Source organism: Gossypium hirsutum, chromosome A07, assembly GCF_007990345.1.
Source record: "Gossypium hirsutum isolate 1008001.06 chromosome A07, Gossypium_hirsutum_v2.1, whole genome shotgun sequence".
Classification (NCBI taxonomy): domain Eukaryota; kingdom Viridiplantae; phylum Streptophyta; class Magnoliopsida; order Malvales; family Malvaceae; genus Gossypium; species Gossypium hirsutum.
In genome coordinates, this window is record NC_053430.1 from 87,082,784 (window position 1) to 87,154,872 (window position 72,089).

At 33.8% G+C, this 72,089-nt stretch overlaps 2 protein-coding genes and 2 pseudogenes across 3 annotated transcripts; 1 reads left to right on the top strand and 3 right to left on the bottom strand.

Moving 5' to 3' along the window:
- The first annotated feature begins 32,508 nt into the window (after nt 1-32,508).
- Nucleotides 32,509-36,128, top strand: LOC121203750 (CCR4-NOT transcription complex subunit 9). Its single transcript, XM_041074203.1, has 8 exons — nt 32,509-32,625; nt 33,691-33,780; nt 33,932-33,974; nt 34,048-34,154; nt 34,303-34,398; nt 35,364-35,563; nt 35,630-35,699; nt 35,795-36,128. Exons 1-8 carry the CDS (start codon nt 32,509-32,511, stop codon nt 35,921-35,923), a joined length of 852 nt encoding a protein of 283 aa, XP_040930137.1. The 3' UTR covers nt 35,924-36,128.
- Nucleotides 36,129-36,694: 566 nt separating this feature from the next.
- LOC107956908 (probable inactive linolenate hydroperoxide lyase) lies at nt 36,695-42,367 on the bottom strand (annotated as a pseudogene).
- Nucleotides 42,368-44,609: 2,242 nt separating this feature from the next.
- On the bottom strand, nt 44,610-48,052 carry LOC107955648 (condensin complex subunit 2-like; annotated as a pseudogene).
- A 1,061-nt stretch (nt 48,053-49,113) lies between these two features.
- LOC107955649 (CSC1-like protein At3g21620) lies at nt 49,114-56,365 on the bottom strand. Of its 2 annotated transcripts, none has more exons than XM_016891452.2 (12): nt 55,991-56,365; nt 55,118-55,458; nt 53,842-53,988; nt 53,180-53,315; nt 52,866-52,967; nt 52,618-52,737; nt 52,307-52,387; nt 51,232-51,572; nt 50,728-50,973; nt 50,112-50,436; nt 49,636-49,869; nt 49,114-49,498 (listed from the first exon to the last, which is right to left on the bottom strand). In XM_016891452.2, the coding sequence occupies exons 2-12, from the start codon at nt 55,429-55,431 to the stop codon at nt 49,238-49,240; spliced, it is 2,307 nt and encodes a 768-aa protein (XP_016746941.2). In that variant the 5' UTR covers nt 55,432-55,458; nt 55,991-56,365; the 3' UTR covers nt 49,114-49,237. The 2 variants fall into 2 exon arrangements, with proteins under 2 accessions (XP_016746941.2, XP_016746942.2); XM_016891453.2 differs by having other exon boundaries at nt 55,941-56,333.
- Nucleotides 56,366-72,089: the final 15,724 nt, after the last annotated feature.

A 72,089-nucleotide genomic window follows, 5' to 3' on the forward strand; every position in this document is an offset into this window, starting at 1 on the left:
AACCAAGATAAATACTAGTACTTCGCTTTGGCAAAACCTACATAGTATTGATCGAGGCCTTAACGAGGGCATAAATTGGAAGGCCATGTTGACTTAATATTTTAATAGAGGGATTTTATTAGAGTGTTACATCTTACCAATTATGGTCTACTTTAGTCTATTTAATCTTTTAATTGATCTCATCAATTAATGGGGTTTATTATTACCAAATTTGTATGCTTTAGACATCCATAGCAACTCATACATGAATAAGTAAAGCAATAAATAAATACAATAGTTATAGCCCATAAACTATGGTGGTTCAACCCAAGCCAATGGGAGAACCAAAAGGGAACCTAAAGGTGTAAGCCGTTTCACAAGCTGTCGATCCACACTAGTCGGCCCATCTTTCTTCTCGTCTAGTCCACAGCAACTTTTACAGATTACAAAATTCAGAAAATCGTTTTACATACGAGGGAGTAAGATGAGAAGAGAAATACAAAAGAATAGTAGTAAGGCACGACACGCAGGCCGTATTTATAAAATTACAACTTTTTATCAAATGGGTCATCAGGCTATAACTATGCATTTCAAACACCGTGCATTTCAAAAATAGCATATATCATTCAACGTTTTTGTCAAGCGAAATATTAAAATATCCTTTCAACCTTTTTATGGCCTATTAAGTTTTATTTATTACAAAACATACTGGAAGATGATGGGGATTTAAGGCGGTCGAAGGGAGCGGGCCGAAGGCCCGCGACCGTAGCCGCCTGATCCCTATCCTCGGAGGTACGGGGGCGAAGCCCCCGCGGTATGGACCAGGGGTGAGAGGCCAGAGCCCCCGCGGTACAAACAGCATACCCTAGTCGAATGAAACCTCACGATTTGATAACTTTTATCAACAGAATCGTGTTTTTAGGATTTTAATCCTTGAGGTTTCATATCGGAACAACACTTTGTTCCACTGGCCAGTAAACCCTTGCTGGAAATTGTAAAATCACCGCTACATCATAACAGATTTATTAAGGTTTACAGCAATAACATAAAACCGAATAGGCCATAACACCATGATTAACATTTAATAACTTATCGAAAGGAACAATTATCAGATTTTGCTTAAACAATTTAAACAGAAAAACATAATAAAATTAAAACATGCATCTCATACAATTGCATCACCCAAGTATTTAAACCCGAGTCCATATCACACAAGTGGCTCTGATACCACTGTTGGAACGCCGGTGCCTCCAAGGCGATGTGGAAAAATAAAATAATTAATGATAGTCCGGCGATCCAACCATGGATCCATGTGTAAGGAATGTATCGGGGTGATAAAAGGTTTCGAAATTACCGAAACTTCAATCTGAGTAGACAGCGATGCCTAGGCAACGGGAATCCTGAACCACTATTGAACCAAGCCGCAACCTTTCCGATGTCGGCCTCTACGTAGTCCACCCAGTTGACAATGAACGGTAGAAAAATCTCAGAAACTATTTCAGTGATTTTTATGCTTGACGGCTGCTAGACTCTTTAGCATAGTTTCGGGCATATTTATATATTATTTCTTTAGGGTTTTTACCCTTGCCATATATAACACCCTTTTAATTCGTATACCTTTTTTTTAATGAATATTAATTCATTAAAATTAATCTGAACATAATAGTCATCATTAAAATAAATAAAATAATGTTTAACCGAAAATTATAATTACATTAATTATAATAAAGATTTCGGTAAACTATATTTATTTAAACTTATATACGAACCAAATTCATATACTAATGAAATTATGCTCTGATTATGTGTACAACATCCTTGTACGTATAGTATGTTCAACAATTTGATTGCCCAATTAAATTAATTCTATAATTAATTTAATTCATCTGACAATCAAAATACAATACCAACTATGTTTTACTCCGTTCATTTCAACCATAGGGTGTGACCCTATAGGTTCTTGTAACGTTAGCAGTAATATTAGAACGATTCTAATGTTACAAACAATGAGTGGCATCTAGCAATGCATCATTGCTACCTAAGTTACGAGAAGTCATGATTCGACATAACCTTTTGTGATTAACCTTTCATGCATTAACCCTTAAGTCCTATATCTTTGGAATGGACACAAGTCATGGAATAGTCACACTTGCATAGTCCATCCCATGTTTCTTGATACCTTAAGTGAACTATGATACACAAATAAGTATGACATCTCATATCAACTTATTTGAGCATGGCTATGCATTTCTAGTCTCACTCAATCAAGTGGACTAAGATATTACTCCCATTATGTAGGAGGGACTTATCCTATATTGATCAACCATATCCCTCTACACAGATTGTGGTATATCCAACATCAGTCTTTATAGAACAACCAGTTATGATGTTCGTTTGACTATATCAAAATATACAACTCACGATGTTGGTATAATGATGATCACAAGTATGAGGATCATATACATATTAATCACTATGAGTAATGTTGTGACAATTACATAATAATCCAAGAAACATACTCATAGCAGGTCAGTCCAATATGTTGTTCTCTAACACACATATTCATGCATTGATTTTGACTCTCCATATCAATGACAACTCTTTATCATTAATCAACTACGTGTTAGTCTTAATGCATTATTGTTGTCCTAGCCAACAATAATACTTGACTAAGGATCTTTTAAGAATAATCATATTATTCTCAGGACATTATTATAAAACAGTTTATTTATGTACACAGAAAAGAAACTGAAATAATAATAGCAACGCCTTATATCAATAAACATGATAAATCAAGTATGTTATTACAACTATCTCGTGATTGATCTTTGGGCATACTCTTACAGCTAAGACATGTGGATACTGTTAAGGCTAAGAATATCTTAGAAGAGGTCCATAAGGGTGTCTGAAGAACACGCGCTAATGGTTTTACAATGGCCAGGCAAATCATGAGGTCCGGGTACTGTTGGTCCACCATGGAAGGGGATTGCATCAGTTATACCAAGAAATGTCGTAAGTGCCAAATTTATGGAGACAAGATTCAGGTGCCTCATTCATCTCTTCCAGTTATGACTTCTCCATGGACTTTCTCTATGTGGGGCATGGATGTTATTGGGCTGATCTCGTCAAAAGCTTCTAACAGCCATTGATTCATCTTTGTGGTCATCGATTACTTCACTAAGTGGATGAAGGCTGCTTCATATGCCAATGTCACAAAGCCGACTGTTATCAAATTCCTAAAACAAATAAACAAACAAAACAATAAAAAAGATCGTAGGGAAAATGATTGAGACTTGTAAAGATTGGCATGAGAAGTTACCGTTTACCCTCTATGCTTATTGAACGTCTGCCAGGACCTCTACCAAGGCAACTCATTTCCCTTTGGAGGCAGTTTTACCCGTCGAAGTTGAGATTCCTTCCTTTCAAGTCTTGTTAGAGTTGAATTTGGATGAAGCAGAATGGATCCAATCTCAGTACGATCAGCTAAATTTGATTGAAAAAAAAGGTTGAAAGCTATCCGTCATGGTAAAATGTACCAAAAACGAATGATTCAAGTTTACAACAAAAAGGTTCGCCCTAGAGAATACCATGAGGGAGACCTAGTATTGAAAAAGATCCTTCCCATACAAAAAGACCTCAGAGGAAACTGGATACCAAACTATGAAGGGCATTAGGTGGTAAAGAAGGCCTACTCTAGATGAGCGTTGATGCTGACTAGGATGGATGGCAAGAACCTGCCTAATCCTATAATTCAGATTCAGTCAAGAAGTACTTCACCTAAAAAGGGAAGGGCAATGCAAAAACCCGCAAAGGGCGCCTTGAGATCAAAGGGGCTTTGAGTTGAAAACCCGAAAAAAGGGCGGCTTAAATTTTGATCGAAGGTAGGGCATGCGGTGGTCTTGCTATGCCTGAACTAACAAGGAAAACGTATGTTACATCCTGGGGCATTGAAAAAGTACTATAGATCTCCTAAACACATGATGAGCTCAAAACAGTCCTCAAGAAATTTGTACAGAGAAGCTCAAGCTGGGATATCTGGGGTACTTATTTTTCCCCTCACCTATTTTGTATTCCAGCAATGTTTGCTTTCTTTGATTAATCCATTCTTTTCAGATTTTGTTCCTGATAAATTTTAGTTTTGTCCATCATTATGATTTTTTTCAAGCATTTTGCATTGAAATAACGATTAATAGACTAATAAAACTTTCACAAAAAGAGTTCTGCATATTACTCTAGAAGCTTCTAAATAGTACAAGAACCTGAAACAGGACTATTATTTAGAACTCATCAAACTTAAGGATTGGGAACATTGGAGAAAGAATAGTCTAAATTGTGACTATTTCTTCGGATTTTCTGTCAAATACCAGCTAAACAAGAAGGCATGGTAACACATAAGTGATAAAACCTCGATGAACAACGAGCAATGTCAACCCAAGCATTAAAAGGGGATCATTCTAAAAAAAATTGACATTCTGCATACACATCTGGTCATGTTACCCAGAGATTGGTGTAACAGATCAATTGATTAAAGAAGCCACAGATCTTATACCCCTGAATTGCAGTAGGATACAAGTCCTATACCCTTGAGCTGCAGTGGGATGGATTGAAGATGGTACAAATCCAATACCCCTGGGTTGCAGTGGGATGGATGGAAGAAACCACAAATTTTAAGAAACCACAAATTTTATCTTCTTGAAGTTGCAGTGGAGCAAACCAGCTGAGCAAATGGTAATTATTTCTTCAAAATTTCTGTCAAAGATACCAGCTGAGCAAAGAAGGCAGGATAACAAATCAGTGATAGAACTTTGATGAACAATGAGCAATAACAACCCAAATATTAAAAAGGGATCATTCTCATGACATTCTGTATTCATACTTTATATCATTCATACATATCTAGTTAGGAGCATTTGATTCGTTCTGATCATAGTATCCTAATCATTTGGCATAAGCATAGGCCCATGAAATTGATTCTACAGGTCATGTCCCCCAGAGGACGGTGTAACAAGATCGATGAATCCACAAATCTAATCTCTCTGAAGTAGCAGTCGAGCAGATTGAAGTCGTAGATCTTATCTCCTTGAAGTTGCAATGGAGTAGATCGAAAATGGAAGATCTTATCTTCTTGAAGTTGCAGTGCAGCAGATAGAAGCCACCAGTCTTATCTCCCTGAAGTTGCAATGGAGCAGACTGAATACAGTAAATCTTGTTTTCCTAACATTGCAGTGGAATAGATTAAAGCTAAAAATTATGGCGAATCTTATCTTCCTAAAGTTGCAACGGAGCAGACTAAAGATAGCAAATCTTATTTCCCTAAAGTTGCAGTGGAACAAATTGAAGTTACAAGTCGCAAACCTTATCTCCCTGAAGTTGCAGTGGAGCAGGTTAAAATTACCAACTCTTACCTCCTTGAAGTTTCAGCGAAGTAGATCAAAGCTACAAATCTCTTCTCTCTGAAATTACATTAGAGCAAATCGAAGCCACAATCCTTATCTCTCTGAAGTTGCAGTAGAGCAGGATAACAATACACAAACCTTATCTCCTTGAAGTTGCAGTGGAGCAGGTTGAAATTACCAATTCTTATCTCATTGAAGTTTCAACAAGTTGATCGAAATTATAAATCTCTTTTCCCTGAAATTACATTAGAGCGGATCGAAGCACCAATTCATATACCTCTGAAGATACAGTGGATTGGAACGAGGTTACTTGAAAAAGAAGAAAAAAGCACCGAGACTCAGCAAGTGTAACACCCCCTTCCCGTATTTATTGCCAGAATAGGGTACGAGGCATTACCGGAGTTTACTAAACATTTTCAGATAATTCTGAGTCATTTATTATTCATATTTTGAAAATAATCATAATGTCTCTCTATTGGGCCCTCGAAGCCCAAAACATACATTAGAAACCAACCAGAATAAAATCGGGATCATAAAAAAAAATTCGCAAAATCTTAAATTATATCTTCATCTAAGTACTTACCATTTCAATGCTCCTTATAATTAAACATGTTACCATTCAATCAATAGCTTGGCACTTGTCTAAGTGTCAAACAACAACATTGTTAGTATACTTGCACATATTTCATATAAATTCAACATTGATATACCTATTTTGTCAACATATCACACTTGAGTTTAATAATAGTCTCAACTTACATAATTTCCTTGTATCAACATATCAAATATAATTATATATGTACATGTCACAAAATATATTATTCTCTTACTGTTTCTTCATAAGCATATATCATTCATTTCGCTATATCAATATTTCATGCACCATCATTTCCTTATATCTTATGTATATCTATTTCAGTAATAGTTCGTATTAAACTTAACATAAATTAAATTTCCATACACCTATACTTATTTCATTTATCTATCTTCTTAATTATTTCATACAACTATTTTGTACATATATTTCTATATGACCAATTACTGTAAACATTTCACACAACCATTTTATATAACCAATTCATATAACCATTTGCCATCTGGTACATATTACCTGAATACTAGTTGTTCAACAGATATCTTGGTGTCTCTCTTCCACGATCTTATTTATCTTCGACATGATGCCATAGTATCTTTCAACTATGGTTTTACTCGTTTTCTGTCATGTTGCCATGGTATCTTTTAACCATGGTTTTATTCATTTTCCCGTCATGTTGCCATGGTATCTTTCAACCATGGTCTTAGTCATTTCATGTCAAGTTGCCATGGTATCTTTCAACCATGGTCTTACACATTTCATATTATGTTGCCATGGTATCTTTTAACCATGGTCTTACACATTTCATATCAGGTTGTCATGGTATCTTTCAACCATGGTCTTACACATTTCATTTTAGAGAGCACACTTTCGGGAACCTCATCCTTACAGTGGGATTACCAGTCCAGGCTAAATCCCCTGCAATGACAATTACTCTAATGAGCTTGGATCTGAATTACCAGTCCAGGCTAAATTCAGACCCTAATTCGGATTACCCGTCTAAGCTAAATCCATTTTCCACATATTCTTCGGGAGGGCTATATCAGGATAGGATCACCCGTCCAGTCTAGATCCTTTTTACCGTCAATTCCTTTTCAGAGATCCATCGAATTTTCCTTTTATTCAACCGGGATTTCTTCCCTTTTTTATCAAATATATCAATGTTTTATCAATTTTCATATAATGAACATTCAAATCATATTCATATCAAAAACATACATTTTAAGCATTTAAGAATATAATTCAAGTTACACGAACTTACCTAGCAAAATTGCAGAAATATCAAGATTCAGGGGCATTTTGGTAATTTACCATTTTCCTGATTTTCACTCGATCTTAAACTGAAATTTTCATTCAATTTTATTAATTTATATAATAAAACAATTCATTCCCTTCAATTTGGTCATTTTTGATATTTTTACAAAATTACCCTTGAAGTTTTACTTTTATTCAATTTAGTCCTTAAGCCTAAAACATGCAAATTAGCCATAGCTGGATATTCATATATATTTTCCTCCTCCTCTCCATTCCACATCCTTAATGTACATAACACACTTGTAAGTAACATCATCTATAATTTTTATTATTTACTTTTATGAATATTCAAGCTGTCCATCTGTGTCATAGTCACTAAATTAATTATATATGGAGCTATAGAACTTAAAATTAAGATCCTCTAATTTTACTTGAAACTAGACTCATATATATTATTACCATAAAATTTTCATAATTTTTTGTTCATCAAATAAGTACAGTTTATTCTTTAAAATTACCCATGTTCTGCTGCTTGACAGTTCTGACTCTTCTTCACTAAAAATTAATTATCTCCTCGTACAGAATTTTAATGATATTATTGTTTATTTCTCTTGAAAATAGACTCATTCAGAATTATAAAAATATAAATTTAATCCCGTAATTATTTTTATCCAATTTTTTATGATTTTCCAAAGTCAGAATAGGGGAACCCAAATTCATTCTAACCTTGTCTCACAAAATTCATTATATCTCATGTTTTACAAATCCATTGCTTACACAGTTTCTTCTATGAGAAACTAGACTCAATAATCTTTAATTTCATATTTTTTTCATCTTCTAATTCGATTTATACAATTTATGGTGATTTTTCAAAGTTAATCTACTGTGCTGTCCAATATTGTTTTAGTGCAAGCTGTTTATTACCATTTTTCCCTTAAGCTTTAATAAATAACAATTTCATCCCTACTCAATTAGCCTCTCATTTAAGCTGATTTTTCTCAATTAACACTTTATTCTATCACTTTAAACTACTTTACAACTTTTGGAAATCATAATTTCAGCGCTAGACTTTAATTCCAAACATTTTCACAATTAGGTCCTAAAATCAATTTCCATTAATATTACTTGATAAATTTATCATATATCAAAATTAAAGCTTCAATTCTATGTTATAAATCATATGCTTCCAGCACTCATCCATAATAACTTTAAAAATTATCCATGAAATCAAAAACTAATGAAAAAGTAAGTTGGACCCAATTGTAAAAGTCCAAAAACATAGAAATTTCAAGGAGAAAGCAAGAATTAAACTTACATGTAGCTAGAGAATGAAAACCAGCTTGAACCATCTTCCATGGTTGTTTTTCAGCTATTGAAATAAAAAAAATGAAGAGAATTCTAGATATTCCAATTTAGTCATATTTTTATTTAGCTAATTTTGGTAATTTTTCAATTTTGCCCTTATTTCACCATTTTCCTGATTTTTCTTAGCTATTGCCGCTCAAAATATCTCCTTTGGGCTTATTTTCACTTTAGGTCCTTCTTCATTTGACAATTGAGCTATTTTATCCTTTTAGTAACTTTTACATCTTTTTCAATTAGGTCCTAACTAATTCATTCACTTTAATAACTTAATTCATACTCTATTTCTATTCAAGTTCCATCCCAACTCAAATTTAACTACTAAATTTTCAGCTTATTTAACTAGTTTCGAAATTTCCTCAAATTAGCCCTTCAACATAAAACTTATGAATTACTTTACAATTCAATCCTTATTTCATTTCTAACTTGAATTTCTATCAATTTAACCCTTATTTCACCATTTTACTCAACATGAACATTATCTAGAAATCTAATAACTTTCAAAATATCAACTTAATTTCATCAAAATCTTATTCCAAAGCTTCTAAAATATCAAAATTAAGTAAAAATGGCTAAATTAACTTACCTATTAAACTTCCAAGCTTCACACCTTCAATTTTCCCTTTTCTTCTTTGTTTTCTCTTTTTTCTTTCTTTCCTTCCCCTACTACTCTATGTTTCGTTTGCTTTGTTTCTTCATTTCTATCTTTTTTTTCTCTTTATTTCTCTTGTATTTATACTTAAATAATAAGTATTATTTATTTATTCATGTGTATATTATTAATACATTTGTATTCATTTATAACCATACATTTGTCATTATTTAATATATTTATCATATAAAATCTTATATAATATAATTATTTAATGAATAAATATCTTTTATAAAATAATAAATATCTATTTAATATCTAATACATGTATTACAAATGTATGTATTTTTATCCATACACTTGTCTATTTTATTTACTATACATTTGTCTTTATACTAATTTATTTATCATATAAACATCTTATAATATAATTATAATAAATTAATTTAATATCATTTATTACTAATAAATATATATATTATAATTAAAATCTAAGTAAAAATCTTAGATTTTTACTTTATATGCCGCCTCACTTATGCTAAATGGCATAATTCCCATTTTGGTCCTTTTTATTTTCTTTTAGTCTATAATTAAACTTTCACACTTTATTTCATTTAATCTTTTTATTCAATTATCCTTAATTAAGCTAAATTCACTTAATTAAACTCTAATTAACCACTCAATTAAATTTTTAAATATTTTTAATAAATATTTACGAATCTATTTTTTTGTAACGAAGACTCGAAAATACATTTTTCTGATAATCGTAAAATTCGGGTTATTACAGCAAGTCCAGGCAAAATTGGCCCTTTTATAGTCTTTACTCCATTCTCGTTACACGCCAATGAGCAAAGAGGGGCAGTTATAATAGGCCAATTTTGGTCTAGGCTCGAAAAAAATAAAACCAAATACTAAAAGTCCAAAAAATTTTTACAATCCATTACAAAACAAACAACAGGCCTAGTACCCATACCAGCCCAAATTACATTGAACAACCCAATTTACAATGAACTCAAACCTAAGACCCAAAACATAAAATCCCTAAGCCCAATCCTATGGCCCAAAATTAAACTAGTAGCATGAAACCCTAGCCCATGCTAGTCGCCACTGCTCCCCTGTACTGTCACGTCACCTTCGTACCCTCCACGTTGCCACCATCGCGCACCAACATGTACGACCTTCGTACCTCCAGAAGAAAACAACAGCAGAGAAAAGAAAAAAAAAGCAAACAACAGTTGTAATGAATTTCGGCTATAAAAGCCACTATACAAAATTTTGTAACCTTTTTTTATGGACAAATTCGAAATACAAAAGGAAGAGGTTTTGAAATAGATTCAAGAATCAAAAGGTCTTTTTCATCTTTTTTATTTTTATTTTATTTTTTTCGAAATAAATAAACAAATAAGTACTTTTTTTAACCTGTTGATCGAACTCCTCCACCATCGAATACCGCCAGCATCCGAACGCCCGAACCCACGTGGGTTTTGATGGGGTTGTAAAAAGGGGACGAAAGCTTTTGTTTTTATGTAGTTTTTTCTATTTTTTTTATTTTCAAACAAAACAGATTTGAAAGTTTTTTTAAAACGGGGAGAAGAAGGGAAAAGGGTTGAAAAGCTCTCTTTTTTGTAACTCAGCCACTGGCCACTGCGAAGCCGTGGCAAAGCTGCGGTGGAAGCCAGTCAGCCTCTGTGGCCGGACATGGGTTGAGAGAGAAGAGGGGAGAGAAAATTTGTTTTTTTTTTGAATGAGGGTTAAAATGAAGGATTAAAAAATTTTTGGGGCTTAAATAAGGGTCACTAAACAGCGCCGTTTCATTAGGCCCCCTAGACGCTCAAAATAGCGTTGTTTTGGGGGGCCGACCCACGACCCGACCCGCAAGCCTTAGGATCCGCTTGTTTTTAAATAAGGGTCTATTTACCCTTTCGGTCCCTCCGCTTTTCGGATGGGTTACAATTAGGTCCAAATTTTTTTTAGTTTTTATGAATTTTACCACATATTTTTTTATGCATTCCAATTTGGTCCCTAGTTCGTTGATCCCCTAGAGAAAGGACGCCTGTCTAGAAGATCGGGTTATTTTCCTATTTAGTCCTCAATAGTTTTTGCAGTCTTCGTTTTAGTCTGTTATTCATTTTTTGTATCTTAATTTATTCTTTTAATTTAATTTTGGTTATAATTAAGTCCCCTTTTCAATTTAAGTTCTTTCTTTATTTATTTAGTCGCTTATTTAATATTTCTTTACTTTACTTTTTTTTATTTACTTCTTTCGGGAATCTACCTATTTGTTTCATCTTTTCCTCCATCATTATTATTTATTCATTTATATATATTTTGATGTTCATATATTTTCTTCTTTCTGACTATTGTTATTTATTTATTTACCTATTTATTGATTATTTGCTTTTATGTATTAAATCAAAATAGTTACATTTTTCCCATTCGTATCTTTTTACTATTTTATTATTATTTATTATCTCGTTTTTACTATTCCAACATTTCCATTTTATTATTATTTGTATATTTACCAATATGTTATTATTATTGTTTTTCCATTTTCATTCGGTTCGTATTTTACGCATATTTTCATACTTGTATTTCATATTTTATTTTATTTTACTTTATTTGTTTTTCCTCTTTCTTTGTGATTTTATTATTTCTCGTTTATTTCTAAGTCGCGATTTTTTTAAATCGTATATTAGTTTTTCATTTATTTTTTTAGTTTTATTTAAATTATTATTGAAATATGCCTTTATCTATTTTATATTTTATCGTTCCAACACGCTATCTATGCGACCATTTTGTATCGATTCATCGCCCCCACTTCATGCACTATGTTTAGAAATTATTAAATATTTTTACTCCAATGAGATAAATACACACCGCTTTAAAAAGGTTTTACACTTGTATTCATTCAAAAAAAAAGTAACAAAAATAAAGGCAATATTCGTATTTTGGAAATTTGAGAAATCGTGCCCTAACTTAATGAGTTTCGATTTTTCTCGTTTAACCTAAATAATTGAATATCCTTTTAAAATTAAAATACATAAGTTTTGAAACGTAAAAGACAAGCTTATTCTCGAGGGTTTAAAATGTCGTGTCCTAACTTACTGGATGTGATATTTTATCACTTCGAGACAAGAAGGTCTTTAGCATCCGTTTCGATTTATCCAAGCTTCTTTTGTAAAATTAACATTAATAAAAAAGAAGGATCCTATTTTAAGTTCTTTACGAAATTTCAGACTTTCAACATTTAAGACATTAAGTAATCAATTAGGTATCAATTTTAGGCGTTATGAGGGTGCTAATCCTTCCTCATATGTAACCGACTCTCGAACCCGTTTTCTCGAATTTCGTAGACCAAAATTGTTGTTTTAGTAAATCAAAATATTTTATTAAAATAACCAAACTACGAGGTGATTCGATCACATCTCATGAAAAAAAGATTGGTGGCGACTCCAACTTTCTTTTTTAAATAAAAAGTCAATACTGTTTTTTTTCAAAAAAATGGTTTCAACAAGGAGCATATACATTTATCAACACCGCTTCAATTTCCTCCTTTACCCATTTTCCTTCGATCACAATCAATTTGTTGTTGTAGAGGCCCAAATTTGCCAGGCCCAACAAATTAAAATCAAACCTAAATCCTACCCAATTCACAAACCCAATTACAAAATCAGACCCAAAACTAAGCCCAAATAATAAAAACCCTAGCCCAGTACAACCTAAACTTATGTTTAAAAAAAAAAAGACAAAACCCTAGCCACCTTGCCTCCCACTTGCACCTACTCCACCACTTTGCCTCCCACTTGCACCTACTCCACCACCTTGTCTCCCACTTGCACCTACACCATCAAATGGAGAAGAGACATAGAATGATAAGAAATGTATGTAAGATGGCTATAAAAGCAAAACCAAAAGTCCATTGTAAAAAAAGGGAGGAGGAAAGAATGGTATTTTTGAAAGGTTTTTTTGATACAAAAAAAAAAGAAGAGAAGAATGTAAAAGCAAAAGGTTTGCAAGCAAATCTGAAATAAAAAAAAGCGAGTATTGAAGAAGAAAAGATTCAAACGCGTTAAGGTTTTTATTTCTTTTTTCCTTTTTATTTTCACTTTTTTTTGTACATATAAACATTTTTTTTCTTTTTTTTCTTTTCTTTCAAAAATAGTATACATATATTTAGATATAAAAATAAAAAAGAAAACAAAAAATAATACATTTTTTAAATTTCGGCCACCGCGCACGGTGGCCGGCGACGGCGGCAAAGACGGCGGACTGCTCCGGTCCAGCGCCTGGGTACTGACCGGACCATGGCCGAAATGGGGAAAGAGGGAGAGAGTTGAGAGCTTTGTTTTATTTTTTTATTTTTTTATTTTTACTATTATTTATATTATTATTATTATTTCTCATGTATATATTATTATTTATATTATTATATTATATATACACTCTCCATATTTATTTATATTATTACTATCATTATTGTTACTTCTTTTATTTTTTATTTCTGACTACTATTATTATATATATATGTATTATTGTTTGTATTATTATTATTATTATTATTATCACCCCTATTGTTATTACTTTACTTTTGTATTCTAATATATTATTAATATTACTCATATTTTCATTATTTTTGCTATTACTATTATTATTATATATTAGTGTATATTTTTATGTATATATATATATTTATATATAGTATTGTTTTTTATTACTTTAATTTAATATTTTTATTATATTTGCTTTTTGTATTTCTATATTTATTATTATTATATAGTAGTGTGTATTTCTATTATATACATATATATATTTATATATAGTATTATTATTTACTTTACTTTAATATTATTATTATCATTATATCCAACCCAATAATAATTCTTTCATAAAAGTAATATTCCGTATTTGGTAATTCGAGACAATCGTGCCCTAACTTACTGGGTTTCGATTTTTCTCCTTTAACCTAAATAACGGAATACTCTTTTAAATCGCGACATGAGTTTTGAAAAATGCTTATTCTCGGAGATAGGAGGTGTTGTGCCCTAACTTACCGGGTATGGCATTTTGTTACCTCGAAATAAGATTTTTACAAGTAAAGGCAATATTCGGTGCTCGGAAATTCGAGGAAACGTGCCCTAACTTATTGGGTTTCGATTTTCCTCGTTCACCTTAACTAACGGAATAACCTTTTGAAATACAAGAATTTTTATATAAAAGGCAAGCTCGCTCTCGAAAATTCAAGATGTCGTGTCCTAACTTACTGGATGTGACATTTTATATTGTGAGACGAGAAGGTCTTTAACATTTGAGCATTTTTTTTACAAAGAGGGATCGTATTTTAAATTCTTTCAAGTTTTCAAATTTTCGACACTAAGACACTAATTAATCAACTAGGTATCAATTTTGGGCGTATCAAGGGTGCTAATCCTTCCTCGTGCGTAACCGACTCCCGAGATCATTTTCTGATTTTCGTAGACCAAAAATTTTTGTTTTAGTAAATCTTAACTTTTATTAAAATGATTAATTTAAGGTGATCCGATCACACCTCATCAAAAAAGATTGGTGGCGACTCCTCTATTCGTTTTCATTTCCAAAAATCTAAGTCGATTCCCGTTTTTCAAAAAAAATAGTTACGACAGCTTGGCGACTCCACTGGGGACTAAATAAAAGAGTCAAGCCACAAGTTGATTAACTTTTGTCTTTTTATCGAAAATTGAAAATCTGGTTTTGAAATACGATCCTTTCATTTCATTTTATCAGCTTTTTTTTGTGGTTTATGATATAATACCTGCTGCATTGGTTTGAGTCCTTAAATAGTTTGGCATCGCATTGCATGACCGTTGTGGTCACACCTTTTAAGTGGGAGTGAGAAACTATGCTTTCGTGAGGTTTTCACCTCCGCATGGGCTAGAGGATCGCTTCTGGAATACATCCGTACCTATGTCTTCGTGAGGTTTTCACCTCCGCATGGGCATAAGGAAATGTATTCCTCTGAACTGAACTTGGTCCATATGAGCCTATAATGGGTGAGGATTGAGGAATCTGCTGGTTCAGGTACCTTTGCTTCAGAACCGAACTACATTTAGTGAACTTTAAGTGCTTGCCCCAGGTAGTATGAGGATGACCTTTTGTACCTACCTTTATAAGTGCTTGTTTATTACATCCTTTTATATGATACTAACTTGTTTTTTATTTTATTTTTTTTGTCATCATCGCATACCATTCATCATTAAAAGGTGTCGATTCAAGGTTCGATTTCTGAGTTAGGAAGTTTTATAATGAGGAACGAATACCTTAGTAAAGTTGAGGACAATGCTTCTATCTGTACCTGGTCAGAGAAAACCCGGTTAGAGAAAGGAGATAGTGTCACTGAGGGATATACGTCAGAATTATGGGATTTCACCCTTGTTAATTCGACGCAAAATGAGTTGCAGGAGCTGAGAAACATTTGGGCCCAATGGGATGATAAAGCTAAGCAGCTTTTCTATCGGAATTATGGAGACCTTCCATATTTGCTAGACGTCAAGGTAGATAGACACTTGTTTCGAGCTATGGTACAGTTCTGGAACCTTGCTTATAGTTGCTTTACATTTGGGGATGTTGATCTTGTACCTACTTTGGAGGAGTATACGACTTTATTGCGTTGCCCGAAGATTCAGGGTCACAAGGCTTATGTCAGGCTTGCTAGCGTTCCAACTTTTACGAAGAAGTTGGTAATGATTACTGGGATGAGTGAGCAGTAGGCTGTAGCTCGTGTGCAGCAAAAGGGTGATAGTAAATGCATTTCATGGGCCGTTTTAAGGGATTTGATATCGACACATCCAGACGTGAAGAAAAAGGTCAACGTCCTAGCTTTGAGTATTTACGGCATGGTGATTTTCCCAAAGGCATTGGGGTATATAGATGAGGCGGTTGCAGATTTATTCGATCGACTTGGTAAACAGAACACACGTGTGCTCGCGATCCTAGCTGAGACGATAAGATCCTTGAATGCATGTCGAAGAACCGGTGAAGGAAGGTTCATTGGATGTGCACAGTTACTGTTGGTCTGGTTTCATAGCCACTTTTGGAAGCTTGATAAAGATCCTTGCCGAGTATTCTTTGAGGGTTATTCTCCCTTAAAGGAAGTTGTAGACATGCCTAGAAGAGATGACATTTCAGAAGAGAGGTGGATAGATATTCTTCAGAATCTTCGAAAGGAAGATGTTATGTGGAAGGCTCGTTGGTTGGTTCCTAGTGAAGTCCTTTACCGATGTGGCAGTTTCGATTGAGTCTATTTTCCAGGAATTTGGGGAGTTGTTGGATATACACCATTGCTTGTTCTAAGGCAGTATCAAGCAAGGCAGTTTATACCGGCTACACAGGGTTTAGCTCAGAGCGATTTCTCTTATAAAGGTGATCACTACAAGAAGAAGATGCGGGAGATTTCTGAGGCTTGGAAGAAGCCTTTCTGTATGAAGATCTTGACTGAAGGCTCGACGTCAACTCCTAAGTATAAAGGGTGGTTTAGTAAGAGATTCAACGATAATATTCCTAGGCCGATTTTAGGAGAGGCTCGATCATTAGAGGAGAACTTGCGAGTGATCCCGTTGGAGTTAGAGGTTATGAAGCAAGAGTTTGAAAGGAAGAATTCAGAGCTAGAAAAGAGGATTGAGAAACTCGAAGAGGAGAAAATGTGCTTAAGTCTCGATGTTGAATTTCGAAAGATGGAAGTCGAGAAGATGAAAACGGAAAAGAAGAAGGTCGAGGAAGGTCGAGATGACCTAAAGACACCTTATAAGAAAGTTCAGATGACACTGAAAAGGGTCGAATTAGGGAAATCTTCAGAGCAATGGCAACAAGAGATTCAAGAAGAAATAGTTAAGGCTGAGTATTGGGAGAAAAAGTTCCAAGAAATGCAGTCTTGTAATCAGGCCCTAGAGAAGGAAAATCAAGGGTTAAAAGTTAAGGTGTTAGAGCTTGGACGATCCCTTCATCATTACCGAAGTCGTAACTCTGCAATTAAGTTAAAGGCAAGCTTGGACAAGATTGAGAATATGAAGCATAACATTAGAGAGTTAGAAGCGGCACTACAGGACTATGAGGTACGGATTGAGCAGCTCGAGACAAGAGAAGAACAGTGGAAGGGAGAACTTCACCATCTTCGGGATCAATTAAGAGATATGGATCATGTCATGGAAGAGGCCCTAGTTCAGATTCGAGAGGTTGCTAAATACTTGCAAGATTTGGAAATACAAGCTAGAACGCTGAGTATGATGTATGAGTCATCGTCAGACAAAGGACAAGAGTTAGCATTATTATTAGATAGGGTTAAGACTCTAGGCTTACGAGCAAAAGTGTATTTGTAATCTGTTTTACAAAAAGATTTTTGTTCCTTAAATAACGTTTTCTAAAATGAAACTGAATCAGAATCGACATCTTTTTGCATTCATGCATTTTCATTTCATCACATCATATGCATTCGAGTTTATAGAAAGACCCTAATTAGTTAAAATTATTAGGGAGAAGGAGAGTGGGAGAAAGAAAATCTGGAAGCAACACATCCTTACAGTACACGCGCTAAGTCGAGAAATATGGACCAAAGATTTGAACAGTTACAGTAAGACATGCAGGACCAATTGCAAGAGCAATTGGCAAAAATGCAAAATGATATGAGGGAGCAAATAATAGAGGCTCAAAGGAACATGATAGCTGAGATGGCTCAACTACTAAGAGCCATTGACAAGGGAAAGACTCCCATGGCAATCACTGAAGAGGAGAATGAGGGTCATCCCCCTGGTTTCACTCCACCTCACGTACAAACCCAACCTGAGGCATATCCCCGAAGGTCATCTGTCACTATAAGGCCTCAACAAACGCCGGCCAATGTTAGGATCCCCATAAATTTCCCAACTGATTCAGGATTCAATTTGGGCGATAATCCTGCAAATCCTGCTATTCCTGATTTAGACATGGTTGAAAAAGATGACTTAAGAACTGAGGCTGCAAGACAGTTGGAAGAACGCTGCAAATAGTTGGAGGAAAAATTTAAGGTTTTAAAAAATGCTGATGGGCATCATAGAGTTGATGCCAAAGATTTAAGCTTGGTTCCAGATTTGGTGCTTCCTCACAAATTTAAGATGCCAGAATTTGAGAAGTACAATGGGACTACTTGCTCGGAAGCCCATATTACGATGTTCTGCAGACGAATGGCAGGTCATGTCAATAATGACCAACTATTAATTCACTGCTTCCAAGAAAGTCTGATTGGGGCCGCTTCTAGATGGTACAACCAACTGAGTCGTGCCTAGATCGGTTCATGGAAAGATCTAGCACAAGCTTTCATGAAGCAGTATGGACATGTGGCAGACATAGCCCCTGATAGAATCACTTTACAGAATATGGAAAAAAAGCATAATGAGAGCTTTAGGCAATATGCCCATCGATGGAGAGAGGTGGCCACACAAGTCCAACCCCCTCTGTTGGAAAAAGAAACCACTATGCTCTTCATCAACACCCTGAAGGCACCTTTTATTAACCACATGCTGGGAAGCGCAACCAAGAGTTTTTCAGACATAGTAATGTCTGGAGAAATGATAGAAAATGCAATAAGATATGGGAAAATAAAGGCTGGGGAAAACGCCAAGAGGTTAACATCGAGAAAAAAAGAGCACGAGGTGAATAATGTGAGCTCATATTCGAAATCGATCACCGTAAGCCAACCAAAGTCCACAACCACTGGTCAGCAGGGCCCACCCAGACAAGAGCCCAATACAAAGCAAAATAGAGTGAAACTCCAATTTAAGCCCATTCCAATGACGTACAAGGAGTTATACCAAAGTTTATTCGAAGCACATGTCGTGTCTCCATTCTATCTAAAGCCAATGCAACCTCCATACCCCAAATGGTATGACGCAAATGCCCAATGCGAATACCATGCAGGAGCCACAGGACACTCGATAGAAAACTGCACCACTTTCAAGAAATTGGTTGAAAGACTCATCAACATAGGCATCGTGAAATTTGACGATACATCCAGTGCAGAGAATCCATTACCCAACCATAGAGATATGGGGATAAATGCGATAATCGAGAGTTCGAGAAAAGAAATTAAGGTGAATATTGCAGAAGTAAACACCCCGCTGAAAGAAGTATGGAAGAAAATGGTGGAAAAAGGGTTGATAACACAAAATTCAAGGGTCAGACCCCGAGAAGCAAAAAATTATTACGAGTTCCATGATCAAGAAGATCACGAGATTCAGAAATACAGTGAATTCAGGGTTTTATTACAAGGATTGATGGATAATAAGGAGCTGGAATTCTTCAAATATGTTGGGAGCCCAGAAGAAACAGATGTGTATGCCTCCGAAGAGAGGTCGATGAAGGACGTTTACAAAGTCAACCACCCAGTGGTTATCATATCGCGTCCGAGAATGAATGAAATCGGGGCACAAGTTACGCCAAAGGTCGTAATCTAGAAGCCCGTTGCTTTTCCTTATAAAGATAGCAAAAGGGTACTGTGGAACTATAGCTGCAATGTGACAATCCCGAGAGAGGAGATCCCGATTAATGCATCAGAAGAAGGTCAAGATGAGGGTTTTTATACGCGCAGCGGAAGGCGTTATACCCCAAATACAAAAGTCGAGCAGGTTAAAGAAAAATCATTAGCAATTGAACAAGAGAAAGAGAAGCCGGCGGGACCTGAACCAACTGTTAATGAGCTAGTGACTGAAAAAGAAGTGAAAGAATTCTTAAAATTCTTGAAGCACAGTGAATAAGTGTCGTAGAACAGTTACACAAATAGCCAGCTCGTATATCGGTACTGGTCTTACTCTTGAGCTCCGAAACCCATCGCAGCGCATTGATGAAGGTACTGAATGAAACTTATGTTGCTAATGATATCTCTGTAAACAAACTGGACCGCTTAGTCAACAATATAAGTGTCGACAACTTCATTTTCTTTAACGACGATGAAATACCACCGGGAGGTATGGGGTCCACAAATGCTTTGCATATTACCACACGTTACAAGGGATTCACATTGTCGGGGGTATTGATTGATAATGGATCGGCACTAAATGTCCTACCTCTATCCACATTAAATAAGTTGCCCGTGGATAGTTCCCATATGAAAACATGCCAAAATGTGGTGAGAGCGTTTGATGGTACCGAAAGGAAAGTAATGGGGAGGATCGAAATACCCCTTTTAATTGGCCCTAGCACGTACGAGATAGATTTCTTGGTAATGGACATCAGGCCTTCTTACAATTGCTTATTGGGAAGGCCTTGGATTCACTCAGTGGGGGCAGTGTCGTCATCGTTACATCAAAACCTCAAATTTATAACGGAAGGACGATTGGTGACCGTGAATACGGAAGAAGATATCATTGCATCCGTTACCAGCAATGCACCATATGTAGGGACAGATGATGAAGCCATAGAGTGTTCTTTTCGGTCATTAGAATTTGTAAATGTGACCTTTGTTGTTGAATGAAATAAGATCTCGATGCCCAGCATCTCTAAAACTACAAGAATGGGCCTACTACTGACGGTTCGAAAAGGAGCTTTGCCAGGGAAAGGGCTTGGAAGAAGCCTACAAGGGAAGGTTGAAGCACTTATGCTCATGGAAAAACGAGACCGCTTTGGCTTAGGATTCAAGCCGGATGCAAAACAAAAGAAAAAAAAGCAAGAGAAGAAACAAGAAAGGAGAAGAGCGCGTTTAAGTGGGGAAGAGGTTAAGTAGGAGCCGATGACCTTTCCCCACATATCCAGAACATTCGTGTCAAGAGGGACTATTTACTCTGAAGGAAGAGCAACAAGGAAAGGATTTTCTGAAGAAATGTTGGAAGACTTAAGCATTAACGCTGCATATGAAGAAGGGAATAGAGTTGAAGATTTGTCGGGCATTCGCCCTTATGAGCCGGAAAGTGTTCTGAATAATTGGACTGCGGAAGAGATTCCTATAGTCTTTAGAACTAACTCAGAGTAATGTCCAAAACACACTTATTGCTCTAGGCCTAGGAGTAACAAGTGTCCTTTTGTGAAATAGGCTTATGTTCGAAATCCTTATTTTAATAAAATACATCCTTTTGACTCTTTCATTCATGATCATACCATACATATCATTGTTCTTAGATTCTCGTGTTCTTTGTATCTTCCTTCGCACCTACAACAGTTTCTCCAGATATCAATGATGTGAGTGACGTTGCTACTAATTCAGAGTCTCCTTTCGAGCGGGATATGTGCCTAGAGGGATCTCAAGACTTTGAGGATGACGGAGACTGTAACTTATCCCCTGATTTGTTAAGGATGGTAGAACACGAGGAGAAACAGATTCTACCCCACAAAGAGACCGTAGAAGTCGTGAACTTGGGAGATGAACTAGAAAGGAAAGAAGTAAAGATCGAAGCTTGCATTACCACAGAGACAAAACGGGGCCTTATTGAGTTACTTCAAGAGTTCAATGATGTCTTTGCATGGTCATATCAGGATATGTCTAGGCTAAGTACTGACATTGTGGTACATAGGCTCCCCATCAAAGAAGAATGCAAGCCAGTTCAGAAAAAGCTTCGAAGAATTCGGCCAGATGTTTTGTTCAAAATAAAGGAGGAGGTCAAGAAGCAATTTGATACTGGTTTCTTACAAGTAGTTAAGTACTCGAAATAGGTAGCCAACATCATCCCTGTCCCTAAAAAAGATGGAAAAGTATGGATGTGTGTAGACTATAGAGACTTAAACAAAACCAGCCCGAAGAATAATTTCCCGTTGCCTCATATTGACACCTTAGTGGATAACACGGCAGGTTACTCACTCTTCTCCTTCATGGATGGTTTCTTGGGGTACAATCAGATCAAGATGCATCCTGAAGACATGAATAAAACCACATTTGTGGCTATGTGGGGAACCTTTTGCTATAAGGTGATGCTGTTCGGATTGAAAAATGCGGGAGCAACATATCAGAGAGCCATGGTAACCCTATTCCATGATATGATGCATAAAGAAATTGAAGTCTACGTCGACGACATGATTGCCAAATCTCTGACTGAAGAAGAGCATGTGCAAGTCTTGAGGAAATTATTTTTGAGGTTGAGGAAATTCCAGTTAAAACTCAATCTAGCAAAATGTACCTTCGGGGCCAGGTCAGGAAAACTACTAGGATTCGTGGTCAGTGAAAAAGGGATTAAGATTGACCTAGATAAAGTCAAAGCCATACAAGAGTTACCTCCACCACGAACTCAGAAGGAAGTTCGGGGATTTCTAGGAAGATTAAATTACATCGCTCGGTTTATTTCACAACTAACCGAGAAATGTGACCTCATATTCCGTCTCCTTAAGAAACACAACCCTGGTGTTTGGGACGAGGAATGCCAGAAGACGTTCAACAAAGTTAAGCAATACTTGCCTAATACCCCAGTGTTGACACCACCTAGTCCAGATAAGCCACTGATACTGTATTTGACGGTATTTGAAAATTTTATGGGATGCGTGCTTAGCTAACACGATGAATCAGGAAGGAAAGAAAGAGCGATATATTACCTCAGTAAAAAGTTTACTGAGTGTGAGACGAGATACTCGTTCATTGAAAAGATGTGTTGTGCCTTAATCTGAACAACCTGAAGACTGAGACAATACATGTTGTATCACACAACTTGGCTAATCTCTAAAATGGACCCTCTGAAGTACTTGATGGAGTCGACTGCCTTGAACGGGAGAATGGCCCAATGGCAAATTCTACTTTCTGAATTCGATATAGTCTATGTGAACCAGAAGGCCGTAAAAGGGAGTGCGATAGCAGATTTTCTAGCCAGCAGAGCCCTAGAGGCTACGAGCCTCTAAACTTTAACTTCTCAAATGAAGATCTAATGTACATAGCAACCACTGAAGAAGACCCTCAAGAAGGTCATCCTTGGAAGCTAAACTTTGACGGGGCATCAAATGCTGTGGGCAATGGAATCGGGGCAGTCCTGGTATCCCCGAACGGAGATCATTATCCCTTCACTAGTAAATTAGATTTTGACTGCACGAACAATATGGCAGAATACAAAGCATGCATCATGGGAATACGTGCGGCCATAGAACGTAAAATCAAGGTGTTAGAGGTATATGGAGATTCTGCCCTAGTGATTTATCAACTCAAAGGTGAATGGGAGATGAGAGACCCCAAGTTGATCAATTATCGAAGGCTGATCCTTGAATTAATTAAAGAGTTTGATGATATTGTCTTCTGCTACCTCCAATGAGAGTAAAATCAGATGGCTGATGCCCTAGCAACTTTAGCTTCTATGATCAAGGTGAACCAACTAGAGGATGTGAAACCAATCCAAATGAGCATTTATGAGGCCCTGGCTCATTGTTACAACCTCGAAGAAGAAGAAGAAAATGATGATCACCCTTGGTACCACGATATCCTGCGATATGTGAAAAATTGTGAGTACCCCGACCAAGCTACTGAGAACGACAAAAGAACGTTGAGAAGATTGGCCCATGACTATGTCTTAGATGGGGAGATCCTATACAAAAGAAGGAAGGATCAAGTACTGTTGAGATGTGTAGATGCTATAGAGGCTAAGAAAATCTTAGAGGAAGTCCATGAGGGCGTCTGTGGGACACATGCTAATGGCTTTACAATGGCCAGGCAAATTATGAGGTTTGGTTATTATTGGCCCACCATGGAAGGAGACTGTATTAACTACGCCAAAAGATGTCATAAGTGTCAAATCTATGGAGACAAGATTAATGTACCTCCCTCACCTCTGCATGTCATGATTTCGCCATGGCCTTTCTCGATGTGGGGCATGGATGTGATTGGGCCAATATCACCAAAAGCTTCAAATGGGCATCGTTTCATCTTTGTGGTCATCGATTATTTCACCAAGTGGGTGAAAGCCACTTCATATGCCAATGTTACAAAATCGACAGTTAGCAAGTTCCTAAAAAAGGAAATCATTTGTCGATATGGAATGCCGGAAAGGATCATATCTGACAACGCATTGAATTTGAACAATAGTACAATAGCAGAGGTCTGCAGGCAGTTCAAGATTAGACACCACAACTCGTCACCGTATCGCCCGAAGATGAACGGTGCAGTCAAAGCAGCCAATAAGAACATCAAGAAGATTGTGGGAAAGATGATAGAAACTTATAAAGATTGGTATGAAAAGCTACCATTCGCAATCTATGCTTATCGAACGTCTGTCAGGACTTCCACCGGAGTAACGCCTTTCTCATTGGTCTATGGGATGGAGGCGGTTTTACCTATCGAAGTCGAGATTCCTTCCCTCAGAGTTTTGTCAGAAGTAAAGTTGGACGAAGCAGAATGGATCCAATCCCGATACGATCAGTTGAATCTGATTGAAAAAAATAGGCTAAGGGCTATTCGCCATGGTCAGATGTACCAAAAGCGAATGATGCGAGCTTACAACAAAAAGGTTCATCCTAGGGAATTCCACGAGGGAGACCTAGTGTTGAAAAAGATCCTGCCCATACAAAAGGATTTCAGGGGGAAATGGATGCCGAATTGGGAAAGACCTTATGTGGTAAAGAAGGTCTTTTCTGGAGGAGCATTGATATTGGCTGAAATGGATGGCAAGACCTTACCCAATCCCGTGAATTCAGATTTAGTTAAGAAATACTTTGCCTAAAAATAAAAAAAAATAAAAAAATGGGGGAGAGGCCAGGGTGAAAACTCGCAAAGAGCACTTTGAGACCAAAAGGATTTTGGATTGAAAACCCGTAAAGGGCGATTCAAATTTTGATCAAAGGTAGGGCATGCGGTAGTCTTATGATACCTAAATTAACAAGGAAGAGAGATGTTACGTCTTCGGGCATCTACAAGGGTACTCTAGATCCCCTAAGCACATATTGGGCAAAAAGGGAGTCCTCAAGAAGTTCGTGCAAAGAAGCTCACACTGCGATATCTGGGGCACCTATTCCCTTTTATTCATTTTTTATTCCAGCAATGTTTATTGACTGTAATTAATCTATTCCTTTCAAATGTTGTTTCTGATAAATTTCAGTTTTGTCATTATTATGATCTTTTTCAAGCATTTTGCATTGAAATGATGATTAATGGACTAAAGCCATTTTTGCAAAAAGAGTTCTGCATATTACCCTGAAAGTTTCTAAATAGTACAGGAACCTGAAACAGGACTATTTTTTAGAGCTAACCAAACTCAAAGATTGGAAGCATCTGAGAAGAAAGAGTTTAAATTGGGACTACCTCTTCGGGTTTTCTGTTCAAAATTTGAGTTGAACAAGAAGACAGGGTACCATTTCTGTGAAGGAACCTTGATGAACAAAGAGCAATGGCAACCTAAACAGGGATTCACGCTTACAACATGCTGCACTCATACATTCATAGATCATTCATAAGTGCATCTAATTAGGAACATTTGATTCATTTTGATCATAGCATCCTAATTCTTTGACATAAGCATAAATACATGTAACTGATTCTACAGGTCATGTCCCTAGAATCAGTGAATTTACAGATCTTATATCCCTAAGCAGTAGGGAAACAAATCGAGGTTGATGGGCCTTAAACCCCTAAGCAGTAGGGTAACAGACCGAATTGCAGATCTTATTTCCCTAAGCAGTAGTGGAGCAGATCGAAGACGAAGAGTCTTAAACCCCTAAGCAGTAGGGTAACAGACCAAATTGTAGATCTTATCTCCCTAAGCAGTAGTGGAGCAGATCGAAGACGAAGGGTCTTAAACCCCTAAGTAGTAGGGTAACAGACCAAATTGCAGATCTTATCTCCCTACGCAGTAGTGGAGCAGATCAAAGACGAAGGGCCTTAAACCCCGAAGCAGTAGGGTAACAGGCTGAATTTCCAGATCTTAACCCCCTATACAATAGGGAAACAGATCGAAGACGAAGGGTCTTAAACCCCTAAGTAGTAGGGTAACAGACCAAATTGCAGATCTTATCTCCCTAAGCAGTAGTGGAGCAAATCGAAGACGAAGAGTCTTAAACCCCTAAGCAGTAGGGTAACAGGCTGAATTTACAGATCTTATCCCCCTAAGCAGTAGTGGAGCAGATCGAAGGCGATGGCCTTAACCCCCTAAGCAGTAGGGTAGCAGGCTAAATTTACAGATCTTAACCTCCTAAGCAGTAGGGAAACAGATCGAAGATGATGGGCCTTAAACCCCTAAGCAGTAGGGTAACAGGTTGAATTTACAGATCTTAACCCCCTAAGCAGTAGGGAAACAAATCGAAGGCGATGGACCTTAACCCCCTAAGCAGTAAGATAACAGGCTGAATTTACAGATCTTAACCCCCTAAGTAGTAGGAAAACAGATCGAAGGCAATGGGCCTTAAACCTCTAAGCAATAGGGTAACAGGCTGAATTTACAAATCTTAACCCCCTAAGCAGTAGAGAAACAGATCAAAGACGATAAGCCTTAAACCCCTAAGCAGTAGGGTAACAGGTTAAATTTACAGATCCTAAACAGTAGAGAAACAGATCGAAGGTGACAAGCCTTAAAACCTTTAAGCAGTAGGGTAACAGGCTGAAGATTTACAGATCTTAAACCCCCTAAGCAGTAGGGAAACAGATAGAAGGTGACAAGCCTTAACCCCTAAATAGTAGGATAATAGGCTAAATTTACAGATCTTAACACCCTAAGCAGTAGGGAAACAGATCGAAGCCGATGGGCCTTAAACCCCTAAGCAGTAAGGTACCAAGCTGAAAATTAAAACTTTCTTCTCCCTGAAATGGCACTGGAGAGGCTCGAAGCCACTATTCGTACCTCCTTGAAGTTTCAGCGGATCTCTTCTCCTTGAAATGGCTTGGAGCGGTTCAAAGCCACAGCAGATCTCCTTGAAGTTTCGGCGGAGAAGATTGAAGTCACAAGTCTTATTTTTCTGAAGTTACAGTGGAATGGATCGAAGCATCAAGATGTAATAGACTGAAGTGAGGCTACATGAAGAAGTGGAGCACAGAAGAAGTCGAGACCGGGTGAGACCAGGCAAATTTGGCCCTTTTTAAGTCTTTGCTCCATTCTCGTTACACGACAATGAGCAAAGAGGGGCAGCTGTAGAGGCCCAAATTTGCCCGGCCCAACAAATTAAAATCAAACATAAATCCTACCCAATTCACAAACCCAATTACAAAATCAGACCCAAAACTAAGCCCAAATAATAAGAACCCTAGCCCAATACAACCTAAACTTATTATTTTTTAAAAAAAAAAAGAAAAAACCCTAGACACCTTGCCTCCCACTTGCACCTACTCCACCACCTTGCCTCCCACTTGCACCTACTCCACCACCTTGTCTCCCACTTGCACCTACTCCACCACCTTGCCTCCCACTTGCACCTACTCCACCACCTTGTCTCCCACTTGCACCTACACCATCAAATGGAGAAGAGACATAGAATGATAAGAAATGTATGTAAGATGGCTATAAAAGCAAAACCAAAAGTCCATTGTAAAAAAAGGGAGGAGGAAAGAATGGTATTTTTGAAAGGTTTTTTTGATACAAAAAAAAGAGAAGAATGTAAAAGCAAAAGGTTTGCAAGCAAATCTGAAATAAAAAAAAAGCGAGTATTGAAGAAGAAAAGATTCAAACGCGTTAAGGTTTTTATTTCTTTTTTCCTTTTTATTTTCACTTTTTTTGTACATATAAATATTTTTCTTTTCTTTCTTTTCTTTCAAAAATAGTATACATATATTTAGATATAAAAATAAAAAAGAAAACAAAAAATAATACATTTTTTAAATTCTGGCCACCGCGTACGGTGGCCGGCGACGGCGGCAAAGACGGCGGACTGCGCACGGCGCCGGTCTGGCGCCTGGGTACTGACCGGACCATGGCCGAAATGGGGAAAGAGGGAGAGAGTTGAGAGCTTTGTTTTATTTTTTTATTTTATTATTTTTACTATTATTTATATTATTACTATCATTATTGTTACTTCTATTATTTTTTATTTCTGACTACTATTATTATATATCTATATATATATGTATTATTGTTTGTATTATTATTATTATTATTACGCCTATTGGTATTACTTTACTTTTGTATTCTAATATATTATTAATATTACTCATATTTTCATTATTTTTGCTATTACTATTATTATATATTAGTGTATATTTTTATGTATATATATATTTATATATAGTATTTTTTTATTACTTTAATTTAATATTTTTATTATATTTGCTTTTTGTATTTCTATATTTATTATTATTATTATTATTATTATTATTATTATATAGTAGTGTGTATTTCTATTATATACATATATATATTTATATTTAGTATTATTATTTACTTTACTTTAATATTATTATTATCATTATATCCAACCCAATAATAATTCTTTCATAAAAGTAATATTTTGTATTTGGTAATTCGAGACAATCGTGCCCTAACTTACTGGGTTTCGATTTTTCTCCTTTAACCTAAATAACGGAATACTCTTTTAAATCGCGACATGAGTTTTGAAAAATGCTTATTCTTGGAGATACAAGGTGTTGGGCCCTAACTTACCGGGTATGGCATTTTGTTACCTCGAAATAAGATTTTTGCAAGTAAAGGCAATATTCGGTGTTCGGAAATTCGAGGAAACGTGCCCTAACTTACTGGGTTTCGATTTTCCTCGTTCACCTTAACTAACTGAATAACCTTTTGAAATACACGAATTTTTATATAAAAGGCAAGCTCGCTCTTGAAAATTCAAGATGTCGTGTCCTAACTTACTGGATGTGACATTTTATATTGTGAAACGAGAAGGTCTTTAACATTTGAGCATTTTCTTTACAAAGAGGGATCGTATTTTAAATTCTTTCAAGTTTTCAAATTTTCGACACTAAGACACTAATTAATCAACTAGGTACCAATTTTGGGCGTATCGAGGGTGCTAATCCTTCCTCGTGCGTAACCGACTCCCGAACTCATTTTCTGATTTTCGTAGACCAAAAATTATCGTTTTAGTAAATCTTAACTTTTATTAAAATGATTAATTTAAGGTGATCCGATCACACCTCATCAAAAAAGATTGGTGGCGACTCCTCTATTCGTTTTCATTTCCAAAAATCTAAGTCGATTCCCGTTTTTTCAAAAAAAATGGTTACGACAGTTGTCACTCCACTATTTGGATAATTTGAAATCATCTTTATCCCATACTGTCAACAACCCTCCTGACCTCCCAATTGCTGCAGCAAACCTGAATTCGTAATTATCATCCCCCCATATTTTTCTCACAACATCCATAGTCACCAATTCTAATTTTGTTTCCTAAAGAAAACTAACATTCACCCTTGACATGCGAATTAATCTTTTGATAGAATCAATTTTCACCTCCAACCCCAACCCCCTCATATTCCAAGATACAATTCTCATGACCCCAAACTATTCTAACAAACACTACAAATTCAGCAATAAGAATTCCAAAAAAAAAACTCACCTGAAATCATGTCTTTGTTCCGTCTGATTTCTTCGTCTTCCTCCCTCTACTGCCCCTCTAATCTCCTAATTTCATCAATAACTTCTTCCTCACCCCCCTCACACTGAACCCCAACTTCTTCCCTACTTCCTAAGTCCTGTTTGCCTCCCTTAAGATGACCCTTCTCCGGTTACTAATGTCAGAATCAGATAGCAAAATATTTGCCGTTATTTCTTCAAAACTTATTTTCACTTTTCCTTTTTCTATCTTCTCCCTTCTATCCCTCTTCTTTTTTTTTGTTTGTCGACGGAACACTGTCTTGAATTTCACGCATAGATTGAATCCTTTTATTCAATGAATTTTTTTTCTTTCTATTTTGATTTGTTTGAAAAAATTCCTCTTCTATTCCAAATCTTACTTCTGATTCCTCAACACTCCTAGCTTCTATAAAGTTATCTCCTCTTTCTATAGAACTTGGAAAATTACCATTCCTTAGTATCTGCATTTCTTCACCTTCTGAACCCACTCTCAGATCCAAACTCTTTTGCTGGACATGCCCTTCTTTCTGGTCCACTTGAATTTGCAGGCCCATATTTATCATATCCTCCTTAGCCCTATCCAATTCTCTATCATGTATTTCAACCCCAACAGAAATTATTTCTTTATACCCAATTAAATTTTCTTCTGTCATTATTACTTCTGCAGACAATCCCTTGCCATCTTTTTCTATTTCACTTTCTTCAAGACTAATAGCATTTAAAGCACCCTCACGTCATTTCGACTAACCTTCAAAAATTGTTTCGATTCTGATCCAATCCTCGACCCAGCTTTCAGTGTTTCTCCTCCCTCCTCCTCTGGCTGGCCCCTAACTTTCATTAAATTCTTATTTTTCAATTCTGTCAATCCTCTTTCTTTGATCCTGATCGGAAACTTACCATCTTCGACCTCCATAATTATCAACTCATCAATCTGGTATGGCTGGTTCATCGATATCAGCATCTCCATCCTCTCAAAATTGCTTGTATTATTCCAATTTTCTCCCATTGATATCATCTTGCCCCAGAGATCTGCCACTCTTTTAAAAATCTCGTAATTCCAACAATGTAATGGGATTCCTGCGACGTCAATCCATGCCACCCTCTCTGACAATAATCTCTTTTCCGACCATGGTTCAATTTTTATAAAGCATTCCTTTAGATAAGTGCAATCATTTTGCTTTAGAACTTCCATAAACTCCTCATCCGGGACTTCTATTAGAAAAAATCTTCCTTGAATTCTCTTAACAGATAACTCCCTGAGTCCAAAATTAGCCAATCTTTCAGCGATACTTTTTGTGTCGCAAACAGTCACTGACTCCCCCACCAAACATCGTTAAAATTGAATTATTGATGATGCCATAAAATATTCATGTTAAAATTTTATATTTGTATCAATTTCACATTTTATTTTTAAGATTACTTTTATTAAAAAAATCACGTTTTTTATATTTAATATTTTTTTTAATTTCAAAATACATAGTGAGAAAAATCAGAAGATAATTGAAACAACTAAGCAAGTAAAGAAGTTAACCCCGTATATAAAAGATTAATAAATAAATTATGATGAGCTCAAAGTTAATAACAAATTTAATTGTGGTGGATGATAATGGTTACAAGGACCCAAAGTTAATTTTTTTAAATTTAACTAGAACAAATGTATTTGATTTGATTCGATTCGAATTCCATCTCACTCAACCCGATCTGAGAAAATTTCAAATCGAGTTAGGATGATAAAATAGAATTTATCAACTCAATTAACTCAAAAGTTTTTCTTTTGATTCGGTCAAATGCTCACCCCTAGACAGATTTATGCCAAGACCAAATCTAACCCATTCTCAAATATTTTTTAAAATTAACTCAACTTGACTAGATCCATTTTGAACCCAATTTGGAAAAGAGTTCAATGCTAATCAATTGTATCGAAACATGTAGATTTTGAATTTTTTTCATAACTAGTTAAACCTTTTAAAGAAAACTTTTATGGTATTTGTTATCCTAAATAGGGTTAATATATTACTTGGTGCCTCAGTTTGGGTTCAATATTCAATTTGGTACTTAAGTTTTTGTATCAATTTTGTACCTAAGTTTGACTTTAATGTTTACTTTGGTACCTCAGTTTTTTTTTAATTTGATACTTTAGTTTTTCTTTGGCCCATTTAAGAACTTGAGTTTAGCTTCAATGTTTAATTTGACATTTGGGCTTTTATTTTTTTTCCCAATTAACTACCCCTGTTTTTTTTACTAGAGTGTATATATCAAACATTCATTGGGTTATTTGGTTTGGGTATCAATTTGAACATTAAAACTAAACTTAAGTACCAAATTAGTTTATTAACTACTCCTAAATAATATCTTTGTCACCATTCACAAAATGAAAAAAATCAAGAAAGATAGAAAAGTAAACTAAGAATATGAGTGTGTGTTTTGAAAAAAAAAAGTACGACTTAATTTCTTGTTTTTATCATTTTTTGTTTGGTTATTTCCTTGTACAACTCATACTAGTAAACTAAAATATATACTAAAATAAATTTGACCTGACTCAATCCATTCATAACCTAATTTGAAAAATAATCCGAACTTCACCAATCAAATCGAAATAAGTTTATTTCAAATTCCTTTTCATCCTTAGTTGAGCCTTTAAAATAAAACACTTACGGTTTGTTATCATAATAGGTTAATACATTTATCACCATTCGCAAAACGACAAGTTTGTGAATATGAGTTTGAGTGTATGTTTAGAAAAAAACACATGACTCCCTTGCTTTATCATTTTTTGTTTGGTTATTTCCTTGTGCGGCTCATACTAATAAATGCAGTATCTGAAATTTTATTGCTAGACATACAAGAAGATATCACCTGGAGTTTCAATATTTCTGTAACATATTTTCCAATCTCTTCTCTCATCTCTCATCGGAGAAAATGGTTTCAGGTGCGACTGCTCCAGTCACTTCCAACCCTCCTGCTAGAGTCAGATATTTAATTCAAGGGCTTGCTTCTGAAGAAACACGAGAGCAATCACTTGATGTTCTTTGCAAGGTATCAGACACCTTTACTTTTATTTTTTCTTCTTAACTACCTTTTTGATTTTTTGGGAAAAGAAAATGATCAAATAACTCAAAACATGCACATAAGACAACAATATACAAAATAAAAGACTAATCAATTCTGGGGTCTTTATTTTCTTTTTGATTTAATAAAGAAATATGGTAGAACCATTTTTAATATTTCAAAATATTAGCTGTCATACTTTTTAAATTTTTATAATCAATATATGTTTTTTTTATCAAAGAATAATTAAGAAAATTCCATATAAACTTTATTTGAAATACTGAAATGGGCAAAATTCTAATTAAATTAGATCTTCATATAACTATGAGTTAGAGTAATAAAGATTTTACCAACCTGAATACATACATTCATGTATAGATGACTTGAGTTTGATATTCAAAGAGTGCTCTCTCTTTCATGATAGTTACTCTTTTTCTTCTTTTTTTTTTAAACTTTTCAAGTTCTAAATTCTAAGAAATGGCTGCTCATTTGTAATCTTTTCTTCTCTTTACAGAATAGACTGGCTTATGGCAATTTGGCAGTGCTATTATGAAATTCTTTTGGTACTATGCGTGTCCTTTTGAAGGTAGGTCTTGCTATTTAATTCTATGTTACTTCTAGAACATATTTGAGCATGAGTGGAGGTACAATTAAAGGAAAAAAAAAAGCATACTTACATCATATACTTCTAGATTTCATTTTTAATGTTTTAGATATATAGATTAGATTTGTTTTACTAAAAATGAATTACACTTTTTAAAAGGGTTAATCAATTTGCAAGATAAATGATCTAAACTTTCCGTTATTTTACAAGTCATTTTCTATTACTCAAACTGTTTTTCATGAAATAAACATAAAAAAGGAATACAAAAAATATTTTTCATCATACGAATCCATCCTAAATTTTTCTTCATTCATCCGTAGAGTAGTCATATTCATCTACCAGACCAAGTTAGTCTCTAAGAAAATCATAAACTTCGCAGCTTTGTTGATAGATACATTGGTCACACCAATTTTGTAGTAAATGGATTTATATAACTGTTCATTATTCAGATAATAACTTCAGCTTACCGTCCACTGTTATCCGACGGCCTTACTGAAAGAGCTGTAACACAAGTTTGCAATGCTATAGCCCTTTTCCAGGTCCACTCTTCTACATTTTTGTTTTTATATGTTAAGAATCTCAAAAGTGAGCCTGCCTTTGTTTTCAGATCAGTAAAGTTTGTATTTATAGATTATATTAAATTTTAGTTATATGAAAATCTTAATGACATCATTCTTTGTATTTTTATAGTGTGTAGCTTCTCACCCTAATACAAGGATTCCATTTATCAGAGGTAACTTCACTTTTGAGTCATCAAATTCGATTATTGTTGGCTACTCTAATTGAAATAAATACTTCTTTTGTAGCTACAATGCCAATGTATCTTTATCCCTTCTTGAACACCATGAATAATGAAAGGAGCTATGAATGTCTAAGGATTACCAGCTTAGGTATGATAGGGTCACTAGCAAAGGTAGCTCCACCTAACACCTTCTGTTCTTCTTTCCCCTGTCAACTTCTGGCAGAATTCATACATAGAGGTCATGATGACTTGAATTAAATATTTTTTCCCCAGTTACTATGATTAGTACTAATGATGATGGAGTTTTGGAACTGTGCAGGTACAGGATCCAGAAGTGATAGAGTACTTGCTTTCAACTCAAATATTTCCCAGTTGCCTACGCTGCATGGAGGTTGGCAAAACATTGTCAAGAACAGTGAGTCACTGCACTTTCTTCTAATATACAAACCTATAAATGTTTCACTTGTTTCTTCACTTTTTTGTTTTTTCTTTTTATGTTCGTACTCATGTCATCTAATGTTAACAACAATGGATATGAACTAAAACCAACATGACTAGTGACTTGAGGTTATACTTAAAAAAAGACATTATTTTATTGGAAAGTTACAATTTTGACATTATTTTCAGGCCCCTGAGCTTGGTTTCAATATTTAGTTTAGTATCTGACTTTTGTCAAATTAATACTTGAGTTTTTTTTTTGTCTCATACAAATATTTATGTTTGACTTTAATGTTCAATTTGGTACTAAATTTTTTTTTCCTCAATTAAATACCTATTTTTTTTACTAGAACACATATGTCAAATATTTATTAGTCCACATGATGTTTACTTTGGATACAAAAATTGAACAGAAGCCAAACCTAGGTACCAAAATAAATATTAAAATCAAATATAGGTATTTGTACGAGACAAAAAAAACTCGAGTATAAAAAAAATTCAGCAATCAAAATTGAACATTAAGGTCAAATATAAGTACCAAATGATATATTAATTTTAATTTTTTTCTGCCTTAAAAAAACTATTAGGGGGAAAAATTGTACATAACTATATATATTACTTGGATTCTGGAGTTAGGGGAAAAGAAAAATCCAGGGTAACTTACTTATTAGATACCATGTGATGTTGTGGCTACCGTTATTTCACATTTTCAATGTAAAAATCAAAGCAATAAAATCTTAAGAAGCCCATGAAAATGAAACTAAGGAAAAAAGTAAACAGCTTTGGGAATAAACCAATGAGCTTATAAGACATTGTAATTTTCAGCACCATAATTGTATCATCTATGGCGTTACTATATCTTAGACATGCAAGATTCTTAGTTATATTCTTGATGCTAATATGTTTAACATTATCAGCTGCTAATACAATAATGGATGGTAGGTGTCCACATTTATAATTTACAGAATCTTACTAAGTGAGAAAGGGCTCAAGTACTGTTTCATTCTTGCTGAACGATATCTCTCAGTATCCCAATGTTTGGGAAAATTGGTTGAAAACCTTACTGAAGATGATGCAGAAAATTTGCCTCAGCTCCTCAAAAACATCATTGGATGTTACCTCAGGCTCTCCGAAAATAAAAGGTTAGCTAAAAACACATGTTTTAATCTTATCAGTTCATTCTTTAATGGATGAAACTCCGTGTTTAGGACAAGGCCACAATTGTCGAGCTACTTTCCATGGAAGTTTTTAGATCACAAATATGCTAACATCATTCGGGTAAGCTTCAAAACTTCATTTCGTGCATATGAACACATGCGAATTAGAATGGTTAAACCCTAAACCTTATACATTATATTCAATTCCTTTTGCAGAGTGATCCAAAAGTCCTTGCTGACCTACGACAATTGGTTTGCAATTTAAGGACCAGCAAGAGTTGTACAATCCACTGTACCGATGAGCCACCAACTAGCAGCGACTCACCCGGGCTGTCCATTCCATGATGGTTACGGTATTCAGACTGGGCAAGGCAGTGACTGGGGAACATACAATATACAATATCAATACCCTATACTCTAAGATATTACCCTATAGAACTGTACTGTAGGTGTATAGGGATGGTTATGTAGGCCAAAAACAACTCCGTAACGGCTGCTAGTTAATTACCCTTAATATTTTGTGTTTACAGATACAATGCATAATCTCTGTCTTTACTATATCTATATGGAATATATATAAAAAATAAATTTGAATATATCGGTGTTAGATGACATTGAGTATTACAGGCCAAATCACTTGATTTTGATGGAGACTATATTATAGACGTCTCAATGGTCGTAGGAGACTTTGTGCATGATATTATCAATCCGTCGCCCTTCACATTGATGTTGAATTTGAGTTATTTTTTCAGTTTTAATCAATTTGTCTTCACATGAGTTTCAAGTAGTAGATTTATATAATCAAATGGATTAATTTTTAGTGAAAAAAACATTGACTTGTGGAACAGATTTGTATGACCAGAGAGCAATTAAAAATCAATGGCTCGCTCATCCATCGGATCTGGTACTATTTATTACATTAAAAACTTGTTCTCCATTGGAAATAGGCTAAATTTAATAAAATTGAGAGTTTGAAAATTTTAAATTTGTAATGATTTGTAATGCTATGTTTGAAAACTGATTACGTAACGAATTGGATTAAGACTGAAATTCATGTTTTGATACATAAAGATTTGGAAATTGTCTTTTGTAATATTTGCTTTTGCTAAGTGCAAATTACTTGGCCTTTTCAACGGCTGTAATTTTACCAAAACCCCCACTAATTGAATCATACCTTTTCAACACGTCAGCTAGAATTAATGTAGCTGACATAGTCACATAATCCTTTGCTGCACATTGCTATCCGATTCACTAGGCGACCTGGTCTGTGGTCCATTCGATCACAAGTAACTAATGGCAATTCCTTCCCCTTCCCCACAAACCGGTCCGCCTTAAAATTCTCCGGTTCATCATAAAATTTACCATCTCTCTTAGCCAAAGGTTGATACCCATACAACAGCTCCCCCTTTTTAATGCTAAAAACCGAGTCATGAGAAGTGAGTTCAAAATCCTTCCTGCTCGTGCATATCGAAGCACAATGGGCTGGTTGAACTGCAATGTTTCGTAAACAACAGAGTTCACCAACTCCATCTCTTTCACCGACTCAAAACTCAATCTCGTTGATTGCTCAGCTAGTTTTCTCACTTCTTCTCTTAGCTTAGCTTGTAACTCAGTTTTATCACTAGCTACAGCATTGAGCAACGTCGGCAAAAACAATGTGAAACCACCAAACGCATTGAACCCAAGGACGAAGATCAAGTTATGGAAGGCTTCGGATTTGGGAAGTCAAAGTCTTCCATGCCGCGACGAACAACTTCTCCTTCATGTTGTTCGATGAAGTTGTTCAATTTGCCTTAGTAATGTGGCAGCTTGGTGACAATTACTTAAGGACTAATATGAAGATAATGATAAATTTCCTGGAAGTTTACGGAAACAGGGTGATGGATAATTATGACTTGCAAGGTGGCAACCTTATCTTTTGACTAAGCATGAATGTGGCATAAGCTGAAGCATACTTATTCATAATAAATGGATAAGTTTGAAAACAAATAAACAAGGCTAAAACAATTTAACCAAGCCTATAAAGATGTAAGCATAGTGTGTATGGAAAGTGTAAGCGGTGTAAGTAAAAGAAGAAGAAAAGAGAGTGTGTGAGATAGAAAACTAGCAACAGCTAGTGTAGAGAGAAAAAATTGTATTTATATTGTGTAATATTTGTGTGTAATAAAATTAATTTTCAGTTATTAATTGTTCATACACTTTCAACAAGTGGTATCAGAGCTAGATTTGTATTAATGCCACAACGACAAACATGATTCAACTGCAAATCTCAAAATTAGCAAAGACAATTATGACAATTGGAGCATCCAAATGAAGCATTTGCTTGACTCTTAAAATTATTGGGATGTTGCCGAAGAAATATATGTCGAACTCGAAAATGCAGCTGTCAAAGCGGCTTTGACAAATGAAGAAAAAAAAGCATTGAAAAAATCGTAAAAAGGATAAGAAGGCATTGTTCTTTATTTTTCAATGTGTTGATGAATCAACCTTTGAAAATTTTTTAGAGGCAAAGATATCAAACAAAGTATGAGGAATTTAGCAAAAATCCCTTCAAAGAATGGAAAAAGCAAAAAAAAAAGTACATTTACAAACCCTCAGAGTCGAATTTAAGACGTTAAAAATGAAATTTTCAGAACATGTTGTTGATTATGTCACCTGAGTGAAAGCAATGGTAATTGAAATGAAAAGGAATGAGGACTCTTAATGACGTAAGAGTAATAGAAAAAAATTACAGTAATTAACACGCAAATTTGATTATGTGGCTGTTGTCATTGAATAGTCAAAAGATCTGTCACAAATATCTATCGACAAACTTGTGGGTTCCCTCCAAGCTCATGACCATAAAATCAAGAAAAATGATTATACTGAAAATTTGGAGCAAGTCTTGCAAAGCAATTGTTGTTCGATGAAAATGGAGCTAGCAATAGTTTTGGACAATGTACAAGCAATCGTAAAGGATATAAAGGTGGAAATAGAGATGGATGATGAACATGTGAACGAGGCAATCAATTATATGGTAGAGGCCAAACAAGCGAAGAGTATTAGGCATCAAGTCGTGGACAAGGAGTTCGAGGCCAAGGCCAAGGTCGAGGTAGGGGTAGAGGTAGAGGTGGATTTTAACAAGAAAATAAATCCCAGATATAATGTTATAATTGTAAGAAATATGGTCATTTTAGTTATGAATGTAGATCAACTCCCAATGTGGAGGGGAAAAATCATGTAGTAGTAGCTAAAGAAAAAGAAAACATGGAATCTAATGTATTCCTCACTTATAAAGAAACTGAAAAATCAAATAAAAATATTTAGTATCTTGATAATTGTGCCAGCAATCACATGTGTGGCCGAAAAGACTTATTTTTAGAGTTGGACGAGAATATTCACGGACAAGTAACGTTTGGAGATGAATCGCACACCACGGTCAAAGATAAAGACAAAGTTACAATTACACAAAAGAACAGAGAGAAGTACATATCAGATGTTTATTACGTACTAGCTTTGAAAAGTAACATCATCAGCCTTGGACAACTTTTAGAAAAAAGATATTAAGTAAATATGAAGGATCGCACATTAGCCCTAAAAAATAAAAATGGTGAATTAATTTCCCAAGTTGATATGATAGGTAATTATCCTTTCATTATTGATATTAAATCTGGAGAGGTGAAGTGTATGAAGAATGCAATCAAAGATGATTCATGGTTATGACATTTAAGGTTCAAGAATCTTGGATTTTCTGGCCTGAAGTTAGTAACAAAAGAAAAGATGGTAAATGGATTGCTAGAAATTAATCTTCTTGATCAATTGTGTAAGCTTGCATCAAAGGAAAACAACACAGACAGAGTTTTCAAGTTGGAAAATCTCAACAAGACAAGAGACCATTGGAGATAGTGCATTCCATCATAGCAATTCCTTTTGATATACCATCACTTGGTGGAAACAGGTACTATCTTACTTTTACTCATGATTTTAGTAGAAAAAGTTAGATATATCTTCTTAAAAAAATCAGAAGCATTTGACAAGTTTATCGACTTCAAAGCTATGGTAGAAAAACATAATGGACATTATATTAAGATACTTAGAACTGATAGAGGAAATGGTTATACTTCAAAGCTATTTGAAAGCTTTTGCAAGGAGCAAAGAATTATTCATTAATTGACAACTATGTACACGCCACAATAAAATGGAGTCGCTAAAAGGAAGAACCGCATTATTCTTGATATGGCAAGAAGCATGGTTAAAGGTAAGCATTTACCAAGAACTTTCTAAGCTGAAGTTGTTCAATGTGTTGATATTTTTTGAACCAGTGTCCAATAAAAAGTGTGAAATACAATACACCAAATGAAGCCTGGAGCAATCAAAAGCCAGGAGTAGGGTATCTCAAGATTTTTGGATGCATCACATATGCTCATGTTCCTAACCAGACGAGAAATAAGCTTGACGAAAGAGGAGTGAAATGTATTTTTATTGGTTATGAAAAAAGAAACAAGGCATATAGTTTATACAACCCTCTCACCAAGAAAGTTATTATTTCAAAAGACGTTGAGTTTGATTAAGTTGATTACTGGAGATGGAGCGAATAAGAAAATAAAACTGAAGGATTATTTTTCAGTGATGACAAAGAAGATGATTTCATCAATCAATATGAACAAGATGATGATCAAAACCCTCTACCAAGTCCTATTGCAACAACTCGTACAACATCGTGTAATGAAAAAATGTGGTCTAATAACATATGAAGATGGTATTAAAGATGTCAAATGAAAAAAGGCAATGGATGAATAAATTGCAGCAATAAGAAGAAATGAAATGTGGGAGTTAACAAGTCTACTAGAACGGCATAGTCTAATTAGAGTAAAATGGGTGTACAAGACGAAGACCAACAAAGAAGGAAAAGTGGAGAAATACAAAACAAGACTAGTTGCAAAAGGCTACAAGCAAATACCTGAGTGGACTATGATGAAGTATTTGCTCTGGTCTCCAGAATTGACACTATAAGGCTTCTCACGACAATTGCAACACAAAATAAATAAAAATTTTATCATATGGATGTGAAGTCAACATTCATTAATGACTACTTAGAAGAAGAAGTTAACATCAAATAACCACCTAGATATAGCAAACAAGGATAGGAAGACAAAGTCTATCGCTAAAAGAAAGTTTTATGTGGGCTAAAGCAAGCCTCGAGAGTATGGAGCACAAGAATAGATGAATACTTTCAGAAGAACAGATTCATAAAAAGCCCATAAGAGCATGCCCTATATACGAAAAAAATGGAGTTGGTGACATCATGATTGTGTGCTTATACGTGGATGATATGATTTTCACGAAAAATAATCCAAGTATGTTCAATGACTTTAAGAAAGCTATGACTAAGGAATTTGAAATGACAAATATTGGTGAAATGCCATACTTTCTTGGACTTGAAGTGAAACAAATGAAAGATGGAATATTTATGTCTCAAAAGAAGTATGCAAAATACATTTTAAGAAAATTTAAAATGAAATATTGCAAGCCGATAGCCACGCCAACAGAACCAAGCATGAAATTAAGTGTTGGTTTATCTAGATAACCGGTAAATCCATCGTTGTTTAAAAGTATTATTGAAAGTTTAAGGTACTTGATTATCACGCAACCATATATCATGTACGTAGTGAGAATAATTAGTAGATACATAGAGAAGCCAAAAATAGATCACTTCATTGCAGCAAATAGAATTTTGATATATGTCAAAAATACGATGGATCATGGTTTATTTTATACACACTCACAAAGTTCAAAATTGGTTGAATATTTATTTCATATTGATTATGCAACATTTTCATGGTCATCGAAAAAGTAACAAATAGTAGCCCTCTCAACATGTGAACCGGAATACATTGTTGTTTCAACGTGCGTGTCAAGCAATTAGTTGAAGAATATTTTGGGTGAATTATCTGTTAAACAAGAAGGTCCAATTACAATTTATATTGACAACAAGTCCACAATATCTCTTGCAAAGAATCCAGTGTCTCGTAGACGAAGCAAGTGAAGAATAAAAATGTAGAGTTAATTTACTACCAAATAGAAGACCAATTGGAAAATATTTTCATGAAATCATTGAAAGCGGACGTATTCCATAAACTCAAAGAAAATCTTGGAATGAAAGTTCGGTTTAAGGAGAGTGTTAGAAGTCAAATCAACTTCTCAAAACCAATAAAGCTTGAAGCCAAGAGTGGATGTAGAATTTGGCTTAGTAATGTGGCAGCTTGGTGATGATCACTTAAGGACTAAGATGAAGATAATGATAAATTTGTTGGAAGTTTCATGAAACATTAAAGGATAAGTATGATGGATAATTATGGCTTACAAGGTGGCAACCTTATCTTTGACTAATTTGACTAAGCATGAATGTGGCATGAGTTTAAGCATACTTATCCATAATAAATGGATAACTCTGAAAACAATCAAGAAAGCTAAGATGGTTTAACCAAGCCTATAAATATGTAAGCATAGTGTATGGAAAGTATTAGTGGGGCGAGTAAAAGAAGAAGAAGAAGGAACGAGTGTTTGAGATAGAAAACTAGCAGCAACTAGTATATAAAAAAAATGTATTTCTATTATGTAATATTTGTGTGTAATAAAATTAGTTTTCAATTATTACTTGTCCATATGCTTCCAACAAAGTTTTTGGTATCTTTCACTAGTGATGGCAAAAGGGTAAGCATAAGACTGGACGAATATCTCTTCCAAGGGTTTAATGACACGGAAGGGGTAGGTGGGTAAGAGTTGGATATGAAAATAAAAATAGTTGTATATGTTGCAAAGTGTTTAACTTGTCAACGAGTGAAAGCTGAATATCAAGTTCCCTTTAGTTTCTTCAACCAATTTCAATTCCTGAATGGAAATAGGAACAAAATACAATGGATTTTGTTGTTAGTTTACAAACTTCGCCGAATAAAAGAAATGTTCTCTAGATAATAGTTGACCGATTAACCAAATTTGCTAATTTTCTAACAGTGAGAATAGATTGGTCACTTAAAAAGCTTGTCGAGGTGTATATTCACGAGATAATAAGACTTCATGATGCACCTATTCTTGTTATCTTGGATCGAGATCTTTGTTTCACTTCGTTCTATAAGCAATTGTATGAATCTTTGGGCACAATGTTGAGTTTCAGCACTACTTTCTATCCCAAATCTGATAGTCAATCAAAGTGCGTTAACCAAATATTGAAAGACATACTACGAGCTTGTATCATTGAGTTTGAAACTAGTTGGGAACGTTATTTACCTTTAGCAAAACTTGTTTATAATAATAGTTTTCAATCAAGTATTCAAATAGCTATGTATGAAATTTTGTATGGCCAATGGTGTAGAACACCTCTATGTTGGTCAGAATTGAGTGAGAAAAAGATGGTAAAGTAAAATATAATGCAAGAAATGGAATATAAAGTGAGATTGTTAAAAGACAGATTGAAAGCAATTTTAGATAGACATATGTCGTATATTGACTTGAAGCAGAAAGAAATTGAATTTGCCTTGCGTGACAATATTTTTAAAAGTCTTTCCATAGAAAAAAATTTACAAGCTGGTCATAAAAGGAAGTTAAGTCCGAAATATATTGAGTCATATAAAATTATTGAAAAATTTTGACTAGTTATCTACTATTTGGCATTGCCATCAGAATCGAAAATTATTAATAATATGTTTCATGTGTCAATGCTTCGATGTTATCAATCTAATTCTTCTCATGTGATACCTATGGAAGCGATAGAAACGCTACCTAATTTGACGCTTTAAGAAGAGCCAATAGAAATCTTAGATCAAGCAGTGAAAGAGTTGAGAAAAAAACATGTGCCATTAGTGAAAGTCTTATGGCGCAATCATAACATTTGAAAATGCTACTTAACCATATATAATTGATTCTGGGGTGAGTGTATGATATGTGATAAAGTGTGATTCTGGTAGTATTACTGCAACTTCGGGTGATGTAACCGTAATATCTGTTATGACAGCTTAACTACAATTTTATTGGCTTGACCATATCAAATTGATTTTGGCGGATTATCGCAACTTTTCTGTTTGGCAGCTCAGCTGCACTTATATAAGTGACATATAGTCACTAAGCGGTGTGTAGGGTTGGATGGGTAATTAATACCCTATATGATGTGTAGAGATGGTCGGAGTTGGTGTGTAGCGGATGGGGTAAGATCTGTAACTGCATTTGTATCTGAATTTGTGTCTACATCTGTATCTAAACCTGTGTTTGCATTTATATCTGAACATGTATATGTATCCATATTTGGTAGCGGATGGGGTAAGATCTGTAACTGCATTTGTATCTGAATTTGTGTCTACATCTGTATCTAAACCTGTGTTTGCATTTATATCTGAACATGTATATGTATCCATATTTGGTTATGATAAAACATCCGATTTCGTATGTGAGAACATGCTTGAATCTGTATTTGAATATTGTGTTTGTTTGTGAATGTGTTTCCAATTTGTTGCTTGGGATGTGTTATACATTGGGCTTTTAGCTCACTCATTTATTTAATTCGTTTTGTTGCTTGGGATGTGTTATACATTGGGCTTTTAGCTCACTCATTTATTTAATTCGTTTTAGGTGAACTTCCGACTTAGGACCAGACGGCATACGAAAACTCAAATTGTTTTCACGACTAATTAATTATAGTGATGTATGTTAGTTTTTTTTTTTTTGGACTTTTGAGGCTATAATTTGTTTTTAGGCTGTGTTTTCATTTTCGTTTTGTTTGTCAATTTTGATATTTTTTATCGTAAATTGCAAAATTACACAAGTTAACAAATTAGATTCCAATTTTTAAAATTAAAACTCTGAAACATTTTCTGTTGCAATTTAAGTAACTTTTTAAGTGTTTTTCTATAAATAAATAAATAATTTTTAACTAACATTAGCATTAATCAAAAAAAGATTTGTTCAAAATTAGTATTTTTGAAGCAAACGAATTTGAAATAGATTTTGACCTTTGAAATAAATGTTTACAAACTTAAGTTTGTTTGAACATCTATGAGAGTTCTGCGAAGTTTTATTTTTTTTGAAACGCTTAACCACGTTGGATTAAAACAAGAGTTTTTAAACAAACTAATGTAACTGTTCCAGATTCGGCTATAATGTTTAGTAGCAAACTGGTGGTAAACATTACTATCTTGTTGGGCATAAGAAACAATTTGACAAGGTCCTCAGGTTGATAGTGACAATCTTCAGGAAGCTTTGTATTACAAGGTGCTCTGTTTGAAGGTAGAAGCAATGACTTAAGATTTTGGGGAGGAGCAAAGATGTCAGGCATTTCATTATCCAAGGCTTTTGTGAAATCAATATCAGGCTCAGCTTGTTTCTTATTTTTGGCTTTCTTTGTAGTTGACACTTCCATATTTTCTTCATCAGCAATATTCTCAGAACCTACGATATTCAACACTCAAAATAAGTCAATAAGCTACTAAAGTAAAATGTTGATAAAAAATGTCTTAACTTAAATGAAGTGGTAGTTAAAGCTCTTGTCAAACACTCGATTGACGTACATTCAAACCGTGTTACCCCATCCCCCACCGTAATATTGTATAAAAAAAAACATGTTGATCAAAGATAGCAGTTGCCAGTGGCCCCATGACATATACCTTTAGTTTTTCTGTATTTCCAATGATCAGGACCAGCCCAAGCATTATGTTTCAAAGTAAATCCCAGGTTCAAAAACAAATAATCATCAACTTTCTCAAATCTGTCATCTGCATCAGGATTGTTGAAAGAAAATGATCGGTATCCTCTCGAATTCAATTATGATTTAGAATAATAAGCATGTAATTCAAGTCTTAACCTTTCAAACAATTAAGAGAAGGAAATATGTTAAACCTCATGATAACTCGTAAAAGTTGGCTCTTCCCTGTTAAATTCCTCATCAACAATGTTTGGTTGGTCATCATGATCAAAACCATCATTGTCAAAACTCTCAAATGCAACACCATCAAACTCGCTTTCATTATTTATAGTATCAGCTAGCTCTGTTGATCTCTGGTTGCAGGAAAAGTTCTCCAGTGGCATTCTGTTCTCTTCATAAAATTGATTGACTATATTATGGAGAGTTGGAGAAATCTCATCTTTTGTTTGCATGTTCAACACCATACGCTCTAGGTATTCTGTCAATACATCAAAGAGTGATTGTAATCAAACACCTAAGTTTATCAGACAAAGATGTGAAAACACACCAGTCAAAACCAAAAACAAACCTCCAGCAAAAGATAGATCAATTGTTTCAGATATATCATGCTGATTTGAAGAAGGAATTTCCTTCCCCGGCACTTCGAATGAATCAAAGAGAACACAGCTTCCAGCATAAACACCAAGATTATTCAAGAATAGACCCTTGGCTCCACCTTCGTTAAATTGTGCAGATGTTTGATGATAGAGAGGATCCACTGCAAATGCAGCTGAAAACCAAAAGATGGCATCATAAACAAAGCTTGTACCTCACATGGGAATCAAATATTTATGATTAGATTACCATCAAATTTCTTTACATTAAGAGCCCCAAAAGAAGATTCCAGCTGTGATAAAGGTGACATCTGCACATATAGACGTTCATTACTATATAGTTTGAACTTTGAATTAGATAATTCTTTACATTTAAAGACCACAAACCTTTTATCTGTCTCTTTCTTAGGATTCACTTCCTGTGTGGTATCAATATTTCCATTCTCCACCACAGAATCTGGCATTGTAACATGATATCACATTTAGTTAAAAATGTGGCCAAATAATGCTAAGTAAGTCTACAGCTACGAAAATACTGACCATAACCTATTCTTACTTTTTCCTTAAAAAAAATTTTGATAAATTTTTGACCACATATGAGGATTGACTATGTCAGTGTTTCACATATGAGTGTACATACTAGTTATGTACCAAGAGTTTATCAGCACAGCCAGGTAAATTTTTAAAATCTATAACATTAGCAAGCCTTCTGTACAACCACTTCTCATACAAACAATCTCTGATAGCAAAAAATACGCTAGGGCCTAGGTGCCACCATAGAAGAAACCTAACCTTGCTCATTTTCTTGACCTGCTCTGTTTATCCCACCAAGAACCTTGTATGCTTCTGAATGAACCGAATCCAGGCTCAATGAATAAATCTTAACACCAGCTTCCAGAGTACAACTGGCCTGTAAAATATATAATGAAACTCATTCATTAAGCATGAAAAAAAAAAGTGAAATATTATCAATTATCAATCCATAAATTGTTTGTCATTTTTTTCTCCAAACATTTCCAGACGTTTTTGCTTTCACGGTTATGACCAATGGCTTCAGCTTAATATTTACACAGCAGTTATTCGTAGTCTAAATATATGCTCCCTTGAAAACGCAATGCATGGATCCAGAACAAGATCATTGAAGTAATCCCTTGGGTCAGGCTAAGTATTAATTTGGTCACCAGTGTTTAAAATTGCGAGAAGATTAGTAACTAAAAGGTAAGAAAAGCCATAAAATGTGCAACATTCTTTACTCTAAACTACCAACTATAGCTTCAACATTTTCGAATAAATCTTAAACGAATTCGTTTTCGGGGTCGATTCAATATTTATTTATCTAATTTTCTGCTATACTAAACAACGAAAAATGCTATACTAAACAAACCTTTTGAAAGTTCGTCTCAACGCCATTTTCTTCTTCAACCTAGATAACCTCGCGAAGATGGTCTATTAAATTCAGCTCCCAAATGTTCTTTTGATTAATTTGCTGCACCCAAAAGATAAATAATAAATTTAAATACGAATAAAATTACATTAAAACTTAAAAACAATTCAACCACCAAAAGTCCAATGATTACCACTTAATTTTAAAAAAGAATACATAAATTTTAAAAAGTATTTACTTGACCTCAAAAGAAAAACCCTCATCTTCCTGTACTTTTAAGTAATTGAAGTGATTACAGACATTTTCACTGGCCAATTTAATGCAATCTTGGAACAACTCCAGAATCTGGTCTTTAGATAGGCAAGGATCGGAATCAGTAGGCGACTGAGGATGGGAAAGAACGGGCTTGCGACGGATGGCGGCGACTCAGCTGCTCGAGCCTGGGCACGCTCGAGTTTGTCGTCGTTAGAGCCCAGGAAGAAGGGACTTGTGGGGGGACTGGATGCGAGAGGCCATAGGGATCCTAGGCCTAGTGTTAGGGCTCAAAACTTCCGCCATTGGCTTAAGGATTTACGCTTCCTTCAACATTGTGATGGAGCCTGGTTCGGATTTCAAATCCTGTATATTTGAAATGAGAGATATAAAAAAAGATAAAAAGAGATATAAAAAAAAAGGGTTAATAATAAATAAAATTTGTTCCTTCTTTTCTTTTCCCTCCAATATATGCTTTGAATCTAGATATTTGACGCGCAATATTACGTGTGGCCAAGTGTCGTGTGCGTGATCGGAGATCTTTGAATAGCGGCCGTCGCTTTATTATACTTTTAGCTCTTAGCTCATTTCCCATTGACCTCCAATTTCCTTTGGGACAAAAATATTCGATTTTGGTTTATGTTTGCTAAAATTATCACAAAACTCTTTTTATTATATTCTGAATTCCATTTTACTGAAAAAGTAGATAAATAATTATTATAGGATAGATGAGTGAGCGAAATAATTCCTATTAAATTTTGGTATTTATAAATTTAGCATTTAACTTTTATACATTTATTAAATTTGACTTTTATTATTTTATTAGAAGTAAATTAAAAAGTTTTGAAACTAATAAATCTAAAGGTTGAAAAATACTTTAATAACAAATTAAAAAATAACAATTAAATTCTTTTAAAATTTAAAAATTATTAAAAAATCATAAAAATTATTTTCTTTCCTCAACTTTACCATTTCAACTAAAGATAAATTATTTTCTGTCTAACTAAAGTCATATTTAATTTTTATATAATTTTTTGTATAAATTTGTTACATAATTTTCTTCACACATATCATAGGTGTGACATAATCTAATATTAATAATATTATTTTTATGAATTAATATTTGATACACGAGCAAAGAAATTTTAATCCCACAAGTAGGTTGAAATATGATCACATTTCTCATTTTTTTAAAAATACCTTTTTCTGATGTATAATGCAAGCTCTCTAGCTTCTTTTCTCATTCCTTTGTTTGGGAACTCTCCTGTTCAACCCTCTACCTAATGCATCAGTTCTTTAATGTCTGCCATTGTTGATTGGGACAAGTTTCCATCCAACATTCGTTCTGCCTTAAATGATGTTGAACAAAGAATTAAAATTAGAGCTTGAACCTTCAATTTTCCCGTTCTTGTGTGGGACAACTTTGTTTCCCCTAACAATGCGTTTCTACTTTGCCCAACTCATTTACAATGTATCAAAAACTTAAAAAGGTTTTCCATTACGTTACTAGGATTTGAGTATTAATTATGGAATGAAGTTATATGCTCTGTACAAATATTTTAATTTTTTTTTAAAAATTATATTTTTGAAATTTTTTTGAAAGGATTATATCTTATGATTATGTTAAAGATATACGTTGACGACCAGCGTGAACATGTCTACATCAATCTAAAAAGCTACTTAGGTGAAGGGATTTCAGCCACTCTAACCTCCCAATGACCTAAATGTACAAACTACCAGGTGAAACAAAAAGAAATGTCTCAAGTTTTTGAACGTTCCTTGTTAGCTTCAGGCGATGAGAAGGATGATCTACCATGTTTACTAGATAACGGCGTTGACCTTTTAGACGTGCGTTTTGTAGCAATGAGCGAAGGTTCCTCTTCCCATTCTTCCATGACTACATCAATCTTGTCATCATCTGCACTTTTGAATACCGGGTGAATATACGCGTTCTGAAGGAACCCTTTTAGGTTCAAGTTCGGTTCCCTTGCTCGCTCCAATGTATCCTTCATCATTGCTTCCTGAAAACACGCGCGCACAAAAAAGAAGTTATCAGATGCATGTATGGTCCGTGCATGGTCCAAGTACTTCCTGGTTTCTTTTTGTCGAATTACTTCCAAGTTCTAGTAATATAAGATTGGTTTGACAGTTAACCAACCTGTAAAGGATTTCGGACAAAAGCCGGTTCGTAACGCCCTTTGCAAAATCTGTGGAACCATATGGTTAACACAGGAAGGGTGATAAGCAATGGAGTCGACGAAGCAGCTTCTTTTGTGCTCAATAATCCCATTAGTAGCAGCTGCGAGATGATTAATGCGACAATGATACGTAAATGAACATCGGGCCAGTATGCAGCAGCACTTTCGTATTCTTGATTGTAGACATTTATGATCTACAAGTTCATTTAAATACTTATTAGAGCAAGAATTCCTAAGAGATGATAAATCAAAAAGAAAATATTGTGGTTAATCAAGTGGAACCGCCATCGAAAAGCATAAATTCCAAACAACCTCAATTAATTTTATGAATGCTAGGTGCAAGCTATTAGTTCTATAATCACTAAATAGTCTCACTGCCTTTTCACTACTGACCCAAAAAGTAATAAGCCTACTCTGGGAAGATGTCAATTCTTACCTGATGGCGAAATACGACAAAAGCCAATGCGAAGAAGACGATTATGAAAGGAAGCAGGATAGGAGTAACTATAGCATACACAAGACCAAGTAAGAAGTAAAGTTGTATTTGAGGTTCTCCTGTATTGAAACCAATGGTTCCAGGATCCATTGCCTCTTCACGGTCCTTTTCAGTCTTAACCAAGAAGAAATTCTTCAAGTGATAGATTATCAAAGGTTTCAATCTCAGTATCTCGGCAGCAACTCCAGCCCAACCATCGACCATTATGTAAGTAATGAAGAATGTTGCCTTCATTGGAATTGAGGCACCAATTGTCTTTGGTATCCTACAAGTAGCCACGGCATGTCATATAAGAGAAGCACCGGATGGTCCACACAAGCAACATAAAAGATTAGTCAGATTAATGAGGATACGGAAGAGCAAAGAAACGGCTTGGCCATTGATATCCTCAATGAACAGTTTATGCTATATCCAAGGTTCACAACACTGAGTATCAAATCGAAGCTGATACTCACCATGTCTGTGTTAAGAAAAAGGAAAAAAGAAGGCAAAGCTAGAGTAGAAGGCAGTAAGCTTGATTGTATTATAGAGCAGAAAGGCATATATGAGAACATACTCATTTGTAGACTGGTGTATAAAATTATTTAGTTGCTGAAATGCAGTTCCGGTGATTATGCTCCCGAGAAAAACATTGATAAATTGGAAGAAATAATATCTACTGGCCGATCTCCTTTCCAGAGCCGATAGGCTAATAAATCCTTCGAACTTTGACATTATCATCAATATTGTGGGCAGAAATAAAAGAAATATCTTCAGAGCAATCCCAGGAAGAAAGCCTTGAATGAATGACTTTATGACTTTCCTGCAGGAAATATGGATGTTATTTTAAGCAAGGAACAAAAATGAAAGTTAATTGTAATGGGATCATCAAGGTCCGATATACTTTTCCCTATGGCAATCTTCAATTTTATCGAATAATAATGATAAAGTTTTACTAAGGTTGATGTTGAGAGGAAATGCACATGTTCCTACACTAATAAAAAGACAATATAAAATTTTCTTTTTCTTTAATGCGGGGCCAAGTTTGTTATAAAGAAGACAGAAGAAAAAGAAAACTCACACTTCAATTATAGGTTTTAGGAAGGGAAGTGCTTTCTCGATGCTCTCTATGTTAGCAAGGGATTGCACGATTGCAATAGGAATCACAAAAAAGAATGTAAGGAAGAAAAATGCAACAGCAACAATGAGCCTCCGAATTGTGAGAAAAACAAATGGAATTGATAGGTTTTCCCAGTACACGTCTCGTGGTTCCGGAGCCCACTCAGTCAACCATATAGTTGGGTTCCTACATTGTTGAGTTTGTGCACAAACAGCAGCTCCCCATCGAGTTTTGAAGGAAACAAATGCTGCTGCCATAATTGATTTAGGGTTGCTGGTAATCTTCTCCCTCTCCAAGGATATCTGGCAATCATTGAAGGAACAGATGATTAAGCACACATGTTTCCACATTACATGATTTAAATGTGCAAACAAATTGCTGATCAGTTCGAAGATTAAGAAAGCAAAACCCCAATTATCCTAATGAGATGGTAATTCAAGCAATAAAGCTGGATTTAGAAACTGCAACCAATAATTGGACATTTATGATGCATGCATGCATGCAAGCAGGCAGTTTAAAACTAAACGTAACATTGTCATAACTCACAAGAATTTGAGTCTGAGGCCATGCTTACCATTCAATAATTATCATAAGCTCTAAGAAACTACTAAATAGTACATTGGCCAAACAAATTTGGATCTGAAGATGAGTACTTGGGGTTACTGTCAAACGAATCCTGCAGTCAGTGGAGATACTGTACATCCTATGTTACTTGAGTTCGGTTGCGAGGTGTCTGACAAGGGTATGCATCCAGCACGAGTATTTTAATTTTTCTTTTTTCAAAATTTTCATGTGTTTCGAGAGTCCTTGGAGAATCATATTCCCATTCCTATGTCTAGATATGCATTGATATGGTATTGGACATAGGTACTTAAAAATAAATAAATAAAGGGCTGGAGCAAAATAATATACAGCTGCTCTCCTACCCCATCCCCCATGGTCGGAAATCTTGGAACTTCTAAGCAAATAAAAGTTGATCTCCTCAGTTTCGGAAGTAAATAACAAAATACAGGGAATAAAAAGAAATGTCACTTACATCTCTAGATAATCTCTCAGTTTTCGCTGTATAAAAGTCGACTGCATCTACGCTCTCTCCCCAGAGGCCAAGGAAACCCATCTGCTTAATGGAAGAGAAATTCATCAAAGGATGTCAGGTATCCAGAAAGGGAGGAATAAAAAAGAAGAAAAATTGAATAATGTCTCATCAGCTTTATTTTGGGTTGAATTCCAAAAGATAAAACAAATTATTGATGGAAACTTAAGAGTGCAAAAGGCAAGGATAAAAGAATATTTCTAGACATATAAAATAAGAACAGTATTTGCAAAAAAGAAAAAGAAAAAGAAAACCTTTAACAAAGGTCTCTTAGATGGATTCCTTTCATATTTATTTTGATAGTAGTCAAGCCAATTCTGAATTTTCTTTTTCTCATTGACCAATTCTGAGAGCTTGTTAGCATTATAAACAACCTGCAACCAAATAATTAAGACAAAAAACCAGAATATTTCAGCATATAAACGAGTTAAAACTAAGTTAAACATGTCACATAAGGTTATGTAGGATAAATTGATTTCTGCATTTAAGTCTAATATCAAACCTGATGACTGAGATAGTGTTCTGGATGGTTGACAAGAAAGAAATGTTCCACAAGCTCACTAATGGATTCATCAGGATCAGGTGGGACATTCTTTACCAGCACCTTTACCAACAAAATGATGTCAGAAACAAGATTCGAACCAGCAAAAAGAAAAACAAAAGATTTAAGATGTTGTAACATAATAAATCTCAATTCTTTGGAACTAAGCTGAAGGGGAAAGTGAAATCCATAATAAACTCAACAATTGCTTGGGGAACATAGATTTCAAAAAGGGAAAATTTAGATTCATATATCACTTTAGGATATGTGCTTACTGTAAATTGGTCTGGGCGCCGTTGTTCCGATGCAAGGAAATGTAATCTCATTGATGCCACTATCTCATACTCTCTTTTCAGCACATAGCATGTCCAAAAGGTAAAGGCATAAGCCATTATCAAATGTGTCCAAAACCTACAAACAAGAATACGTATTTAAAATGATATAGTTATGGAACTAGTTTAGCGATAAAAGCCTCTCCAAAGTTCTACCGAGGAGTTGGGGAAAACCCCAATTGCTTTCCAGATTTAGGTTTTCTAAGAAATGAAAAAGCAATAAATTTCCATCCGAAACAAGGAAAAGGAAATAGCAATTCAAGTTCATCAATCAGGACATCCACACCCTAAAGCATTCAACTCATCTATGTGGAAAAAAGAAGGGATTTAAACATCTTATTATTCTTCAGATATCTTATGTTAGAAGCAATAAAGCCATTTGCCTCTTTGCAACTTCGAAATGGTAAAAAAATTTCTTAATGCTAATTAATGTACATTGAAATTATAAGGACAAAGCACAATTGAAATAACAATAAGTTTAGAAATTGCTCTAACTGTCAACTATATCTGGTATCTGTAGAAATTATAAACTATGTCAAAGAGTTCTTTTAAAAGATATAGGGAAATGAAAAAGATAAAGCTTGAAATGAGAAAGTTCTGCATACCTAAGTGATCCATTTGGTATATTTGATATCGAGAGTTTATCGATATCACTGAATGTTAAGCCTGAATGCTCCAGGGTATTATTGGTCCAATTAACTGGCACCATAATTGTAAATGCTAAGAACGCAATGGGAACAAAAATTTTAAGCCTGCACTTCAATGAGAAAAAAAGAAGAAAGGGTAAACAAAACAACACATTAGTCCAAGACATATAAGTAATAAATTACATCTTCACAATAGAATTATAGATTTACAATCTAAACCATCCGTGACTATAGGATTTGTGTGTGTTGTGAATAGTTAAGATTCAAGTTTCTACAATTCTCTTGGGAAGAATAACCGGAAAAAAAACTAGTCAGTTAATAATAAATCAAGACCAGCGATAGGAGTTAATGAGGCCCATCGAAACATGAAAGCAGGAAAAAGTAAGAAACATCCCTAAAGAATTACCATAGTTTGCTCATTATGAGTTCAACAGACCAGTTAAGAGTTGAGATCATTTCATTTACATAGTAAAAGAGAAGGTCCACTAATAAACCGAAAGTAGTTTTCCTGTTGATTGTGGATTTACTTTACTTTTTTGCTAATATGACTTAGACATAAATATGATCTATACATACACACACATAAGCACCAAAGAATGACTGAATTCACCTTATCATGCAACTGTGTACCAAGGTATAAATAACTAGCAGTTAATAATAAACCAAGACCAGCGATATGAGTTAATGAGGCCCATCAAAATGTGAAAGCAGGAAAAAGTAAGAAACATCCCTAAAGTATTACCATAGTTTGCTCATTATGAGTTCAACAGACCAGTTAAGAGTTGAGATCATTTCATTTACATGGTAAAAGAGAAGGTCCACTAATAAACCGAACGTAGTTTTCCTGTTGATTGTGGATATACTTTACTTTTTTGCTAATATGACTTAGACATAAATATGATCTATACATACACACACATAAGCACCAAAGAATGACTGAATTCACCTTATCATGCAACTGTATACCAAGATACAAATAACTGATAGAAAAATTCCTCTTCCCACCATTTTTACCAAATCTCTGTTCATCTAAAACGAGAATAACCATTGTATGTTCCTAGATTCATGCTTTGCTTGCCTACAGTTCAACTTAATATTTTTCATTCGTCTCTATGTCGGCCGATGACCTATTAGCCTAGATATTCTCGCAGCTTGTATGACAGGATAAATTATTCGGCCCAACAAGCATTCAGATACAAGGAACATTCACTTGAACACGCAAGAACATACGTACCCCAATAAGTAAATCCTCAAGTAAACAGCGGAATCCAATCCGGCATGGTCGATCAACTCGGGCTCCGGCATTTGGAGTGCAGCAGGCATCCAGTTGAGAAATCTGGCATACGACCTGAAGTCCAAATTCACGAACTTGCTTACAAATGCACCATTGGCCAAAGGACTGCACCTTAAACCTTTGAGATACCATTTGGGGAAGTACACCCTGTCATTCAGTGGTTGAATCCGAAGAATTGCAAATGCCAAAAAGAAGGCAAATGCACTGAGAATATTGATAGCTGCTGCAACTCCAATATCACTTAGAGTTGCCATGAATTTGCTTCAACAGTGACTACTCTCCTGAAAATAGAAAAGGAATTTGTTTCAGAAAAAAAAAGGGTAAAGCTTTAATCTATGCAACTAGAGGCAACAATAAGCCAAAAAAAGGTACAAATTTCTGGCCAAATATTTATTGTTTTAAATTTTTAGCTACTTTTGACTTTTGTGTGCTTTTGGTAGCTTTGCCCCCACTACTGCCTCGTACCAAAAAAACAGCAAATGTTGAAATCAGATGCCAATATTTTGGGGTTTTCTCTTTTGTTACCAATAAAATCCTTCAAAGAAAACCCAAATTAAAAAGCGAATTTTCTCTGAAGTTTGAAACTCATAAAAAGCAACAGCCATCGAACTTAAATCCAAAAAAATGATGAACAAATAACATATTAGCATAACCAACAGAACAGTAGGATTAAAAAGCGAAATGAACTGTTGATGTTATGAGAACTGTTTTCTGCTCAGATTTTCTCGGCAACCAAACAAGAACTCCTGTACTTATCGCTTACCTCCCAACATCTTAACAATGAAGGGAACACTAAAAGATAGACGTTATTACCCTTATCGAACCCGAAAACAAAGCGTTTGAAGTCCAATGCAGTTTAAACTCGTCAGAAAAAAGCCGAAACAGATGAGAAAACTCAACAATAAACACTTAGAAACGCTTCTTCTTCTTTTTTTCAGGTTTTTTTCTCCCCACCTTTGGCCAAAGAAGTGAGGGAGCTATAATTTGAAAACAAGGAAAGTAAATCTAGTAATCTTCAAAATATTGGGTAAAAAAATAAAATCAAAATCAAAATCAAATCCAAGTCGAAGATTTACTGCTGGGAATGCATATTAATTCCCTTGATTGTTAGTTTTTCCAAAAAGGCGAAAGATGAAAGAACAAAAGGGAAGTGAGGTGGCAACAAAATTGTGTTTATATATCTACAGAAAGGAAGCAGTTTTAAAAAGACAAAAGCAACTATTTATTAATCATAACATTAAAAGTAGTTTGTCGGTAGAAATGTCATGTGCCAGAAAATTGAATAAAAGACATCTCTAACGGCTACCCATTGCTCTCCCTTATTCTAAACAAAATAATACAGAACAACCAAAACATAGTCTTATTTTATTTAAATATTTGTATTAATTTCACACATATTTTTCTTTAAATATTACTATAATATTAAAAATAATATATGTTAGCGAGTTTTAAAAGTTTATTAAATTAATTCTTAAAAAATAAGATTATTAAATTAATAAAAAAACATTATATAAATTTATTATTTTTAATTAATTTTTTAAAATTATAAAACTTTTTTTAAATTATAATAATAGGACAAAATCCGAACAACAAATATAATAACGCGACTAGAACTCAAGCCACACCTAAAATAGTGAACACCTTAATTATTAAGTCATCACATGAAATTCAAAACAATAAAACTTTTAAGCAATTGTATTTATAATCATAAATAATATATGTTGAAACAATTACAATTAAAATAAACTCAATAGAAAGTACCATCAAATTAAACACTTTGGCTCCTGAGGCAAAACTAGGGGACAAGCAGGGATTGAAGTCCCACTAAAATAGAAAATTTTTTATTTAAGGCTTTTAAAATTTTTTAAATTTTAAATTTTAAATTAATAAAAATAATATTACACTTTGACTTCTTAAAAATATAAAAATTTGATTTAATCATTTAAAAGTTATAAAGATATAGGATATTAAAATAGTGAAATTATATTTTTGCTCTCGTAAAATTTACAATTTAACTTTGACCCCTAGAAAATTTTCTGGTTTCACCCCTATTTGGCTCCATTCTATTACTTTTTTTCATCCATTAAGTTGATTTCTTTTAACAAAAATCTCATTATAGGTCTTCCTCAACTAAATAGGAAAGTAATGTATTTCAGCGCATTTAAACTTACGTTCTCCTACACTAACAATAATATCGATACCTATTGAATTAAAACTCAATCGACGATATTGAATTGTTTTTAATTATAAACGCTTGTATTATAACGAATTATAATTATAAATAATTCTACTCATTTGCGGGAAAATGCTTAAAATAGGCATATATATATATATACCCCATCATTCGTGAAACGTGTCCTTGTTATTTCATTTAGATGACGATAATTTCTTGAAAATGTAATTCAAATAATATAATATGAATGATTTATGGATTTGGACATTTGGTTTGATCATGGTTACGATATGTTGTTTACACGTGGGCAAGCTTTTTTTCTTTTCCAAACAAAAATATTATTGTGTGTTGGCAATGCTTACAAAACCCCTATTTAATCAATAATTGTGGTATATTTTTTGAAGAATTCTATTATTATATCCGATAATTTAATATTGGTTTTGGTTTAATTGGGTAGTTTAATTAGATGATTATTTGAGTTTATTAAAAATAGATTATTAATCAATAGTTTATTAATATTAGAATAGGGCATAATTACGATTCTTTAAAAATATATATAAAAATCAAATAAAATTTTAGTTAAATATGTGTTGTGAATAAAACTAAAGAAAAAGAGAGTGCGGTTCATATGGTGGTACAATGCGAAGAGTTGATTATGGTCGTGATTTGGTTGAGTTTTGACATAAGAGAGGAAAGTTTGTCTCCAACTATGAAAGAAGGGCTATAAAGAATCAAGGTTGCTATATAAAAAACAATTTGAAATAAACATGCAACAAAAATTAAATTTCTTTTAAAAGTAAGTTGTTAACTTGATCAATCAAGCGAAATAGCCAAGAGTAGGGTGAATTGGCATTTTAAAAATTTGTGGAAGCAAAAGAAAAAGTACGAAACAATGAACACAAAAATTTAGAATGGTTCAACCCCAATTGCCTACTCCAATGCCTTAGTTTTCCACAACGAAGAATTTTCTCAAATAATTAATTTGATGAACTTTTAAGGACAATGTTTAACCTTACAACTCCTTTAAGATTTCTACGGTCAAATCTTAATATACAAATCCTCTCAAAAGAGCAAACAAATAAAAAATCTTTACAAGATTAGGATGGTTGCCAATTAAGCACTAACACAAAGAAAACACTTGAGCTAATACAAAATAATAAATGCTCACAAGTGTATACAATAAAATATGAAGAAATGAAGCACAAAGGTTGATAGGTTGGCTTTTTTATCTTTTTACTCTCTCTTGTTGTTGTTGAAGCTTTGGAAACTGGTATTTATAGTCCAAATTGATTTCCAGCCGTTGTGGTTGTTGTGGAATTGAATAGAGCCGTTGGGGATGTAAAAACTAATGCATTAATATCACCTACAACAAGTTTCAATACCTTTTTATGGGTATCAATACTTATGGCATTTAATGTTCAATTTGTTAGAGTATGTCGAAAAACCAATCATGAGATGATTGTAATAACACACTTGTTTTACCTCGTTTATTAATATAAGGCATTGCTATTATTATTTCAGTTTCTTTTCTATGAATATAAATAAATTGTTTTATAATAATGTCCTGAGAATAATATGATTATTCTTAAAATGTTCTTAGTCGAGTATTATTGTGCGCTTGGATAACAATAAGGCATTAAGACTAGCGTGTAATTTATTGATGCCAAAGTGTTGTCATTAACATGGGATGTCAAAATAAATACATGAGTATGTGTGTTAGAGAACAACATATTGGACTTTCCTGCTATGAGTATGTTTCTTGGATTATTATATAATAGTCACAACATTACTCATAGTGATTACTATGTATACGATCCTCAGATTTGAGATCATCATTATCCCAACATCGTGAGTCGTATGTTTTGATACAGTCGAACATCCATCGTCACTGGTTGTTCTATAAAGGCTGATGTTGAATATACCACAATCTATGTAGTAGGATATGGTTGATCAATATAAGGTTGTCCCTTCTGCATAATGGGAGCAATACTTAGGCCACTTGATTGAGTGAAACTAGAAATGCATGGCTATGCTCGAATAAGTTGATATGAGATATCATACATATTTGTTTATCATAGTCTATTTAGGATATCAAGAAACATTAGATGGACTATGCAAGCATGGCTATCCATGACTTATGTCCATTCTAGATATAAAGGACAAAAGGATTTAATACATGAAGGGTTGACCACAAAGAGTTTATGTTGAATCATGACTTCTTGTAACTTAGGTAGCAATGATGCATTGCTAAATACCAATATTACTGCTAACGTTGCAAGAACCTACAGGGTCACACCCTATGGTTGAAATGAACAGAATCCAAACATACTTGGTATTGTTTTTTAACTGTCATATGAATTAAATTGATTATATAATTAATTTAATTGAGCAGTTAAATATTGAATGAATTATATGTACAAGTATGTTGTACACATAATGAGAACATGGTTAAATTAATATATATGAATTTGATTCGTATAAAATTTAACTAAACATAATTTACTGAAATCCTTGTTATATTTATTGTAATTATAATTTACAATTGAATATTATTATAATTATTGTAATTGTAATTTTGTGGTCAAACATTATTATAATTATGGTAATTATAATTATAATATTCAGTTTATTATAATGAATTTTGATTCATATTAAAATATCAATTATTCCTAAATTAGGAAATATAAGGTCTTTAATAAAAACCTAATATACCCGAAATATATAGAATGAGGTCTTGCAGCCGTCAAATAGATTTTCTCTCTGAAAAAGTTTAAGAGAGTTCATGTCATTTGTTGTCACACCGAGTGGATTACGTAGAGGCCAAAACTTTTTGTAGCGGGTGACACAGCCGTGTGACCCTACTCAAAGAGTTACACAGGTGATGACACGGGATGGGACACGGTCGTGTATTCCTAGTTTGAAGGTTACATGACCTGAGACACGAGCATGTATCTCAGTTGTGTAAGGCACACGGCCATGTGACCCCTGTATCCAAATTTTTGTATCTTTTTCCTAGACTTTCCAATTTATTTCAATTTAGTCTCAGATTGTTTCTAAGATGTTTTTAGGGCCTCGAGGGCTCGATTAACGATATGCATGTGAATGATTGGTTCATAATATGTTTATGATGGTATATGAAATGTATCTTTAAATGTTTTATTTGTACGATAATACTTCATAACTCTAATCTAGCGACGGATACAAGTTAGGGGTGTTACAATTATCTTTTTTATATCAAAATATTTTATCAAATAAAGTTTAGTTTAAAATAGGTATATAAAAAATGTCATTTAAAATAATCTTTCCAAAATTATCAAAATATAGATGTAATTCTCACACTCCTTCTACTGCCACATTACTCTCATCTATAGTTTGCAATGAGAGTTCATTATCCCAAAGGCTTCTTATTTCCTTGGGCCACTATAAGAAAACACAAACATGATTAGTGGCTCAAAATCAATAATCCAATGATATACTAAATTTTCCACTAAACAAGTTTTAATAACAAAGAGTTCCATACATTTGCCCTTAGAGGCTGGGAAATCCTTCTACTCTTTAGAGCTTGCCCTGAAGTGCCCATTCTTTTTGCAGAAGAAACCTTTCGACTTAGATAGGTCTTTAGGCTTATCTATTTCCTCTTTTGGCAGACCTAAAGTCTTAGCCTTTTTCTTAACACCCCAAAGGGTTAGTAGAATCGAGTTTGTAAATCGAGAGAAAGTGGTCATGCCTTAATTTTTGAAATTATCTATACAGTTTTAGTAAATAAATGAGGTATTGGTTTGTTGGTAAAGTGTTAGTGAAACATTCCTTGAAACCCAAGTTCAAATCCCTTTACTCTCACTATTTTTATTATTTTGCAAATTTTGCCTTAAACCTTAATATGTGACATACCTTGTTTTTAAAATAAACATTGCAAACTTATTTCAAGAATGAGAAAAAAGCCTAATGGTTAAAAGAAATATTAGAAAGCATGAAAATTAAATGAGGTTCCAAGTTCAAATCCTTTTCCTTATGAAATAATTAAATTTTGCAAAATCCCTTGTTTTTTTTAATGTATGTACCATTCATACCCTTGAACCCTAAGTATAAATACAACTTTTTATTGTATTTTTCAATCTTTAATTCAAATTTTCCCTACCCTAGCCATTCACCCTCTTCCTCTCCTCTTTTCTCTTTAATTTTCTTTTTTTCTCCCATTGTTGTCATCGCCTACACCTCCCATTTTACCATCTCTTTCTTTTTCTTTTTGCATTAAGATTGTGCATCATCTCCTTTACACTATTTCTACTATTTATCCTCATATAAATCAGCCAAATCTGAAATTTTGAACCCCAAGATCGATCCCAAATATTGCCAAGAAAGTGTCATTGTCGTTTCTCTCAACTAGCTTGGGTAAGATCTTTTTTCTCTTCAATTTCTTGATTAATCTTGTCAATTAAAAACCAAAATTTCCATTTCTGGAATTTGGGCAATTTTAAATGATTTAAAATGTATTTTTCCAAATTTTAATAAGATCTCAAACTATTTTAAAATTTAGCTCCAATTTTAGCCACCATAGGTGGTGGTGCTTGCACCTATGTGCAAGAAAGGGGGCTATTTTATTTCTTGGTTCTTGCCCATACTTTTCCATCATTAAATTGTGTTTTTGAACCTTCCTAATCAGTTTTTAATCACATGTTAATTAGGGAGAGACGTTCTTAGTCAATTGGCCATTCGGATCTCACATTTCGAGAAGTGTAAATGCGATTAATTGTAAACTAGTTTGTTGTTTCGACAAAGTTGTTGGGAAAAGGCTATGGATTGATTAAATGAGAGGTTTTAATCAATATTAGCTACTGATTTTCCAATATATAATTGTGTTAGGTGCTGTCTAGAACACCCCAAATCAACTGTAAAGTCGAAAGTCGTTCTTGCGCACGATTCACAACAAAATAGTGTAAGAAATCTAACTAGTTTGGATTTGCAAAATAGTAGTAATTTTGATGATTGGTTGGAACCTATCTCTTAAGCAGCCCTTAAACACCCACCTATGGGTTCCAACCAATCATCAAAATTACTACTATTATACTAATCCAAACTAGTTAGATTTCTTACACTATTTTGTTGTGAATCGTACGCATGAACGACTTTTGGCTTTATGGTTGATTTGAGGTGTTCTGGTCAGCACCCGACACAATTATATACTGGAAAATCAGTAGATAATATTGGTTAAAATCCCTCATTTAATCAATCCATAACATTTTCCCAACAACTTTGTCGAAATAACAAACTAGTTTACAATTAATCGCACTTACTCTTCTCGAATTGTGAGATTCGAATGGCCAATTGACTAAGAACGTCTCTCCCTAATTAACATGTGATTAAAATTTATTAGGAGGGTTCAAGAACACTTTTTAATTCTAGAAAAATATGGGAAAGAACCAAGAAACAAAACAACCCCCTTTCTTGCACATAGGCGTACGCACCACCACCCATAGTCGCCAAAATTGGGGCTAAATTTTAAAATGGTTTGAGATCTCATTAAAATCTGTAAAAATACCTTTTAAATCATTTAAAATCCCCCAAATTTTATATCTATAAATTTTGGTTTTTAATTGACAAGATTAATCAAGAAATTGAAGAGAAAAAAGATCTTACCCAAGTTAGTTGAGAGAAATGACAATGACACTTTCTTGGCAATATTTAGGATCGATCTTGGGGTTTAAGATTTTAGATTTGGGGATGATTTAGATGAGGATATATGGAAGAAATAGATTAAAGGAGATGGTGCACAATATTGATGCAAAAAGAAGAAGAAAGAGATGGTAGAATTGGAGGTGTATGCGACGACAACAATGGGAGAAAGAAAGAAATTGAAGAGAAAAGAGGAGAGGAAGAGGGTGAACGGCTAGAGCAGAGAAAACTTGAATTAAAAACTGAAAAATAAAATAAAAATTTGTATTTATACTTAGGTTTCAAGGGTATGGATGATACACACATTAAAAAAATAAAGGATTTTGCAAAATTTAATTATTTCACAAGGGAAAGGATTCAAACTTGGGACCTCATTTAATTTTCATGTTTTCTCATATTTATTTTATCCATTAGGCTTCTTCCTCATTCTTGAAATAATTTTTCAATAATTATTTTAAAGACAAGGCATGTCACATAGTTGGGTTTAAGGCAAATTTTAGAAAATAATGAAAATGGTGAGAGAGAAGGGATTTGAACTTGGGTTTCAAGAAATGTTTCACTAAACAAGCCAATACATCATTTATTTCCTAAAAATGCATAGATAATCTTAAATATTAAGGCATGACACACTCTCTCGATTTACAAACCCAATTATACTAACCCCCGATTTTTGGGATGTTATAGCTCCATCGAAAATTTTAGGTTACAAAAATACCTAGTCCATTTTTGGCTCACATGATTATTTCTAATTTTAAAAAATAAAATTAAAATTCCCATGTGAAGATGATATTGTTAGAATCTAGTGCATTAAGTGTAATTTTATTTGTGATTTGCATATGTAATTTTTTGAACACGTTGGTTTAAATAAAATTGTATTATTCACATTAATATTGTTTGCATATGTCCTCAATGATTTTTGTACACAAAGCAACATGTTAGCAAATATTGGCTCACTGATTACCTAATGTTTAACTAATACTAAGTTGCATTATATGCTCAGATCATAATGTGAGAAGACAGCTTATATTAGTAGGTAATCTAAAAAGTTTGTAGCCTAAATCGAAATTGACCAAATCAATTAAAACACTATTATGTCTTCTACCAAGTCCAAATGGGGAGTTACCTTGTCTTGAGTATCAGAGTGGTTTACTCCCAAAAGATAGAGACATAGATGCTATTGTTTGGACTGATAACACATTGGACCAGACCCAAGTCGAATTGTTCCTAGATCTGAGATCCGTTTATGGATTAATTCACTTATGACGTTCACAGTGTGACTTATCTCAATCTTGAGTAAGTGATTGACTATCTGTGCATGACTCGTATGCTTTGATATATTAAAAGCCTGAGTTCAAATTACTAAAGAGCTGAAAGCTAGTATGATGGTTATACAACTTCTGCATAACATAGCTTCATTTACAATAGTGGAATTCATAGCCCAATAAAGGGTAAATGACATTCTCTCAATGACATTACATGATAGATGGAAAAGTAACGTGACCATGAATCATTTGTTAAACAAATGATTTAATTACTATTTGTTAGTAACTGACTTTTTCTTGAAGTAAGGTGTAATGGTTACCATGAGATAAAATAGGTTCATATTAAGTGAAAGAAGTTAACCCAAAGAAATTAAGGATATCCTATGGGGATAACAAACTTATGACAAGGTTATTGGAAAAACACTTATTGAGTTGCTTTCATAACGGTAAATAATAAGGGAGAGTTCAATAATGACAATTTAGTTGAATGATTCCATGATTAAATATTTTGTAATTAATAGGAGAAAAGCCAGAACTTAATAACAAATTATTTGAGCCCTAATTATACATGTCCAATCGGTCCTATTCGCTAGCTCAACCTAATCCAAAATGAATTAAATGTAAAATTGATATTATGGAATGAATGAAAATGACAATTAAAAGAAATAGATTGCATGTATCACTATATGCAATGAATGCGTTTTCTCGCTAAGTGCAAAAGATGACTTAAAAATTAAATTAATATATTCAAATTATTATTTAATTATAAAAATTAAATAATTGAATTTCGAAGTGAGAATTAAATTATTTAGTCAACATATTTTTATTAAACATGACAATTAAATATATTTTTTCATAGATTCGAATGCGGTAAAGTTACATGACTTTAATGAAATTAGAATTGAGCTGAGAAAAAAATTAATTAGATTAATTAATTAATTAATTGATATTTTAGAAAATAGAAAAATAATTATTGGGTTGGATAAATTATAAGTGTTGAATAAAAGTTCAGATAACATATATAATTATTCCCAATACATGAGACACGCCCGAGAGTCCATCCCAAATAATTAGGGCTAGCAAACTCTAGTCTCTCTTCAGGTTGCTACCTCCTTGTATTCCACATCTAGAGGAATACTATAATTATATTCAAATATTATTATTTAATTATATATTGTTCAAGTAAAACTCTTGTACCGTTTTCCTGTAAATAGGAATTATAAGATGAACTAAAGAAATACAATACATAAGTGGTTGAGCATCATTACTCTGTTAGAAAATAGTGGTAATTTATTTACTATAATAAATTCTATTTTTTGAAAAGTTCAAAGTTAATAAAAGTTTTCACTCTGTGCGTTTGATTGATTTTGTTTGAGCCTACACTCAAAATAATTCGGGGTTTGAGAAACAACTTAGACCATCTCAAACAAAGCACAAGTAATAATTTGGTTAAGGGTTTATTTTATAAATACCACATGACTTGGTTTTAAGAAAAATTAAACCTTCAGCTATGCCAAAATATATTGTTTTCTAAATTAATTTTTCCAACATATATTCCATGATCTAATTACAAACCTAAAATTTAAAAAGAAAAAAAAAACCCTAGATTACAGTCAGTCTAATATTAGGAACCATAACTTTTGACAAAATTACTTTATAACTAATATAAAATGAAAAACCATACATCTATTCACATATATACAATCTAAAAATGTCACTTTTTATCTTATTTAATCAAATAATGAGAGAGAGAGAATCAAATTCAATATTGGTTTATACTATAAACTTAACACAACCTGACTCTAATACCAATTGTTGAAAATTTTGATTTAAAAATTGTGTTTTTAGGCACATTGGAAGTTAAAATTTTTTTTCTTAAAACTGAGCCATGTGGTATTTATAATACTAAACCCTAAACCAAATTATTACCTGTGCATTGTGCGAGGCGGTCTAAGTTGTTTCTCAACTTTCTACCAAACAATGTTCTTCACTAACCTCGAACCTTGAATTGCTTTGAGTGTGGGCTCAAACAAAACGATCCAAACACACATAATGAGAACTTTTATTAATTTTCATTGGGAAAGTTAATTCTCTCTCCATGGAAACTGAAAACTTTGAGCTTTTCAAAAAATAAAATTTATTCTTGTAGATAAATTGCCACTATTTTTTGACTGATTAACAATGCTCAACAACATGAAATGACACAAGAGTTTTACTTGAACAATGAGTAATGAATAATAATATTTTAATATAAAAATTCAATTTCCCTACTTGACAATCCCTTGGGTTGGTGGTAACCCTTATTAGGACTAAAGTTTGTCACCCCTCATGTAATGAGATAGGCTCTTAGGTCCGTCTCGTGTATTAGATACAATTATATATGTTATTTGTTCTTTAACCAACATGTATAATTTTGCCAACCCTATAATTATTTTTTATTTCCCAAAATATATTATTTAATTAAATAAATAAAATAAAATTTTAATGACTTGACTTTGGCCAATGTTAAAAAATACGGTTTCAGAATACAATTTCCTAAACCAAGTTTATGAAAATATGAATAAAAGTATTTACTAAGTTAGTATGAAACTATATTAAAGAATGACGTGGAAATTAAATCGAGGATAATTAATTAAAGTTTAGGGATTAAATTGTAAAAAGTCAATCATTATTTAATTTTAAATTGGAAAATGCTAGAGGGCCAAATTAACAATTAGTCAAAGGATCAAATGGTTATTTAACCATTAAATTGAAATGAGTTAGTGGAATTTGATGGTAACCCACTCACTTGTGATTAATAAGGTTAATTAATGGATTAGACATGTTTAAAGGTTAAAATAAAGGTTAATTAAATTTAATTAAAAGGTTAATCATCATATATAAGGTCATGTTAGTGGAGAGATGAAGGCTGTTCATCCTTCATCCTCCCATAGTGTCGTCCAAGTGAAGAAAAGAAAAGAAAGAAAGAAAGTTTAGCCCTTTTTCAATTTAGTCCAAAATCTCTAGGCGAAAGACGACGTCGGGCCGTCTCAATAGAAAGGAAAAGCGAGAGTAATAGACGAGTAATGAATACAATTTGTACTTTCATGATTTAAGTTCAGATGTATATTATTTTGTTACAAACTAGCATATTGAGGTAAGTATTCTACTTGTCTCATGATTCGAGTTGTATATGATAATATGGAATGTCAAGAACTGAATTGAGATAAGCATGGTGTAAACGAGCATTGTATGAAATTATGATATGTGATCATGAATATATATTTGAATATTTGGTTACCCTATTAACTGTTTCAGGTAGAGTTGGTATAGATAGGATGCAATATGATTAGTGTACGTGATTATACTTTGGTTTCTACTGATGAGGCGTGGAGCGTATATTATACTTTGAACATTTTGATGAGTTGCAAAACATACTTTACTTCGGTTTATACCGATGAGGTGTGGAGCGCAATTTATAATTCAGAAGTTTCGATGAGGCATTAATGTTAGATATATTGGTGTGATGGTTGGATGATTCATGTATCCGTATTGAGTCCGTGTTCGATTAATAGGGATTATTAAACATAAACTTGCTAAAGGATAGTTGATATGAAATGTTGATGAAAAATAGTATATCATGTATATATATGTAATGTGACAAATGATAGCATGTGAAAGATTATGCAAACCAATTTAAACGAGCCTAAAGGCAGATATGGATATGAGATGAATTAATAGATTCGAGAAAGAAATGAGAAAATGAAATGAATAAGTGATATGTTATGGAATATAAATGAATGTGATGTAATGATAAAAAACATAGTATGGTATATTAATATGAGTTTGTCAAATGAGATAAGGTATGAATTTGGATAAATTAGACATGGATGGTGAATTAAAATTGTTGAAAACTAGATCAAGTTTTGATTGTATTCTTGACATGCTATTTTTTATTGTATTTTTTTACATGTGTTATGAAAGTACCACTAAGCTTTATCGCTCAGCGTACAATTTTTTTTTATTTTTGTGCTCAAGTATCATTAGATTTTGATGTCTCGAGGAGAAACAAAATCTAGATCACAGCTCTTGGCTTAGTAAGTCTGTATAGTCTCATTATGTTATCAATAAGTGGCATGTACACTTTGGGTGGAAAATTTTAACTTGAATATGAGCATATGAATTGAAAGTATATATGTATGAAGCACAAGACTCAAGTGGATTTAGATATGCTTAATGTGATATGAATTAAGTTATTGTAAATATCGATGAAGTTAATTGAGTATTTGAATTATTGTCTAAGATGAGTTAAATTGCATTTTTGGGTCATTTAGACCAATTGAATTATGTGATTGGTAGGTTTGAGTTAAATTATGCAAAGTTTGAAGGATTTTGCCTTATGAGTCGCGATACCACTCTATTGATGTTGTGACATCGAGCTTTTGTCTCTATAGTCATGAATCTCCCCTTTTGAGGTCGTGATATTGAATCCTCTTATCTTCAAAGTCACAGCGTCGGCCCCCTGTTTTCAAGGTCGTGACTTACCTCGATTGAAGTCTTAATGTCTAGTTTCTACTTTCAATGTCGTGACATGATTCCCACATGGTTGCTGCATAATCTTAAATTTATCTAATTTAATTACTTAATAATTTCTTTTTCAATTCTCATTCTTGCCTCGAAAACCTTTCAGTTCAACTTTTCGGAATGGCTTGATTTAAAAAATTCGGTCTTTAAACCAAAATTTCTAACACCAACAAAAATCGGGTCATTGCACAAATAATTTATAATTAAGTTTCAACTTTTCTTTTATTAATTAAAACATTATTTATTCATGGAGTTATTCCATTTGTAAAAGCCCGTTTTTTAGTAGTGACGAAATAGTGGTTTAGGGACTAGAAATTCCTGTCATGTTGACTCATAAATATTATTTATAGAATATTTATGGAGTCACTAGAGTCGTATTAATTTTTGATTAATTAATTTTATCGTTTAGATAGCTCATTAAGGAAAAAGGACTAAATTAAAAAAAGTGCAAAATATAGTAATTATTGTATTTAGGTGATCAAATAGCTTAATTAATAAATAAGGAAGAACTAAGTAGCAATTATGCCCTAGTTAATATGGTGGGACAACAATTTGGTTGAAAATGATATAATAATATATGTACAATGGTAATTTTATAATTTAATGAAAATTAAAACAAAATTAAAGAAAGAATAAAACATTTTCTTCTTCAATTGACTGAACACCAGAGCTAGGGAGAAAAAGCTTCGGTTTTGGTTGTTTCCATTGCATGTAAGTGAAATTGATATCTATTTCTTGTAATTTTTGTGTTTTTGAGATCGTTACAACTAGGTCCAGCTAGCTCGTGCCTCCGTTTTTGAATCTGTTAAAAATTTTAGAAGTTACCATTGATTAATTTTGAATGCTTTCTATGATAACTATGTGTTTGAAGCTTTGATTGTGGCATTTGGTTGTTTTGTTAAGTGATTTTTGTTAAATTTTGATTTATGGATTAAATTGTTAAAGTGTTAAACTTTCAAGGTTTGATGGTGAATTTGGTGTTTAATAGTGACTTTTTAAGGTCCTAGAATATTCTGCTGTAATTTGATTCCTAGAAAATGGTCAATTTGATGATTTTTCAGGTTAAGAGACTAAATTAAAAAAGTTGCAAAAGTTAGGGTTAATTGTGTAATTTCAAAAATAAAAGGTTATAAAATGTAGAGTAAATTGGAATGTGAATTATAAGCTGATAATTGAGAAATTTTACATTTTAGATCAAGACCTTGTTGATTTACATGGAAAGGAAAAATTATGAAATAATCCCTTAACTTTTACAACTATTACGACTTAGTCCAGGTAAATTCGTACGGTTTATAATTTAATATCTATATTAATTATTTTAATGATGATATAAAGTTGTTTGAGAAATGTTATTAAATTTCAATATTTAGATCAGATGAACGCGAGATAGAGTACAATTGAATGACGATGTGTTATGTAAGGATTGGAGTGGAGATTGATGTAGTGTGATTTATATATCTTTTTTAGTATACCAAGGTTCAGGATTTGTTGTGAATTCTCATGTTATATTATCTTGTTCTGGCGTGTTATGGAGGAGGATGTATAGCTCGTATGAGCATTTGATGTGTTTTCGGTTGCATTAGCTCTTATGAGCATTTGGCGTGTTACCGGTTGGATTAGCTCTTTAGACCACTTGGCATGTTTTCGGTTGGATTAGCTCTTATGAGTGTTTGGCATGTTTCGGGTGGATTACTTTTGTACCCATATCTGTAAGTCGTTCATCAGATCGTAAGTTATTATGCTACAACTTATTTAATGATTTTGAATGGCATAACATGTATTTGACCTCTTGAATTGACTTTATTGTGAATATATATATTCCCAGAAATGATCATTTGAACTTTGAGTTGAATTATGTAATTCACCAGTTCGACTTTGTAGGTGGCAAGAAACACTTGTTATTGAGTTATTTTTATTTAATTGTTATATTTACTTCGATAAGATTTTAATATTTCTGTATGTGGAACTTATTAAGCTTCAATGAGCTTACTTGCCTTAATTTTTATTTTTGTAGATACTTTCGAAGGTTGGACGATTGGATCGACACTCAAGTCACACTATCTATCCGTATTTGGTAGTTTTTGAAACATTTGTTTTGGATTATATGACATGTAATAGGCTTGTTTTGACCTTACTTTTGTTTTGGTATGTATATGTGAAATGAGTGAATACCAGTACATGATTTTGATGTTTGCTTGGCAAAAGTTTAGATATGACTTGCCATGGAATGTGAATGATGGAATATGTTTTTGATATAAACTTGTCGTATGTGTATGACTAAGAGGTCTATTAGGATTTGTTGTGATTTGAGGTGCCTATGATAGGCAGGCATATTGGAGTTAAGATGTGTAAACTGACATGTTTTGGTTGATGATTTATAATGTTGTATAATTGTGTATATTTGTGGTGCTCATGAAGGTACATTGGTTAGGCACTTAGGATTTTTGATTTAGTATGTTTTAAGCTTGTATAATTTCATTTTGAATAGGTTTAATGGCTGGTAAATGGATTACTTAGGATCAAAGTAATTTTGAAATGGTAAACTTGTCATTTAAGGATCATTTAGGTGTACACGGCTTGGGACACGCCTCTGTCACTTGGTAGTGTGCCACACACGGTCTGAGACATGGCCGTGTGTTTTAACTTAGTGTGTTACACAGCCTAGCACACGGCCTGCAACATAGCAGTGTGTCACAAGTTAGAGAGTTACACAGTCTGGCACATAGCCTGCGACACGACCGTGTGGCCCAACTCAGTGAGTTACACGAGCAGGGACACGGTCGTGTTTCCCTATTTCTAAAGTTACACGGCATGGGGGCTTTTCACACAGCCTAGCCACATGGTCATGTGTCCCCTATTTTGGAAAAATTTCATCATATTCTTAAAACTTCTGATTTGTTTCAATTTAGTCTCGAATTGCTTATAGGCTATTTTTAGGGCCTCGAAGGCTTGATTTAAGGACAAAATGCATGTGATTGGTTGGTATTTAATAAGGTTGATCTATTTAATACTATGATGTTAAATGTTTTGCGATTGATCGGTAATGCTCTGTAACCCTAATCCGACAATGGAGACGGGTTAGGGGTGTTACACTATTAAAGTACAATGTTTGAACTCTCCCTTATTATATGTCATTATGAAAGCAACTTTAATAAGTGCTTGTCCAATGACCTTGCCATATCTGTGTAACCCTTCATAAAATATCCTTAATCTTTTTGGGTTAAACTCGTTCATCCAATAT

What these genes read in the sequence shown, in the direction of transcription:
- LOC107955649 (XM_016891452.2), bottom strand. Translation starts at nt 55,431, where the DNA reads ATGGCAACTCTAAGTGATATTGGAGTTGCAGCAGCTATCAATATTCTC. An exon ending in ATACCAAATGGATCACTTAG is followed by an intron (nt 53,316 to 53,841) that starts GTATGCAGAACT and finishes TCTTGTTTGTAG; the next exon opens with GTTTTGGACACATTTGATAA. An exon ending in TTGTCGTATTTCGCCATCAG is followed by an intron (nt 49,870 to 50,111) that starts GTAAGAATTGAC and finishes ATGAACTTGTAG; the next exon opens with ATCATAAATGTCTACAATCA.
- LOC121203750 (XM_041074203.1), top strand. Translation starts at nt 32,509, where the DNA reads ATGGTTTCAGGTGCGACTGCTCCAGTCACTTCCAACCCTCCTGCTAGA. An exon ending in GCAAAACATTGTCAAGAACA is followed by an intron (nt 34,399 to 35,363) that starts GTGAGTCACTGC and finishes AATGGATGGTAG; the next exon opens with GTGTCCACATTTATAATTTA. An exon ending in AGGCTCTCCGAAAATAAAAG is followed by an intron (nt 35,564 to 35,629) that starts GTTAGCTAAAAA and finishes CTCCGTGTTTAG; the next exon opens with GACAAGGCCACAATTGTCGA.